Source organism: Rhamphochromis sp. 'chilingali' (assembly GCF_963969265.1).
Source record: "Rhamphochromis sp. 'chilingali' genome assembly, chromosome: 19".
NCBI lineage: Eukaryota > Metazoa > Chordata > Actinopteri > Cichliformes > Cichlidae > Rhamphochromis > Rhamphochromis sp. 'chilingali'.
This window is the reverse complement of record NC_137946.1, coordinates 22,255,464-22,327,552: the sequence shown is the minus strand read 5'-3', so window position 1 is coordinate 22,327,552 and position 72,089 is coordinate 22,255,464. Positions and strand designations below refer to the sequence as shown.

The following is a 72,089-nucleotide window of genomic DNA, read 5'->3' as shown; positions in this document are numbered from 1 at the left end:
TGAAACACGGAAGCCTTGCACATAAAACTGTAACTTTCCGCCTCAAACTTTCCACCTCGAGTCAGGAAAAATGAATCATTACTCTTCACCTCTTCCCCTCTTTTGGTCACATTCACACCCACGCACTTGTCATCATATTGTGATGAGCTGTCTAGCTTGCCTACAGCATTCTGCCACAAGTGTTGGAGAATCTTCAAGAAGAGAAGAAGTGCTGATATTTCACCATTTCTTGACCTTGCTATTTTTGACACATATTCGGTGAGCTGTACAAGCCGCCCCACTGGTGGTAAGGCATTGTGCAGCATATCACATGTCTTTTTAGCTTCAGATTTATTTTCTTGAGCCCTTAACTAAACAGGAAGGGTTTTATGAGACATATGTGCGCAACAACATACAAAAAACAAACATACTATTGATCAAGTAGCTTCCAGCTTCCAGAGTTCTCCTCAGGCAATAATCATATTATATTTTGGCTCACATTACCACATTAGCATCATGCACTTTGTGCACGAATTTGTTGGCCTCACATCTATAATGATATGATGAAGCTCTGGTTCCACCTCATCCAATAGGTGCTCTGCTAGATTTAGATCTGTTAACAGTGGAGACTTTTGAGTACAGTGAACTCACTGTCATGTTCAACAAACCAGTTTGAGATGATTTGAGTTTTGTGACATGGCTGCTTCCAGCAGAAAACCATCAGAGGATGGTCATAACTGGATGGACATGGTCAGTAACAACACTCAGATAGGCTGTTGTGTTTAAATGATGCTTAGTTAGTACTAACAAGCCCAAAATATGCCAAGAAAATGTCCCCCTCATCATCGCACCAGCAGCAGATGCCTAAACCACCGATACAAGGCAGGGCAGAGCCATGCTTTGGTGTTGTTTACTCTAAATTCTGACCCCACCATGCTAATGTCAGAGCAGAAATCGAGACTCATGACAGCAAGTTTTTCCAATATTTTGTTGTCCAATTTTGATGAGCCCGTGCAAATTGTATCCTCAATTTCCTGTTTTTAGGTGAGAGGTGTGGTCTTCTGCTGCTGTAAACCATCTGCTTCAAGGATCACTTCGAAGGTGTTGTGCATTCTGAGACGCTCTTCTGCATACCTTAGTTGTTGTTGTTGTTTTTTTTAGTTATTTTGTCTTCTTCCTATCAGTTCAAAGCAGTCTGGCTAGTCTCTAAACTGCAGAGAACTGCAGCTCACTGGGTATATTGTCTTTTTCAGACCATTTGCTGTAAACCCTTGAAATGATTGCGTGAGAAATCCCAGTAGATCAGTAGTTTCTGAAATACTCAGACCTGCCCGCCTGGTACCAACAACCATGCCATGTTCAAAGTCACATAAATCACCTTTCTTCCTAGTTTTGATCCAGGTTGTCTTTATTGTGTCTACTTGCCTGAATTCACTGGGTTGCTGTCATATGATTAGCCAGTTGATTAGGTGTACCTGATGAAGTAGCCAGTGAGTCTAAATGTTGCTTTTCAAAGTCAGTCTGGACAGCAAAATTCATAAAATCCTCCCAATAAACCTTGTTTGCATACACAGCAGGATCTTGACTGATCATAACAGCTTCTGTTTTATCTGCATTTAACCCTCCTTGAACATGAAAATCACATTTGTATGATTATTAAAAATTTCCTTAATGTTGTTAATTTGTAGAGTAAAGACTTCAACATTATCTATAAATTATCAAATACAAGCTAAATTGTTCTCTTGAGGACCTGAGGGTAAAAACATATCTGGTAGAAATGTACTATTGCATACAAATGATCTAATCAATTGTAACATGTTGACTCATGTGTGTATCAGCCACTAGATGGCACTGTGTTGCTGCAATGTGTGTAATTCACTCGCGAGCAAGAAGCTCCAGAGGAAATGGAGAAGTAGACGAAATAAAGTGGAATCGGAGCAGAGATCAGTGTGTGCGTGCAGTTAATAAGAAGCTCGGTATACATACAAAAACAACACATGGTGTCAGAGTAGCAGATTCTACGCAATCCCTCGCCGTCGGACAGCGCAGACATGGAGGCTTACGGCGTTCCCACACCGCGTATGGATTGGGACTCCAGCAACCTGCCCGAGGCATGGCGGCGTTTCAAGCAGCACGCCGAGCTAATGTTCGCTGGTCCTCTTCGGGGGAAGGAGGAGGCAGACAAATGCAGCTACCTTCTTCTATGGGTCGGTGAGAAAGGACGGGACGTCTACAACACGTGGACGCTCACCGCAGACGACTCCCGAAAGCTTCAGACGTACTACGATAAGTACACTGATTACATCATACCGAAAGCTAACCCAATCTACGCCCGATATAAGTTTCATGAAAAGATGCAGGGTGAAAATGAGACATTTGAACAGTTTATTACGGAACTGAAACTACTTGCTAAAGACTGTGGGTACCCAAATACAGATGAAATGGTCAGGGATCGCATTGTATTTGCCACTAACTCGCCACACGTCCGAGAAAAGCTACTCAGCCAAGGCGCAGAGCTCACGCTAGAGAAAGCTATAGATATAGCACGATCACACGAGCTAGCAAAGCAACAGCTAAAAACTATGGGTCACTCCAGGGGCCAAGAAACTGTGCACGCCATCGGCAGGAAATCGCACAGACAAGAATATCAAACAAGAAGCGTGAGACCAAAAGAACACGCTAATGCAACACTAAAAACGTGCAGCTATTGTGCCGGACAACACAGTAATAAAGACACCTGCCCAGCAAAAGGGAAGCAATGTGCAAAATGCAAGAAAATGAACCATTTTGCGAGAGCATGCAGGTCAAGACTCCCTTCGCAGACAAAAGCCCACCTCAAATCAGTACACACTGTGAGAGAGAACATAGAAATGTCAACTATGGACACAGATGAGGACCAAGACTGTTTCTACATTGATAGCATCACCATAGAAAATGAAGGAAGAAATGATGAGCAAGCATATGCAGACATGCAGCTTGGTTCCCCCCCCCACAGACAGTGAGGTTTAAAGTTGACACTGGGGCGCAAGCAAACACAATTCCAGCTAACATGTTCCAGACACTCTTCCCACACGTGACACTGAAGCCTGTCACACACAAGCTCACAGATTATGGGGGACACTCACTCAGCGTGGAAGGAAAATGCCAGTTAAAATGCAAACACAAAGACAAGACCTGCACGTTGGAATTCCATGTTGTTAACACAAGCGCCCCACCTGTATTAGCAATGAAAGCTTGCCGTGACCTTAACCTGGTAAGGATTGTGATGGCAGTGACGGAGGAAAGAGGCAAGACAACCAACAGTTCACAGGCAATACTAGACGAATATGCAGACGTATTCAAAGGGATAGGAGAATTTCCTGGTGAATGCAGTTTCCATGTAAATCCAGACGTTGCACCCACAGTCAGCCCACCTCGTCGGATTCCCATTGCTTTGCGAGCCCGACTCAAAGACGAGCTCGACAACATGGAAAGGAACCAAATCATATGCAAGGTCACAGATCCTACGGACTGGGTGAATGCACTTGTTGTCGTGGAAAAACCCAAGACAGGCAGACTCAGAGTATGTCTGGACCCCAGACCCCTCAACAAGGCTATACAAAGACCCCATTACCCTCTACCCACCTTAGAGGATGTCACCACAAAACTTGCTGGGGCCAAGTATTTCAGTGTTTTGGACGCCAGATCAGGCTACTGGGCCATTAAGCTAAGCCACGAATCATCTCTGTTAACCACATTTAATACTGTGTTTGGCAGGTACCGCTTCCTCAGGTTGCCATTCGGCATAATCTCAGCTCAGGATGAGTTCCAGCGACGCGTGGACGAGACCTACGAGGGCCTGAGGGGCGTGGCAGCCATTGTGGACGACGTACTGGTCTTCGGAGAAACCAAACAGGAGCATGACGACAACCTGAGGGCCATGCTGCAGCGCAGCAGAGAGAGAGGTGTAAAACTGAACCCTGACAAGTGCACCATCTGCGTCAAAGAGGTCAGTTACTTCGGTCACACATTGTCACACGAAGGGCTGAAACCAGATCCACAAAAAGTAAAAGCAGTCCAAGACATGGCGCCCCCACAGAACAGGGCGGAATTGGAAACAGTGCTGGGGATGGTTAATTATCTAGCAAGATTTGCCCCACACCTGTCAGAGATAAATGCTCCGCCAGCTGTTAAAGCAGGACAGTGAGTTTGTATGGGACAAGAACCATGACAGAGCCTTTCAACGAATGAAGGAGCTGATCACTAAAGAACCAGGCCCAGTTCTCTCCTTCTTCGACCCCAAGAAAGCGCTACGACTCCAGGTCGATGCATCCAAAAGTGGCCTCGGTGCTGTGATGCTGCAGGACGGCAAGCCAGTTGCCTACGCATCCAAGTCACTTAACAGCACTGAGCAGAACTATGCCCAAATAGAAAAAGAGCTGTATGCTGTTCTCTTTGGTTGCAAGCGGTTCCACGAGTACATGTACGGTCGTCATGTGACCATTGAGTCGGACCACAAGCCACTTGAGTCCATACTCAAAAAAACACTAGCATCAGCACCACCACGGCTACAGAGGATGATAATACAGCTGCAAAAGTACGACATCAGCATCATCCACAAGCCAGGGAAAGACATCCCGGTAGCCGACACGCTCTCCCGGAAATCCATAGAGTTTCACGACAAATCACTATGTGACGGGATGGATGCGCAGATCCACTCAGTCCTCAGCAACATGCCTGTCAGTGATCAGAGACTCTCAGAGATAAGAAACTAAACAGCCCAAGATCCTCAGCTCAACAGCCTGAGACGGACCACATTGAGTGGATGGCCTGATAAACGGTCTCAATGTCCGCCTGACATTCAGGAGTTTTGGAACCACAGGGATGAGATCTCACTGATAGACGGGATCATGTTTAAAGGAGAGAAAATGATCATCCCAAACAGGCTCAGAAAGGACATGATAGAGCGGATTCATTCCAGCCATATGGGTATAGAAAAGAGCAAAAACAGAGCCAGAGACCTTCTGTTTTGGCCAGGCATGGGAAAGCAGATTGAGGAAGCAGTCGGAGCCTGCAGCACATGCCAGGAGAGACAAGCTGCTAACCCCAAGGAACCCCTGTTGTCACATGCAATACCAGAACGACCGTGGCAGGTCATAGCCACCGATCTGTTCACTTGGAACTCGGAAGACTACATCATCATGGTAGATTACTACAGTAGATTCTTCGAGTTGGAAAGACTGCGCAGCTGCACTGCAGAAGCAGTGATCCACAAACTAAAGTCAGCCATGGCTAGGCATGGTATTCCAGAGTCGGTGATTAGTGATAACGGTCCGTGCTATGCTTCCAGTAAGTTTCAACAGTTCGCAAAGTCATGGAGTTTCACCCACACCACTACTAGTCCCCATTACCCACAGAGCAACGGTCTAGCCGAGAAAACAGTCCAGACAGCAAAGAAACTTCTGGACAAGGCCAAAGCGGAACATAAGGATCCCTACTTGAGCCTATTAGAATACCGGAACACCCCCGTGGACAACTTAAAGTCGCCTGCACAACTACTCATGAGCCGGAGACTTCGCTCCATCCTCCCTGCAACACCAAAACAGCTGGAACCCCAAGTAGTTTGCCAGCAAACAGTGCGTGAGAGGAGAGAGGTCTGCCAGCAGCGCCAGCAGACTTATTTCAACAAAGCCGCCCGACCTCTGCCTCAACTATATCCTGGCACACCGGTCCGGTTCCGGCAAAAAGACGGTTCCTGGAAGCCAGCTGTGGTCACAAGTTGTGCCGACACGTCCAGAAGCTACAACATAACCACAGATACAGGACAAGTTTACCGGCGTAACCGCCGACACCTCCGCAGAAGCAGGAACAGCGTAGGAGGTGAGGAGTTCATTCAACCAACAGGCATCAGCGATGACAGCCCTGTGGTATCTCAGCCCCCTGATAAAGACATTACAACACCTGGATACACGACTCGTTATGGGCGTGTTACCAAACCAAGACAGGTCTTGGACCTGTAATATTGTAAAGGGTGCAGGCGGATCGCTGCCCTAAAAAAAAAAAACAAACAAACAAAAAAAACAAAACAAAAGCTGTTTACATGTTTGTTGTTCCAATGATGTCATTATATGCATCTGTTTATTATGTTAATGATGTAGCCAGTATTGAGACAAATGCTACGTTAGTAATGGATGTTGGTCAGGATGTTATTCCTGTAATTTCAGTTGCCTTAGGAGTTTTACAAGCCTGAGTTGTGTTGTGTTTGTTTTTAAGAAGGGAGATGTAACATGTTGACTCATGTGTGTATCAGCCACTAGATGGCACTGTGTTGCTGCAATGTGTGTAATTCACTCGCGAGCAAGAAGCTCCAGAGGAAATGGAGAAGTAGACGAAATAAAGTGGAATCGGAGCAGAGATCAGTGTGTGCGTGCAGTTAATAAGAAGCTCGGTATACATACAAAAACAACACATCAATCAGACTGCACTTGGCTGGAGCAAGCCTGTACATATCACAGTGATTTTCACTATTTGTGCAAAAGAAAGGCTCGTGTCAAATCACTGCTACATATAGATATATATCTATATATAGATATATATCTATATCTATCTATCTATCTATCTATATAGATAGATAGATATCTATATAGATAGATACATACAGTAACTGAAGTTTGGTGCAATAATAGATGTGCTTTGAACTTGGATTTCTTGCAGTGACTGTCATTTATTTGGTTATATGCGTGGTCTCCAGGGAATAACACTCCTTTCGTATTAAGCTCTTCCCCCACTGAGCATCCTTCCTTACGCAGACCTCTGCTTCCTTTTAATTTTCCCTGCTTCCAACCCTTTGAACCAAACGTTGGTTCATTCATTAATATTTATTTCCCTTTACATCACTTTGATGGTGGAGCCTTTTAAATGTTTAATTTGGTTCAGGGCCATTAAACAGTAATGCTGGAGTCTTTTAATTCTAATGTACACATTATGCCACAGACTGAACACAAGCTGTGTGGACATAGCCTCTATACTCTGCATCACTGTGGCCAACTGTTTTTGCCTCAAGTCCATCATATATTGATGTTGGTCAGAACCAGTAGGAAGCACATTTGAATACACTGGATAGTTCTTTAAGACCATTTGCAAATGAGAGCAAGTAACCTTGTAAAAGGTGCTTAATGGTGTGAAGAGTATATTAAATAAAAGTGTTAGTGAAAATCTAAGACTAATGAGAAATTTAAAACAAAATATAAAATGAAATCAAGTGTGAAAAAAACAGTCTAGTCTGGATTCGAGCCTTCTGGTTGTAAGTCATGTGATTATGCCACCCACCATACCTCAACTCTTCATATTTTGCCTCCAAGGTGCAATAGTCCTCCAAGGCTTCTGACACATTGGCTGCTTTTTCAATCATTTTCATTTCAGTCCTTGTGCCGGAGCACTTTCAGAGGAATGTTTGTTTGATAAGCCATTTAACATTCACAAGCATGAAAAGTCATCTAATTCAAGGGTTGAACCAACATTGTGTCTACACATAACAGACAACTTAGCAAAGAATCGATTCAAACTTTGTCTTTACGCACTTTGTTACTAGCAGAACAACAACTTGGCACATCTGAGGGTGGTGTACAGTGTGTTCCTACAAATGTGAGGAAACCAGATAAGTAGATGGCCAAAAACTACAGCAGGTGAACAGTATCTGAAAATCATGACCCTAAGACATAGGAGGAAAGAAATATCGGCAAGACCTGAAACAGAACCTGGGAGCTGCAAATGTCTCTTTAGTTGATTCATCTACTGTCAAAGAAGCCTCATCGAAAATGGTTTTAGAGGAAAGATGTGCTGTAAAGAAGCAGGGGAGAAAAGGTAGAGGTATGCCAAATTACACAAGAACTGGACTGAAAATTCAGGCACCATCTTATCTTAATGACCTTGTAGTACCATATCACCCTATTAGAGCACTTCGCTCTCGCACTGCAGGCCTACTTGTTGTTCCTAGAGTATTTAAAAGTTTTCAGGCCCCTCTTCTGTGGAACCAGCTTCCATTTTGGATTCGGGAGACAGACACTATCTCTACTTTCAAGATTAGACTTAAATCTTTCCTTTTTGCTAAAGCATATAGTTAGGGCTGGACCAGGTGACCCTGGATCCTCCCTTAGTTATGCTGCAATAGACGTAGGCTGCCGGGGATTCCCATGATGCATTGAGTTTTTCCTTTCCAGTCACCTTTCTCACTCACTATGTGTTAACAGACCTCTCTGCATTGAATCATATCTGTTATTAACCTCTGTCTCTCTTCCACAGCATGTCTTTTATCCTGTCTTCCTTCTCTCACCCCAACCGGTCGCAGCAGATGGCCGCCCCTCCCTGAGCCTGGTTCTGCCGGACGTTTCTTCCTGTTAAAAGGGAGTTTTTCCTTCCCACTGTCACCAAAGTGCTTGTTCATAGGGGGTCGTATGATTGTTGGGTTTTTCTCTGTATCTATGAAGCGCCTTGAGGCAACTTTTGTTGTGATTTGGCGCTATATAAATAAAATTGAATTGAATTGAATTGAAAATTAGTGGCCACGTGTCTTTTTTTTTTTTCTTTTTCTTTTTCTTTTTTTTTTTTGCCTGTCCCGTTTGGCTCTTTTGCCATCAGAATTGTTGTCTAAAGGCAAACAAAGATGCCCAACGGATTTACTTTACCAAATTGACCATCCCAGCCTTGCCGTAATGGTCCATTTGATTCACCTTTTATTGTTTATTTTATTTTCACTTACTGAATACGGGACAGACTTGACTGGGGGAAAGAAGGGGAGAAAGAAAGAGGGAAAGAGAAACAGCTGAGAAGAGGGACGGGGGAGAAGGGCAAAAGACAAAAACCAACAGAATGAGCAGAAAAAAAATGCATATATCAATCACCTGGGTCACCTGCTGAGAAAGAAAAAAGAAAGCAAGCAGAAGAGAACAAGAGTAATAGAATAAACAACATCACAATGATATATGGGAATATGACAGTAAATACTAAATATTAAACATTATTGTGCAGCACATAAGATCAACAGAACACAGTGTGCTTTGCGGTAGGAGCCAAAAAGGGTGTAGTTTGTGGGTGTGATCACCCGTGTGTACACCTGTGAGCATGGACGCGCTTGTTTTTAGTTTTTTAAAAGGTTCCTTCATGTAATGATCTGCTAGAGGGTGTGGGGGGGCCACAGCCCCGTCTTCCAGGGCATGAAGCAGGTATGGAGGAGATCAAAACTCCAGACATCCAGAGGCCCCCAGAACACAAGAGACCAAGGAAGACCAACAGAGGGGCAGCTGCGCCACTGTCCCAGAGAGAGCTGAGGAGAGTCCCAGATGAGGGCTCACTCAGCAGCCGCGGAGCAGAAGCCAGGGGGAGTTGCAGTGAGCTCCGCCGGCAGCCAGCCGCGCCTGAGTGACCGAGCCCCAGGCCGAGAGGCCGGGGGCACCCCACCTCCGAAGTGGCCCGAGCGAGCCCCAGGCTCCAGGCCCCGATGAGCGGCCGCCAAGGAGTGAGCCGGTGTGTACCTGGACGCCCATCCCCGGACACAAAGAACCACCAACGCACCGATGTCTGAGGGAGTCCGCCACTGGCAGGGGAAGTGGTGGTAGGGGGAGATAGGCCTCCAAACCTTGGAGGGCCTGAGATGTCCCCAGAGAGGTGGCGCCTGACACCCAACCTGACATATAGACACAGACATACAGGCACACACAGATACAAACATCCATTCCCCCCCTCATGCTCTCATATGCACTTACTCCACACTCAACCAACGTGGAGACAGACATAAAGAGACGCTGTACACACGATCACACTCCCCAAGCGTACTCTACAAACCGGGTCTAGGTACCCTTGCCCCTGGAGGGGGGAACTGCACCCAGACCCAGGTGGTGTTACCCTTTTCCCTGCGGTGGGGGGAGGCAGACCGCCCCGACTCCGCAGCAGCAGGAAGGCCCCACACTCCAGACCGCAGTCAGACGGCCAACTCCTCCTCCTAGCCCCCCCGCTCCAGCAGGTCGCAGAGAATGGGGGTGAGAGAAGACTCCAAACCTCCCTCCACCCGCTCATTGTAGTGTTGATGCATGTGTGTTCTAAGGTGCATTTAAAACCCAGGAGGGCATGGAGCTACCTGCCAGAGAGCAGCAGGTAAGCGCATGGTCCCTCCTGTTAGCCCTCAATGTCTACATGTATTTAAAATTGAGAGGTGGGCAACGACGCCAGGGGTGGGGTGTACACCCTGATGGTACTTTGGATTCCGTGTATCGTGCCCACCCCCAAGATCCTATATGTATGTGTAATGAGAGTGTGAGTAATGTGAATGTCTAAGTTGTGGGATAAAATTGAGGCAGAGGCAGCCAGAAGGGGACAGAGGGGGGGGGGGGGGGGGTAGCCTCCTCTGCACCCTGGTGACATACCCCTACTCCAAGGTCCTGCATGTGTGGGTGGTTGTGGTTGTGAGTGGCCACATGTCTTATGGAGTAATAAATCCAAATGTGAAATTTTTGGTTCAAATTCTCCTCAATATGTATCCAGAAGGTCAGGAGAGAGCATTCACAGCTTAGTGGAGGCTGTCTGAAACAGCATTTCAGCCAGTTGTGTTAGGGATCGTCAAAACTGATGGAATTATGAATGCATAAAAGAACCATCAGATTTTGATCCACTATGCAAAAACCACCTCGGATTGGCAACGGCTTCATTTGTCAGCATGACAATGATACCAGATACACTGCCAATGCATTAAACATGCACCTGGATAGAAATACACACAATGGAACACTATCAGTGAGCAAAATTCCCCATAACATAAAGTTGAAGACATATAAGGCTTCCAAGTTTGGTTTGTGCTGCATTGCTCTCCTCACTTGTCTGCCTTTATACTGAAATGGAGGTCTTGTTAGACCACATCAAACACATGTCCCAGCTCTCTGTTATCCCCACTCACACTCATTTCCATGTCTCTCTAACTGTTGGGCTCAGTTCTTTCCTACTAATGCATCCCCATCTCTTTTTACTTTGTAGTCCAACACATGACACCGACATCAATAGAGGTCCTTTAAAGAAATTACATTAAGTAAAATACTGCTCAGAGGGAAGGCAAGAAAGGAGCATCTCACAGGAGGTTTATATATAACACACGTAAAGAATCACAATCAAGTAGTCACACAGTGTTACACAACCTGTGAAATGTGTTGTATAATGTGTCTGGTTGCTTTGGAGGAGCTTTGAAAAGTCATTTCAATAATGTTGTAAGATGTAGGAGTCATGACGCCTGACAAAAGATGTCATCATGTTACATTATGGAAAGTTTAAGACCCAATTTTTTGGAGCTTGAGCTTCAATGGTTTCGACTGTGCTTTTTAAACGTGTCTCTGCAAGTTACTGCACCACTGGAGTACTCGCTTTAAAAGTCTGCTGTGTTTATTCATAAACTTTAGAGACTTTTCAAAGAGCTCTACTTGCAGGGCAAGCGGTGAAAACATGTTATGGATTCTCTTTGACTTCTGTCTGCAGCAGGAAACCTTTATGTCTTTATTTATATTTTACAGGTGATCAGTGTTTTGGAAAGGAATGATTTAGCTTTGAAAAACCATAACCATCACTTACGCTTCTGTTGGACCACATGTGTTTTATGACCCGCTGAAAGTCTCAGCTGGCCTGTGCGAATGAAATCTGTATCCAGTAACTGGATGCAGGAGGTGATCTGGTGGGACTCCAAAAAGATGACACAGTTACAGCAAAATCAATGAAGTCTTTAATGAGCTGCAGTTTGAATGAAACAACACATCTGTTAGAAAGTTATATCTATAAAATTCAAATGATTTGTGTAATTACTTCCAATCATTTCACTGTGTGAAATAAACTTACAAATCATCTGATTGATTTTCATTCATGCAGGCCTAAATAAATCTACATGTTTGCAGTTCGTGTGAGGATTTATGCTACCCTGCTTATTAAATGTTTCTTTTTAAAGGGACAGCATACACAGGGTTTCACAGCCTTTTTTTCTTCCCCTCAACTAACCCAGGAAAGCTAAATAAAAATGTAGAGATTACATTAAAATGTTGCCCAGTAACAGCTTATGCAGATATAAGTCAGGTTCAAACCCGTTCACTTTTTATTCACAATTTAAAGTTGAGTTTGAAGATCTTTTAGTATTATGTTTACTTATTATAGGCTCAACATATACACTATATACACATCAATTAAAACTGATATCCAACCCTTCATCCAAAAACACATTATCCTCCAAAAGATTTTTTTAAGTCATTCAAAATTCACTTTGAATGACTTTTAAAATCTATTAAATACAGTAGATGGTATTTTCTTCCTTCATTCTCATTTACCAGCTCTGTGAGTGAATGAATGATAACAGAAGCAAGCTGAAAAAAAGCTGAGGCAGGAATCAATTTAGCGTGGACGAGAGCTGTTAAAGTGCTGTTAGAGGCCACAACACTGTCCACCCATACATCACTTGACAGTATGTGCAGGGTGTGTTTTAAGCTGAGGGTAAGTACTAACAATGTACAGCATACTTTGCTCAGTAACTGTACAACAAGCAAGATTTAACATGCCAAGTTACAAAATTCTATTAGCACTTAAACCGACAACTCCGAGAAAACGTACAATATTAATGCTGGATTAACCTCCGAATATGAAATAGTAATTTTAACATTAAGCAATAAAACAGAGAAATATCCTGTAGGCAAAGTGGTTAGTAAATCTAATAAAGCAGTTGTCTGCTTAAAACTGTACACATAAGCCATTCCAACAATAAAAAGACGTTGTATAAAGATCTAATAAAGTCAGCTATAAAATAATTCTGAAGAATGGGGGTAAAATCCCATCTCATTAAGTCACAAAAACAAATAAAAATATAATTTTCATGTAGACACAATGTATCACAGATAAAGTGCACTACGGTGTAATTACTGGAGTAAGCTACGCAGCTGGAACAGACAACATGCATTTTGTTACATCTGTCGATGAATTTTCTCGCAGAAAACAACATAATCCTGATATTACAACTAACCCCACACAGTCTAGCAGCTCAAATTATATTTTCACTGCCAGATTCGACAGTTTTTTAAATATTCTAACTAAAGTTTTATATAATATATGCAAGCAGAAAACAGTAGCTGTGTTATTTTGAGTGGAAGATGTTTATTTTGTTGGTTTTTTGGCAGGTGAAAAATATGGTTATCTCACAGCTGTGGCTCGTTGCTTCGTGTCTTTTCAGTTCATGGTCATTCAGCGTGATTTTGTCACAGAGCAGGTATTCAGGTGTGCGTGCAGACGATACAGTTGTGTATCTGTCTGATGGAACATTTTCATATTCAAAGCTGTTGCGGTACAGATAGTGTTTGACTTAAATACCAGGGGGAGGTTTAGACACATATTTCAGTAATTTCCCTCATGCGAGCCACAGATATGCTTTTCTACGTATCAGTACAGCTGTTTGTACAGGCAGCATAATAAGATGCATTTTACTATACAGGTCTTAGCATGACCTCAAGCATAATTTCATACTTCCCATCTATTTATCCAGCATATATAAATAGTTGAAAATGCATTGTGATGATTGAAGCTCCTACAGTACTGTTTCTGTTTCTTCTTCAAAAAGCTTTCTATTGACACGGGATGAAAGTCAAACTTGAAACAGTCCCTGTATAATGATGAGGTGTGTAGTCAAGGTGGTGGGTGCCTTCAGTTGTAGTTTATACACTTTGGTGCCTTTGTTGTGGTTCATTGCGTAGTTGGCTGCAGCTAGATCAAACACCTGGTGGTGGCTGTGGTGGTGGAGTTTCAGGGTGACCGGCTTCTCCGAGTGTGTTACCCTAGTCGTCCTTGAATTCCAAACTCTGAATTGCAGTTTTTCATTCACCCATTGGCCGGTGTTACTCAACAAAACTCATCAAAAGTTATGAATTATATAATGCTCAGTCATTTTAAAATGTAATTTAATCACTCTCTGGAGAAAGTAAGTCGTTACAACATAAAACCCGAGGCTACAGATATTTACGTTGACATAAATATCTGTAATAATGATGATAGACATATGGGTTTTCTTTTAGCCTTTAACTTTGAAGACTGGCCTAAGCAGACTTCAGTCCAATGACTATTGTGTTTCTACTATAGAAGCATGTATAGGTAGAAATGGAGGCTACAATGCTACAAGCCTGAGAGCTCATCACCTGTAGAAAATCTGGCTGTTGGGCTGGGGTCAACATAAACTCTGCTTTAGTATCATTCCTCACCAGCATCGTCGCAGTCAGAACTCATTCAGTTGAAGACTGTTTGCAGACCGAGTCAACCACATTTCCATTTTATCACCATCTGGACACACCAGAGTGGTTTTGAACGTCACAAATCTGTTCCCCATGTTTTAGGCCATTTCAAGGGCAACAAGATTGCAGACATTTGCAATAATTTGGGTCATCAATAGTTTTATAATGGAGTTGTTTCTGTCCTGAATGCTGTTTGCACTCAAATTGTAGACCATTGTTGAGAGATACGTTTTCAATTCAATTCAATTTTATTTACATAGTGGCAAATCAAAACAACAGTTAACTCAAGACGCTTTATATTGTAAGGTGAAGATCCTACAATAACAGAGAGAAAACCCCATAAATCGGTTGGTGACAGTGGGGAGGAAAAACTCCCTTTTAACCAGGCTCAGGGAGGGGCACCCATCTACTGCGACCAATTGGGGTTGAACTTTTTAACATGTTACACCCAATATTGCCATTCGCACATGCAATGCAAAGCCCTTTACAGTACTGCAATAAGTTTTATAAAATGCTTTATATTTAGTATATTTTTCATTTTTTACTTCTTGCACCAGCAGCAACAAGTGAATTAAGCTCACAAAGTATTTAGTACTCTGAAGCTTTGCCTTTGCCGTGCACTTCAACAAAACAACCTTAAAATCAAATCAACCTAACATGAGTCATTCAAACAAAAAGGACGACACCGTTATCTAATCAGTTTAAGCTCAGGGTGGAGAACAGAGGATTTCTGAAGCAAAGTTATGCTGATGTTATAAGTAAGTTTATTTTACAAAGGGGTGGAGGACCAGACACTAACTCAACAGCTGCTGAAGGAAGCTTCTGGTCTGGAACAGTCCTCTGTTTAATGAATTTGCTTTGCTGTGTTTCTATGACTGACAGTAAAATATTACAGTAATAAAACATGACTGCTGTTTGTTTTCTTAATACTGACTTTATCTTTGAGAGACTCCAAGATGATAAAAAGATGCAGGCGAAACAGATGTTAGCATAAACTGACTTTAGTGTGATAATTAGGATCCTGATTGTTGGGGCAGGCATTATTGCACAGCTGTTAACAAAACAACTTGTCTTCATTTAAAAATCGGTTGAATAACAATTATTTGATATGTTGAAGTAAATAAAGAAGAAAGGTCTGCTTACTGTAGATTTCAGTATTTTCTAAGTGTGTGTGTCCATCACTACATTAATGAGCACCTTCCAGGCAGGTTGCTGTGATGAGGAGGTGCTCTCCTTTCCACAGAGATGAGAAATGATGGTGGCAGCCCAAAGTCTAATTATAAAGTGGGTCTAACAAACCAGCCGTTCATATGTCTCTCACAGCTTAATACCTCAGAGGAGGCAAGACAGATTTTTCCTGTAATTTTCATTCTTTGTCTTCTGTGCGTTTTGCTTCCTCAGAAATGTCGGAATGCCGCGTGCCTCCCTCCTCCACCTACACAGTAGCCGCTGCAGCTCCCTCAGTCACTCCCCGAGAAGAAATAGCATCAATAAACAGTTGTCATGGTTTTCAACTCCACCAACAAGACTTGGTGAAATGCTGTTTAATCTATTCTTTAAAATACACGTGGGAGGATGTTTGTGCATTGTGTATTCTGAGTAGTGAGAATGCCTTCAGACATTCATCAAGAGTAAAACATTGTAGTTCCCCAGGGGTCAAAAAGACTTTCTAAACATAGTTTAATCATAGGAAAGAACAAAAATAATTAGAATACAGTTTAGTCCTTCTGTGCTGACAACTCAGTGTGACTGAAACTAAAATGCCTTGATACTTAAGTCTCTGACCCAGCAAACATGCCCATGCAGGCCCAAACCCCTGTTTATAGGGATGCTCACACTTGCAGATGATTAAGATCATATGGTTAGCAGCACCTGGCTGCTACTTGATTTTTTTTATTCCTAGTCCAGCAGTGAGTATCGTAGGTTTTGCACAAAGTTCAGTAAAAACTTTATTTTGTAAGTTTTCTTCACCAAACTATCAGAAAATTGATAAAATACTCAGAGTTGGTAGAGTTTTACTATTGAAACTGATACTCAAAGTTGGCTACACAAATAGAAAGATGTAGCTTTAGATTGTGGCCCCCCGAGCCTGTATAAAAATGATTTGGTTGGTTCTTAACTGAGCTCAAATGTGAGTGTTTTGTTTTTTTTCCCAGCCCTGAATATTTCACGTGGGTATCAAATGTACTTCAGAAATTGTGAAGACTCAAAAATAAGATATAAAATAATTACGATTTAAAAAGCAGCAAATTTCAATCCTGTCTGGCCCTGCAGCATAGACGATTTTCCTAGTACGAAGGTAAAGCTTTGCATGGCTTCACTGGATGCGCTAAAGTGAATGTACAAGAAAAATCACTTGACTTTGTGGGATCAGGTGGGGACTGGTCACTGATTTGACTGATTTAATATGGAACGAATTTTGGAATAAATTCAAAAATCAGCCTCCTGACATGTTCACATTCTGATATTAAACTGGAGCAACATCATCAAATTCAGAGCCCCTTCTGTTTTCTTTTCTGTCTTTTTCTTTTTTTCTTTTACCGCACAGCTTGTTTCTTTTTTGGTGTGGATGTACAAATTTTTCCAGGTTTTATATACCCCATTAAATGCCCATTATTACTGGGTAATTATTCCCATAGTAGTGCAAGTTAGCAAACTTTGGTTCCCTATACTAGTTATCATTTCATCCATTGTAATCACCAACAAACATCTAGCCAGCTATGTAGCCTAGAATGTCCTTAAGTGACCGGCCGTCGACTGCAAAACAATGTGAGATGAGCGAATCACTTCCTGTGGGTACGCAGCCTGCCTGACCCTCACTATGGTTGCAAACGTCATGCAGGTTTCTGTTTAAATAAACTCAATGACAACAAGGAAAGCCACTAAACAAATATGCGGTGAAGTCAGGCTTCTGAAAGAGGAACTAAGAGGAGAAAAATTCACAAGACAAGTGGAGCAGATAAAAGTAGAAACTACTTTCAGCTCCTAAGGTTTCGCCACCCCAACTGTAGAGGAGAGACACTTGAATAACATAGCCTAGCTAGGAGAGCAGCCTAGCATGTCCAGGTGAGTCGACATGTTTAGCAGAGCATAGTTACCAACCAACCTAACCAATCCAGGGTAATGATTTAACAGTCATTTTATTGGACTGCTTTTCCAGTTGGTGTCACATTATTTATAACAATAATGGCAATGAGCTCTGTGAATTTCTTGCCCAGGGCAATGGCGACTCTAGAATCGCCACTGGCCTGTAAATTTTATGACAATCCAAATTGGTGAACTGACTGACATACAAGTGCTACTTTCCCAGGAGCTTTGCTGCTTACATGGCTAGAAAGTCATGAGATTCTACTTCGAAAGAGCTGTGCCTCACATTTTCGGGGTTGTGAATGAGTGCAGTCGACTCCTTATATAAGATGATGAGGCGAAGCAAGCAGATGAGAAACAGTTGGAGGGGTTTGTGGTGCAGCATGAAAACTCAGCAGCTGCAACTCCTCCTTCACTTCGGCGAAATTAGATCAGAAGGCATTTTGATATTTCGAAATGGATGTACAGCTGCTTTCATAAACCCAAACTACATTATGCATAGAAGTTGCGTGGGGGTGCAACAATGCAGATATCATATATGAATGGATCATTCTGATCGCACGGTTTTATTGTTTAGGGTACTTTATAAAATTGCTAATAATTCCCATAATGAACACAATTGTTCTGCCTAATCTCCACTGAATTCTAGATAACTGTAAAGAATGCCCTTGCAGGTACTACTACATAATGATATGTACAGTGGTGGACAATTAGCTGTGCAATAATGATTATTATACAGTGGGTGGTTTCAGCCAAGCAATCTTGAGCCATAAATTTTAATTTGTTTAATGCCTGAAGTAAACCCGCACTCAATACAGATCACACCAACATTTAATTCTTCACCCGAGGTGCTATGCAACAGAAAAAAAACGATTTAAATGGAAATTTGCTTATTCCATTTTAACTTGCATGAGACTAGTGATTAGAATTTAATTTTAAAGTTAACTGGCATTCAACAAAGGGTTCCACAAGCGCCTCAGCCAGTCAGAAAGAGACTGGAACCAAGTCACTCACACTGAAATTATTCAAATGAGTGAGCGTGATGCTTGATTTGTCTGATTAGGTAAACCTAAATAAACTGCTCTCACTGAGTAAATCATTGACTCTTTGCTTTCAGATTTACCAGCGAGATGCACTTGAGAGTTAAGGACGCGACAATCAAAATATAAAAGGTAAAATAAAATCCACGGCTGGCACTCCAGTCACAGAATCTAATGCCGAGAGAGAGACACAGAGCAAACACAAACTAAACTGAGCACACATGCTAAAATGAAAAGGTTTGAGCTGGATCAAGGTTGTTTTAACATAAGCCTAAAAGGTGAAAGGCACCAGAAGAATCGGGGATAGAAAACTCATACTTCAACAATGAAAGCTATTGAGTTTCCAGAAATTCCTAGGCGACCGCTGCTCTGCTTCCAAGATGATTTTATTATATAATATTTTCCTCTCTTTGTACTCAAGAGAGCTTTTGTTCACTATCCCTTTTCACTTAAAGCAGCGCAGCCTCTGTGAACCCACACTGCCCCCTATTGATCAAAACCAGCCCCGGCATCAACACTTGGTGCTCTGTGATGAATAACAAAACTGCTTTCTGTGAAGCAACTTTCTCCTCTCCAGTGTTTTACTTCCACAAAAGGAAATGTGACTCACGCTTACCTCTGTAAAAGGACAAAGTGAGGGCCCACCGGAGGACATAATAGTAAAGACTAGATAATATGCAAGTTCAAACAGAAAACTTGTATGCACTCTGCAAAAGTATTCTGCATAAAACTGCACTCTGGTTATACTGCAGTGGGAGTGCACGGAAACAGCTCTGCACAATTTATTTATCAGTCAAGATGCTTGACTCATTTGCATATGCTGAGTTCCTGCATATATTTATGTAGCAATAATAGAAAAGACGGTGACTCAATCTCTAGTGATTACCTCCTGCTTTTTTTTTTCCTTTTTGAGCAACAAAATTAACGATCGTCACTCAAAGAAAAGAGATTCTATTTGCCGTCTTTGGATTTAAGAAGACACGGACAGGTGATGTAACCTTCCACTGTTTTATTTCCGTCCATTATGTCTCATCAGACACACTGACTGTACAAAGTAATGGGACAACCTGCCACCTCTCCATTAAACAGCCCATGAAATTGATTGAGCTGGCCTCAATGTTATTACCTCGATGTTTTCCATCTTCAGCGTACAACCTTTAATAAAGGCGTAAAGGCAGGGGAGAAAGTAACACAGTGGGGGTTTTTTATTATTCAGATGGAGATGATGGTCAGGCTGTCTTCAACCCTTTCTTCTCTAACGCTTCTCTAACTATATGAAGTATTGCCCTCTTGAAGTTATGCATTAAAGCTGGGGTGAAACCGTACATCAGAGAGCCAATGACAGTAAGGTGCTCTGGAGGAGGAACAAAGAAAGGAATGTACTTTTATTAAAAAAGGTTCATGGAATGGGTGTTCAGTTCGGCATTTGATCTTCGTATCACAGAGATGATGAAGAAAATGAAAGAAAACATGACTGAGGTTAATGAAAATCAGCTGAATGGTGAGACTGCTTGGAACACCTATGAGCTGGCCTCTGTCTCCCCCCAGTGGTGGAGGGAAAATGCAGCGATGTTTGATGGCTCAAGTTAATTTTATGTCAGCTGGCAGGAAGTAAGCCTATTTGCCTTTAGTGATTCCAGCAGCATTTCGATGGCCAGCTTCCATTTACCCTTCTCGTATCTGCACTATGAAAAGTCGATGAATAAGTGCAGAATACACAGTCTGGTCTATTTTACTGGAAGCATTAAATATTCGGCTTGAACTGCTTTACTGTACGCATGTGCACTATGGGAAGTGTTCTATAGATTAATAGTACAGTCAGACTTTGAATACATTCTGCAGCAGAGCAAAATGTCAGATGTTAGCGTTTAAACATCATTAATGCACATTTTTCCTCTTGAAGATCTTATTTAACTAACGCCTCTTGTTTTTGTTATGTCATATAACTTCAATTAAAGTGAAATGAACATATAATGATGTTGAGATTATGGACTTATATGACATCAATATTCATAATAAGTCATAAAATATGTCATCAAAGGATTAACCGGGTCCATTTATGAGCAAACCATTAAACATGAGACTAACGTTGGTTAAAAAGCTAGTTAAAAAGCTGACTGAGGCCTGTAATAGACTGGGGACCTGTCCAGAGTATACCCTGCCTCTCATCCTGGTATACCCAGCCCCAGGTGGAAAAAAGTGGACGACATTATAACAAACAAATCAAATATTTTCTTGTTTAAGCCTCTCAAATGTGAAGATTTTATACTTTTATCACCTTTATGTCTCTGTAAATTTTATATGCTTTAACCTTGCTGTCCTACCAATAACACCTTGAGTTCTTGGCATTGAGATGGACTTCATATGGACCAAATGATCACCTCGGTCACTAGGTGGATAAAAACAATTTGTTTTTATTAATATGATTTCCATTCCTATCTTCCACAATCTCAGTATTACTTTTTCCTCTCTTTTTTTACTTTACCTCACATTTATGTTTTATTTTCTTCACTCTTTATCACTGTGGTATATATAAAGGACTATTTTTCCACTATCTCATAGTACAAGGCCCTTACTATGCATCTGTGGCACTTTACTTATTTTAGAATACACTGTTTTTATTTTTTATCCTGCTGCTGTAAGACAATAGTTTCCCTTGTGGGATCAATAAAGCATGAAAAATCCTATTCCTTCAAGATTTATGAGTGCAATGAATAAAATAAAACATGACGTTGAAGACATAATGTCAGCAAACCAACAAGCCCAGGATGACAGCACTAGAAGGGGGTACTGTGAACCATGCTAGAAAGCTAACGTTCGCTGCTTATCACTAATCTCAAAGAACAGTTGAGGCCAGCGTGAAGGTAATTAGATTTGTAGGTACTGAACTTTAAATGTTAAGGGATTATAAAATGTTTTGCAATTCATTCTCAAGAGGACATTTATGTCTTCACTTAAAGGCAAAAAAAAATCAGAGTACCACCAAGGTCAGTATAATTCAGCCTCTGGAGGCTCTGTCTGGGTCGTGCATTCATTAGTTTTTAAGAGATTTTACTTTGGAACAAAATATTGGCCTTAGTAACAACAGTCTGGTTATATACTTAAAACTCATGGTATGAAACTACTGCAGGATGAGATCTGATAATCAGTGATCAATTATTTTCTCATTATCAGCCGCTGTCTGATAACAGCTGTCATCTATGGGGACTTTTTTTTGTACATTATGTCCAAAAAGGGAATTCCCAAAAATCTGGGCATGCCTATGTGAGCTGTAATGTGGAGGTGACGTTGCTCTAGAGGGGCCTCAAAAAGATCAGCCATCTCAGTTTGGCCCCAGCAGTGATCAAAGTCAGAGATCAGATGTGACTTTAGGCATATAATGTGCTCAGCCAAGTGCACAAAGCCTTCCTGACAGGACAGAGATGGCTCGGCGTTGACAATGATTTACGGTGTGGTGTGGAGCATTCTTCGCCTACGAGGGTAGACAGGAGACATAGGAGGTCTGCAGACGCACTGTAAATTCTTGTTAAACTGATCAGAGCAGACAGCACTCAAACATCACCGAAACATCAAGCTAAACATGTAGAGTCTCCTCTGCTTCCCACTTAAGATCCAAGAAGCTGAAGCCAGCGTACCCCTGAGGCTCTGTAAGTGTTTTCAACTCTTGTACAAGCACTCCGGCTTAACTCCCTTGTGATTTTACTTATAGCACTGCATAATTACATACGTTCCGTTAAATAAAACTGTGTTAAAGGCAAAAAAAATATTTTACTGGGTTACTCAGATAGCCTAAGGTAAATACTGATGTGGTCTAGGGGAAAAAAATTGTCACTTGACAATTTGGGATTATTGGGTAAATCTAATCTATTTTATTTATTTATTTATGAAGTGAATCTATAGTCTGTTGCAAGAAACAGGAAAATAAATAAGCACAGATATTTTTTAAAGTCCATCTAGAAATGATTTTCACATGCCCGAAAGAAATTATTGGCTCTTTTATATGCAGGCTGTTAAAAAAAAAGACACCTCCTTCCAGACAGGTCTTTAAAAAAAAGTAATAAAGTGCAAAAGTTCAAGCAGTCTGAAACTGTGAAATCAAGTGAGTGTCACAAGTTATGTGAAGTGATTAAAGCTCCATTGTTCGCTTACTGAGCTGTGACCGATGAAGGGTAAAGGAAAGGAATTTTGCACAAAAGAAATTAAACTTCATTAGTTTGACATCGATTCCTGAATTTACATATTAACTTGGCTAATACAAGAAACAAACCTTTTGAAACAAACCTTGCAAAAAATCAGTCAGGCATCATGTTTTAGTAACTTAACAAGTGTTAAAAAGGAGTTCAAGCCCATATCAGCTGATAGTTTAGCTGATTCATATAGAGCCTATGATATTTACGCTGCTGTAGCCAGCCTATAGTTAGTATGCATTTGCAAGCCTCTTTGCAACCCTCCTCCATGCTTAAATCTGTCCTATCTGTTCTTGCTGATGCATGCTCTTTTACCTTTCTCCAGTCTTATGTCCTCTATGAATTAATGTGAAACAATGCTGGAGGTCCAAGAAAGGAGATAAAAAGAAAAACTGATTTTAAATATCATTTTCTACGTAGTGCAGAGGTTTATTTTGCTGCCTTGACCAGTTTTACATGCAAAACTATGATAAAACACAAAGTGTCCAATCAAGAGAAGCACTGAAAAAGAATGGTAGCTTTCAGATTCTAGGAAGTGAAGATAATTGGGTAAATAAAGAGAATTACACCATATGAGGGAGATATAAAAAAGTACTGATATGTGCATCCCCAGAATATATGTGTGCATAACCTCTAGATCTTTGCACAAACTCAAACTAGTCTCAGTTTAAACATTCAGAGAATGAGGACAAGCAAGAGATATATGAGACAAACACCTGACTTGATACACTACATACTGTGTTCACTCTGCTAGTTACACTCTGTCAACATGCAGATATGCTGCTTGCTGTGACTGTTGTTTCTTATCAACATTCCTGTCTTGACCTTGGTTCAGACACATTGGTCAACTTTGAGACGACTGAGAGGAGAATACAAACACTTGCTGCCCGTGGTTTGTTGACTAGTGTAAGGTAAGGTTTGCCTGGTGTATAAATAGACAGAGAAGGTCTAACGCTTCATTTCTGAGGTTTTCCTGACAGGAACCACAAGCACAGAAGCAGTCAGGAAACTGTGAGACACAAATGTGTTCTCTCCTAGAGCCGTTGTGTTGTTTGATTTTCTCTAAATGTGAGTGTAATTTTACCTCATGTTTGAAATATTCCTTTTATGACTCTATCTTGGGAGAGTGTGCTTATGTGATGGAGGAGAAAACTGGCAGACCAACAAAGATATAAGTATATAAGAATAGCATGATTTTAGGGTTTAGTTTTAGTTTACTAAAACTTTACTTTAACTAGCTGGAGACACCAACAGACTAAATAAACAGAACAGGAAGGCTGACTCTGTAATTGACTGTTGGTTGGTGCTTGTAGTGATTTTTGGTAGTTGTCATTGGTAGTTGTAGTGGTTGGTTGTTGTAGTTGGTTGCTGGTTGTTTATTGTTAGTTGTTATTATTGTTGGTTTCTGCTGTTCGTCAGTTGTTATTGGTGGTGATTGATGCCAGCTGTTGCTGTTGGTTGTTGGTATTGTATCATTATTCAACTGCTGAAATAAAAGAATTTGTGAAATAGGGGATTTTGTGTTTTCCATCAAATTGTATTGTAGTTGTATCTAAATGATTTAAACAGTTAGCTGTTAAAAATGTATTAAAGTTTCATTTGAAGATCAGTCTGAAGGCAGAAAGGCTGCTGATACAAGTGTTAAATAAAGATAACTGCAGCACAGCCTCTCACAGTACCATTAGTTATTGGCTAAAAAACAGATTTTAAATTTAACCTGTCATTAAACACAGGTGTTTGCCTTTATGGCAGCTGAACGTAGCAACAGAGTAGCAAATAAAAAGAATGACATGTGGCTGGTTAAACGCTGAAGTGCGTTTAAACAATAACTTAAAGCACATAGCAAGTATTTTATTTCTTCATGTGAGGGCAAGCACTACTTCAAACTGCTTGTCAGGGTTTCATATCAAAAGCAGGCTGCTGGATTAAAGAACCAAGCAACAAAAACACCTTTTACTGTTTTCAGTGTTTGGTGTCGTGGTTTTTGTTGCACAGCATCTTAATTTCACTTTTCTAAAGGCCACACAAGGTAATCTTCCTGTTCAGAGACATCACTCCCAGATCTGACTAAATGGGAGCAAAAGGGTCAGAAAACAGTCACTCCAAATAATAGTCTTATCATCCATCCATGGTTGGGAGACTGTATGAAATGCATCTTGGGTGCAATTAATCAAATTCTGCTGCCAGTGGTGACACATTGATGAATGCTCCCATGTTTTTACTGGTTAAAGACAAAGGTGGAAACAAAAGAAGCACATTTCTGTGTGATTTCTTACTGTCACACAAACAAAACATACATCTTTATACTTCTAGAGACTCTGAGAACCTTGTGTTGATTTATTCAGACATTTTTTGTTTCTTATTAAGTGCTTGTTTTACTGTAAAAAGCCCCACATAGGTGTGAATCATCATAACCGGATAAAACTAGAGGTGAGCTTTCATGAATTCTTATAATCAAGTATTCTGCAGATTCTGAGGGCGACTGAGGTAAACAACCTGCTGTAAAAATAAAAATGCTTTATTGAGCAATACTTAGTATGGATTGCAACATCCTGCGGTGTTGCAATACCAACGATGGGGTTTCATTTGTTTTTCTGAGGTTGGCAAAAAAATTATGTAACAGGAAATTTCATTTGAATGTGTGGCATTTTGATACCTGCATTCAGGCTATCGCATGCAGCAGATCCGCGCAAGTTGCATAGAAAGTCAAGTTGTTGTTTTTCTATGTTTTCCTGCTATGGTGCATGATACGGTAATAATATGTGTGTGTATATACATTCTTGAGCACCTTTATGCATCTAAATCAAACTCTTGAATTTGTTTTAAATACAAGTGCATTCCTAAATAGACTGCTCAAAAAATAAAACAACATTTTCAAAAAAAACAATGGGGAAAAAATTACCATGCTGGATATGAACTGGGTCGGGAAAGAAAGGATGCCACATCATTGGACAGAAATGAAAATTATCAGTCTGTAGAGGGCAGAGGTCATCCTGTTCCTCCTTGCACAAAAGAGCAGATATCAGGCGTGCTGATGGGTTAAGGAATGCCTTCCATGGTCTTCTCATAGAGTAACTGCCTGTCTCCTGGAATCTCCTCCATGCTCTTGAGACTGTGCTGGGAGACAGCAAACATTCTGGCAATGGCACGTAATGACGTGGCATCCTGGAGGAGCTGGACTATCTGTGCAATCTCTGTAGGATCACATCATACTACCAGTAATGATACTGACCCTAGTCAAATGCAAAAGTAGTGAAAAAAACACAACAAAAACGTCAGCAGCCGCCAAGTCTAAAAGCATTTCTGTTTTTGGTGGCTATCTCTTTGTTGCCCCTTTAGTGCACCTGTTGTTAATTTCATTGACACTAAAGCAGCTGAAACTAACAACCCCCTCTGCTACTAACTGCCCAGATCAATATGCCAGAAGTTTAACTGACTTGATGCTGTACTTTGAATAAATGTTCCTTTAATTTTTTGAGCAGTGTATTTATGTTGAAAGGCATAGCATAGCAGTCAGTATACACTAAAGCATGTATATATTTGTAATATCATTGGCTAAGCCATCTTTTCATTTGGATGCATACCAAATAAGGCTTCCATCTTCCATATATAGTATTTTTGTGTATTAAAAGTTGCATAGGCTTTAAAAACAATCCAGTGATGGCTGGGCTCTGTGTTTTTGATACAGAGAGATCAAATTCAGCTCTACTATATGGTGGTCCACTGCCTATCAAGCTAATACTTGATAGGCAAGCTAATACTGCTGCCAATGCTGTTCGTAGAAGTGGTTTATGTTTAAGATCGCAATTTCAGACTCTCCTCCATTAGGCTAAAACAGCTAAACTATAAGCTCAGACAGCACCAGATTAAACAGTGTTAAACTCAGCTAATGGCCCCTGTTGACCACCCCCAACACGTTGCCTCTATGCACACAACTTCAAAGCAAACAGTAAGACTACGCATGTCTACAGAGCTGATATAAAACCTGTAGCTAGTTCGCCAGAGTAATGCGATTGAGGGAAATTACAATTCTAGATGCACATTTCTCTCCGTGGTACATGAACTAACATTCATTTCAGCCATCACAAAATGTTAAATGCTACAGAGAACTGCAGGTTTCGGGCTTGTGGAAAGAATTTCAGGCAGATTCGATTTCAGGTTTACAGATTAAGAATGCAGGAGTAGTCCTAAAGGTAAACAGTGTCTTAGCGGTACATTATCCACAGTATTACCAAAGAAAACTTAACACAAAGAAATTTCCACATCAAGACTGCTGCACACTAAACTTAATGTTTGTTGTTCAGGTGAACTTTGATGTCAGTGAGAGAAAGGTTAACAAAACTCTTCTTCATCTGGCTGCTCTCTTTAGGGGTCAACCATCTCACCCAATCGCTAGTGTCCTCCTCCTTCTCGCCACTTCTCTATGGTCTTCCTCTTTTCCTCCTGCCTGGCAGCTCCATATTCAGCACCTCTGCCTGACCTGAGACAAAAAGGCAAGACATATGGGTGCACCATCTAAGACAGATAAAAGGGGGCACAACCACTAAGAGACTTAAAGACATATTATTATTATTATTTTTTAAATAGATTAGTAAATGAACTGGAAGACAGTTAAGGGAAGCTAAAATTGGGATGACATGCTCTGGTTGGTTGCATCAGATTAAATTCTAGCTGCAGTGTTTTGCACCAGTTGTGGGCGAACAATACATCGTAGCAGGTCTCACCACCATAATATAAACCTTCCCTTTTAATCTTACTGCTAACCTTCTCTTGCAAATCAGCCCTGAGACTCTCCAGCCACACCACTGTCAAACTAAAGATTTCCCCTTACTTGCAGGCATACATATTACACGTGTGCTTTCTATCCCACAACTATACAAAAGATCTACCTGAAAAGGTCCATCTATCCATTTTCACACACTGAGACCTCCTTGTCTTTATCTTGCTGGCCACCTCCTCCACCTCATCCAGGAGGGGGGACACCAAGGTGTCCCACAGTCTGCCAAGAGAGAGGTCTTCCCTGAGGCCTGTCCTCAGTAGGACATGCCTGAAACACCTCACCTAGGAGGCATCTTAAACAGGTCCCTGAACCACCTCATCAAACTGAAAAGGTCCAATTGTAAAATCAGACACAGCCACAGAGTTGTGCGGCTGCAGGATCTCACAGCCCTGTGGGGAATGAGCTGTATCAAAGGACTTTGGAGGGGAGGGGAGGGGAAAGAAAAGGGACAGGACCAGGAATCTAGCATCCCAGCAGTGAGAAGAGGGATGGATGGGACTCAAATACCCTGCGCAAATGGAAATATTTTTCAGGTAGAAAGGGCAGCTGCTGTTCATCCTTCTGCCTCTGTGCAGGAATGATTCCCACACAGGATAAACCGAGAGCAGCTCCTTATATTTCAGCAAACACCATCACTTTCTTGCTGCACACAGCACAAATCTTCCATTTCCAGAGCTCGCTCGCCCATTTTGTGTGACGGGTCCCGTATGTCTGACCCACTAACACATTTCCGTTTATCAGGCGGCGTTACGTCACGCCAGTGGGCGGAGTCTAGTCGTTCAAAACACAGCCTGCCTTCAAATCCTCCCAGATTTTTTTACGATTCCCACCTTTTTTTTATTTTAAATTTTGCTCTCATTTTACAGCCTCCCTCAGCTTTTTCGGTACTCGGCGCCTTTTTTACTTTTTAAAATTTTTATCTGCTCTTCGTATATAATGCGGTGGATCTCCGTGTATTCTTTCCGACCTGGTTTTTCTTCCGAGATTGACTTCACGAACAGCATCATCCTCTGTTGTTTGTTTTCTGGATGCTTTCGATGGATATGGATTAATTTAAAAGCCGTATAAATGCACCTGCCGTCGGAGAGACACTCGGCTTTTAAAATCGCAGAGGTAAGACTGTGCGAGAGCTAAAGCGGAGGGTTAACGGGAACAAATGTTTTTGTTTGCTGCAGCAGCAGCAACTGTGCAAGAGGCTGCAGGAGCAGCTGCGGGGCATTATCCCGCCTGGAGCCCGTCTGCGTTGTGCTGCACGTACTGCACATCAGAACAAAGTCCATACTTTCAAATGATTTTGAATTTGCATTTTGTCAGCAGTGTGGAAGTCTGGGGAAATGGCGTTATTGTTGTCGAGCAGACTTGAGCGCGCAGTTCATTTCCTGCTTCGCTTCTTTTTCTGAGTAGAGCAGATTGTTTACCAAAGCAGACTAAAAATCGCCGCTGCAAATTTCGGTTTCGAGCCAATACCAAGTGAGCGCAGGCCCAGTGTTACCGACACTGATGCTTTAACCTTCTGTAGGCAATCTCAAAAGTACATCTCAGTTTTTCTGCGTGATGAAGAAATGCCCCTGTAGTAAAAGAAATCCATCTGTAAACACGACTCTCAGGGTTTAAACTGTAAGAAATGAATGTGTAAAATTACAGATTAAACTCTGGTAGCTTGTTGCCCAGACTTCCCTCTAATTATAAAACTTTCTTTTTCTTACTATGAAACAATTTTTAAAAAAACAAATTCTAAAGTAGAAGCAGAAAAACAGGAAATTTTGTTATTTAATAGTTGTAATTAAACATGTAATGTGACCCCACTGCTGAGGTCTTTATTAGGAAAACCTATATATCCTATGAAAATACTGCATTAAATAGCGGCATTTAGACAAATGTGTCCTTTCTGATTAATAGGAGAAATATATTGAACTTGGGGGGGTAGAAACAAGGTCAAGTATCAATCCAATACCAATACTAGCATTACTGTCGATACTTGGATCGATTGACTCATCTCTACTGTGGATCGTGGAAATCACATTTTTGCACAAAACTGGTTTGTATTTAAAGAAGCTGCTCAAATTGCTGTTTCTACGAAACGTTTCATCTCCCTGAACTTTACTAAGCTGCTATCATTTTTCTTCTATTAATTAAATTAATAGAAGAAAAAGAATGTGATAGCTTGTCTCACCCAACCCTCCCCCCCACCATCAGGTGTGTGTGCCCTGGGTGCAGCCTGGCCTGTGCTGTGGATGTGATGAAGAACCCAGGAGCCGCGGAGAGCCGTCGGCTGGACGGCCTGCTAGAGGCCGCTCTGGTCCGAGAGGCTCGCCTCTGGAAGGTACCAGTCTTCAAGAATGGATGCATCCAGGTGAGCCCATAGTTGTTAGGGGATGCATAAATGTAGGGTGTCATTTTTGCATTTTCAACTTGAGTAAAGGTGTTTTTTAATGTTTATAAAGCACAGACATTTTATAGGCAGCTCAAACCTTTTTTATGATATAAAAAATGGAATGATGCCAACAGGAAAATCAATTTTGATTCGGTCAGTAAAAGGAGCCATTCTTATGACAGGAACCAATAAATCTCTTCATCTCAAAGTAGTTCAGCTGGTATTATAGAAAGGCAGCCTGTCATCTGGTTTTTATGTTGCTGTCATTGTACCTCTTAAAGCAATAACCACAGCAGAAAACCTTACAGGTTCTGGTTTGCGCCTGGTTGCATTTTATTCTTTCATCTAAAATGTAGTTCTTTGCACATGTAAATCATTAATCTGTTTTATCCTTTGTCCGCTCAGGGCGCTGACATCTCTTCATCCCAACACCAAGAAATGATCCTTTGGCTTGGAGAAATGAACAGGCTGTTTCATTTCTGTCCAGAGACCTTTGCACTGGGAGTGTGTGTCCTCAACCGTCTGCTGTCTACTGTGAAGGTAGACAACAACACGTGATGGTGGTGGTGTCCGGCTTTTGTTTTGGTTTACAGCTTAATTTGCCCAGTAACTAAGGTTTACACTTTAGAATAATAGATTCTGTAGTTCTAAATTAAACTGTTCAAAGTTGCATTGCGTACATTTCACAGCTAATATTCTGTATGCACACCCTGTTAGTTTATCCAGTGCTGCAGGAACAAAGAGGTGAGAGCGAGGCAGATCTTTACTGTTGCAACATATCATGTACTTAAAAGTTATCAGTTGTGATGTTTGATTTAATTTCCGCGGGTCTTTCTTTATGGAGGCAAACTAAACAAATCCTTTTGTGTTTTATAGGCTCAAACAAAGTACCTGAAATGCATCGCTTTTACCTCACTGGTTCTGGCTGCCAAAATCAACGAGGAAGATGAGGTAAGAGCAAGCTTTAAGCTGCAATGCAAAAAGGAAACCAAGAGTTTAAGGCTCAGTCACAGTAGAGTAAAATTGGAGGGCAGCCTCCTTGCGACTGTGGGGGGAAATCAGTGGTTGCCAGGTGACTGCAGTGAATTTATGTACTCTGATTATTGGGTTGGTTTTTTTTTGTTTTTTTTTCACACAACTACTTGAGCGTGTGATATCCTCACCCTCCACATTGGATTGCAAGGTGATTGCACAGGTTGCCTGATGTGAGGCAACCTGTCTCCAGACAATCATGGTGTGACTCGGACTCACTGCAATCACTCTCAGACTGACTGTTAAACTGATTTATAAACGTCCAGATTTCCAAAACCTTGCAATCAATCTGATACAGTCTACGAAAATTACTGCAACTCCTCTGCAACACATCTCTTTTCAGCAGGAGACTAGTTAACTGTATGTATTCTGGTAATATTCTGGCAGCAACTACGTCACTATTTATGGAATTTTCAAAACTGAGGTTCTGACTGGACACTTAATTTAGCAAGTAGATGGCAACAGAATTGGATGTTCACCGATTTATCAGTTAATTGCAATGTTAATACAAACTGTATGTAGTTGCCAACCAGTTGCAAACTGATTGCAGACTGACTCCGACTTATTGCAGTTTCAAGGCAAAGGCGACAAAATCACAAGTTTGTTGCACATGATCACTAATAATGATTTTTAAAAATAGAAATAAATAAAAAAATAAACACCTCCGACTTCAGTGCATTTTTCAAAACATTGTTTATTAATTTCCCTTTTTGTCTGTGTGTGTTTAACAGGTTATAGGCTCTGTTAAAGGCCTGGTTGTGCAGAGTGGATGCAACTTTTCAACAGCGGAGATTCTTCGCATGGAGAGGATCATTCTAGACAAGCTGCACTGGGACTTGTACACCGCAACACCCATCGACTTCGTTCACATAGTAAGAGAGAATTCAGCAGATTGACAAGCAGACAGAATTATTATTTTTTTTCTTTCTTTTTTTGTAATCTGGACCTGAACTCGAAATGCTTCATGAATTCAGCTCCTGGTCTTGCATAAAAACACACGTGGTACAAAAGCGCACATAAAACTGTCATGCTTGCATCATGTTTGCTTCAAGATGGCATTCACAAACCCTCACACCTTCACCTCCCCCTAAAGAAAAGAATTGGTCCTTGTAGTGATTGTGCATTTATTTGATATGACTCAATGTGGCTACAGTTATATATATATATATTAATATAACAAACTCCATTCAGTTGATAAAGAAATCCTGGATTTCACTAAAAGCATATCTGGAAAGCTGGATTGTGTTTTTCTTCATGCCACTGTTTTAGAAATCAGATTTGATTTCTTTATTTTTAATGAGCAAAAATTCCAAATATTTTGTTTTTCAGGTTCTTAAATGCAGATTTTAAATAAATCCTCCAAAGATTTAATCCAGACTTCTTTTTTTTTTTCTCACTTTCCTTCTAATTCATTGGCAAAGATGACATTTAGTGATTCATAGACTATTAAATTTGTCCATTGCAGAGTAAACAGATGAAAGAATTAAACTTGACATTAAAATAAAGCTTTAGTGCCACTTTGTGATCTAAAGATTTGACTTGCAGATCTCCATAGTGGACAAAATCAAGTTTTTGTGTTTTTTTTTTTTTTTTTTTTTTTTTTTTTTTTTAAGCAATAAGTCAAGCGTTATGAGGCTTCTCTAACACAGAAGGCTGCATGTGCAAGCTGCAAGCAAAGTAACATACGTTGCATATCAGGCCAAGGCACTTCTGACTAACCCTGCAGCCTCGCTGTGGAGACCTAAAAGATGAGCGGCCAGGAGGGTATAAAGATCAAGGATCTCTAAAATTATATCTGGGGTAACCGCTCAAAATCTCCGTGTTGTGTTTACGGCTTGGATCTGTGGCACTGCTTGTTAAATCTTCCCAAGTCATTGCCTGAGGAGGTAACCGCTCACTGAGCTGTCAACAAACACACACACACACACACACATTATTTGGATCCCCCCTCGTGCAGTTGGGCCTCGGGCTGTATTCATAATGCTTTTAAGTGAAAGTCAAAGAGCAAAAATTCACGGGACTGAGGTAAACGTCTCGCCTGTGAAGGTGCTCTAAAGAAAAATCTTTATCCATGTGATAGAAATAAAGCAGATTGTAGGCCAGAAGCTGGAAGCTTTATGAATACAGCCTTGACAAATGGTTAAACTGAATTCAGCCACATGCTTTACGAGTTTTACCTACGACTCGTGATGCACACTTTCAAATGCATCTGACTTTTTAGAAAAGTTAAATATTTTTATTTTTGTCTTCTCATGGATTCTGTCTCAACCCACACCTCAACGACCACCAACATTCCCAACAAATGTATAAATAACATCGTTGTGATTCTGAGAGCAGTGTAGGACTGCTTCTTAAAGCCACCAACCATAAACTGTCCCCCCCAAAAAGCAGCTTGGCACATTCAGGCTGAATCCCCACTAAACTTACAAGAAAAAGAAAAAAATGGCACTTCCCCTCCAGGCTGATATTTATGTCACAGGTTTACCGAGTGCAGTTCTTATTGTGGCTCTATTATTGTCCTAGCGCTCGACTTTTCAGGTATTACAAAATCCAAGACTTTTAAAATAAAGACATGATGTATTAATAAAAACTATAATAAAATAAAGACATTTTCTCTCTTTGTACTATTCAAATAAATACTTTAACTATACTTTTAAGTATGTCACAATTACATTCCCCCGGCCCTGAAGAAGTTTCCCTTCACTAAATAAAACTGTATTCTACCGTTGTCTACAAAACGGCTAACAATAGACTCTATCGATTAATTTGTCACAGACGCTCCACCATGACACTTTGATATGAATAAATAAGAGGATTTACAGAGTTTTCTTCGTGTTACCTCTTGTCGTTCAACATCCATGTGAAACTCCTGGAGAAGCACTATCAGCTGTGTGATGGTAAAAACCATCTTTACTGCTACATTACCCTGAAAAGGACTCCAGAAAGAAGTGTAGTGGTGAGGGGGGGACTCAAGAAATTATATTGACTTTAGCGCCACACCGCTGAATCTGCAGCTCCAGGAACATCCCACTTTCTTTAAATCCCATGGCTTATATTTGCTACGGCGTAAAAGACGAAATAAAGCAGATGAACCAAACGCTATGTGACTAAATGAATGACGGGGTTTGAAACAAAAGCTGGATGAATGCATTCCTTTTTTTGATTCTCAGGATGTTCATCTAAACCAAAAGACTGAGCCAGCTTATTCAGCCTGTACTCACTGGTTTTAAAAGTGAAGCAGATTAATTAGTTTATGTTGCTATTTGGAAAAACTGAAACCACCTTCTTTTTCCACTGAGCCCCAACTCAGGTTTGTCAGTTACCTCCCACAAACGGTAACACAGAAAAGCACTGCACGTACAATACGATACAAACGAGATTACAATAAGCAGTCGGACAAAGAGGAGGGGGGTTTGGCGGGCTTCATTAGCAAAACCTGCACTGCTAGAGCTTCAGGTTTGGACCTCTACACTCACCTTTGAAGAGTGGATGATCAATCGGCAGATTGATCACGTCTTTGTTGGTGAGAAATTTGTGTAAAAGGGATGAATGATGTGCAGTTAAATGCACTGGTATACTTGATATAAATCTAGCAGGTTAGGAGTGGGCAATGGGTGGACAGACAATGAGATAACAATGACATCGTTATGGTAACATTTTGGTCTCGATTATGTTCTTTCCCCCCCGTTGGTCCATCCTAGTTCCACGCCATGCTCGTCTCCAGCCACCCCCACCTCATTCCGTCCATCGGTCTCGGATCCGGTGTCGGCTGGTACCCTGCAACGGACCCCGGTGTCCCCCCCGTTGGGCTGGGGAATCAGAAGAGACCTCCCGGCCTCCAGGTGGCGTTGTGGACCAGGCAGGTGCAACACTGTATGGCTTGCCACCAGCTTTGGCAGTTCAAGGGCTCCACATTGGCTTTGGCCATCATCACTTTGGAGCTGGAGGCACTCACACCCGACTGGTTCTCCATGTTAACAGATCTGCTGAAGAAAGCACAAGTAAGAAAAAGCGCCTACTACTTTCTCTGGTCACGTTAAACATCTTAACGCAAGATATTCAGGGATTAACACATACTACAGCCCAACCAACAGTTTCATGTATTCTGCAATTAGTGGTTGATTTTTAGCTCAAGTAGATTTTACCGCAAACGTGATAATGGAAAACATGGGCAAAAACTTGGACAGTATTGGTCGGTTTGTTGAACTCATGCAGAGAAATGTAATATATGTTGAAAATCTAGCACTTTCAGTCCAGGCACTCCATGAGTCATAGCAAAGCAGTCTCTCAAAATCCAACTGGAAAAATCCCAAAAGCTTGCCCATAGCTGTAAATCTGCAAGCTGCTTTGCAACCCTGTTTTTGTTTTGTTTTTTTTCCCTGATCGAATCAATGTCATGTCAGTCACTGATGTCCACTGTGCTCTCAGCTTCTCATCTATGCGTAAGAAATAAAGCTGAGGCCATAGGACACAGCCATAATGACAAACATTTGATTGTAGAAACTGTTGCACGTCAGGTATTTCTATTTGTATACCACCAATTCACAAAAAGCTTAGCCTCGAGATGCTTTAAATCCTAGAGCAGCGGTCCCCAACCTTTTTTGTGCCACGGACCGGTTTATGCCCAACAATATTTTCACGGACCGGCCTTTAAGGTGTCGTGGATAAATACAACAAAATAAAACTAGTACCGGTACCGAAAAAATATTTATTCATAACACACGTGAAAAGACCCAGGAAAACAAAGTTAACGATAAAAACGATAACAGAATAACGCTGAAAACCAATAAAAACCCTGAAAACCATACATTTCACACCTAAGCCTCAACTCTCACGGCCCGGTACCAAACGACTCACAGACCGGTACCAGTCCGAGGCCCGGGGGTTGGGGACCGCTGTCCTAGAGTATTGGATTGAACTCTTATTTGCTGCCATGTCAAATCTTTAATTAGAAAAGTAACTTATTAGCAGTGACCCTGGCAACAAGCCTGTACAGGAAGTAACTAACAAAATGTTGTTTAAACACTATGTGTCTTCATTGTTTGTGTTCTGTTGCAATTTCCATTTAAAAGCACACTAACACACCAAAGTCACAAGAAAGACTTTCCTACTCTGGCAGTGGGACCATCTGAAGTATAATAGACTAAAGTAGAATCAACAATATAGTCTGTAGGCCATCATTTACATCATGCTTGTCTCTTCTTTTTCTTGTTCATCTCACACACATTATCATGCTTCTTCTTGTTCCCATCTCCCAGGTTGACAGTGCGGAGTTCATCCATTGCAAAGAGGTGGTGGACGAGTACCTGCACAGCCTGGAGTTCTCCCTGACAACCAACGCAGTCTACATTTTCAACAGCACTCAGATCCAGGAGGAAGAGCGAGCCCAAAGCCCCACGCGGCACTTACGAGAGTCCGGGAGGGACCAGGAGGACTCGGACGAGTATTACGACGGATTCAGAAATCTCTATAACGAGGAAGCGACTCCCGGGGCAGAGGGGAGCAATCGCGATGATTCGTTTGAGCAGGAGGACATCTCGTCGTGCCCCCCACTGCACCCTGCTGTCAACTAGGAGGACATTTTATTCACACCGTCCACCTTTCGTCTACAAGGACATTGTGGGACCCAGATGCTCCTCGCTAACCATAACATTTCAAGATTTTGTTTTTCCTAAAAGATTTGGCTAATGTAAAATTTAGTATTATTTTAGTTTCTTCTTTGCACTTGTCCTCATTGACTCTGAAGGTGTCAGGATTTTTTGGGGGGTCTTATTCTGATCTTGTGGCTTGTTCTTGGCGGCTGAGCTGAAGCTGTGGGGAATCACTTACGTTACCAAAATTAGATTTGAATGTTTCTCTTTAGTGCAAAGTTACTGTTCTACCTGTAAAGGCCTTCTTCCCCTTACTTTACAACCTTCTTTTGGTTCACATCAACTCCAGATTTTTTGGGGGGTGTTTGTTTTGGGGTTGTTTTTTTTTTTTTTTGTTTTTTTTTGTTTTTTTTTAAGGCCTGTTTATTTGCTTCTTTTCCAAGTTTGACGGTGCCCCCCCTCCCAAGCCACATAGCACTTTGATATTAAAAAAAAGAAGCTTTTTTTCTTTTTTATACAAATAATTATATATTTTTAACCTCTTTTTATTATTTTAATCTTAACTCTACTAAAGTTTTCCAATTTTGTTAAATGTTTATTTACCCTTTTATTTAGAAAAGTTACATTTTTACTTAAAAGCTTTATTTCATGACTTAATTATGCAAATGTTTTTATTAAATTAAGTTGCAGCCTGAGTTGGTTTAAATTATGCAGCTGTTACATATCATATCTGAGTACCTTTGGGACAACACTAGAGCAGAATAATAAAACAATGGTGATTTTTGACGGCATGAGATTATCTGATTGATGATGCAGCATCAGTGATAAATTAGCAATATTTTTTTAAATTATGTACTGTATGATAATCTGAGGTTGACCTATGGGATTCTTTCCTCTGATGTGTAAACTGATGAAGGCTGATGGATGGGAACGCAGCGTCTCTTGAGGAACTTTACCTCCACCGCTCTACCAATGCTGGAGAGACTGATCTTTGATTTTATATATTTATTTTTGTTTAGGTGGCTCAAATTGTGTTCAGTCTCAGTAACATGACTTCTAATGTGAACAGGTTATTTTCTCATTTGTAAAGCCTGCTTTGATTCATCAAGTCGATCTGAACCAAGCAACACATATTCCTTCAGATACTGAGGCAGCTATATCTTATTGTCTACCATAGAAATAAAGCTATGATTTCAACAAATAAAAATTCATTTCCTGATATTTTGAATGTTTTTGGTTTTTACTCAATTTTTGCTTGATATTTAGAGGTTTTGTCAATTACTGCATACGAGGATCAAGTAGTTGGGATGGGGGGGGGTCAACAAAAAATCGGAAAAGTCAGTGACACTAAAAAGAAACAGGTGGTGAAACATTTTATAGCTAATATAACTGCATCTACAAACTGTGGAATAATGTTCCTCAACATAAAATTGCAAATATTTCATCGCCTACAGTACATATTATCAAAGGATTTAGAGAATCTGGAGAAATCTCTGTGCGCAAGGGAGTTTGCTTGTAGTTTGTCCATCCACAAAATCTGAGCTCACAGTCGTAAGTAGGTTAAAAAAAAACTTATCTAGTCAAACCCCTGAAATACGTCATGCATCTCAGCAGCTATCACTTATCTGTCACTGGCTTTGATGTTGTGTCTCAGTCCAAGTATGTACATGGAGGCTCTCAGGGTGATTAGCAGGCAGCTTTGTTGGCAGTGTTAGTGTACTACAGCACAGAGAGAGCTCTGAACATATTGTAGGGCTGAATGAGGTCCAGTGAACTCTGCAGGTGGTAGACAGAATAATACCAATGCTGGCAGATCCTTCACAGTAAATGGAAAACAGTCTCAATTACCCAATAAAATATCTCACAGATTATTATAGTCTTGTGTAGTTTTTCATTGATAATAAATATAGCATTTATATACATGTTATATAAATTTAGAAAAGAAATGCACTTATACCTTTACCTGATATATCATACAGCAGCTAGTTAACACTGGTAACAGGAAAAAGGTCGATGCCCCTGGGCTCATAGCCAGATCTGTATTCATGACATGACCATATTAGGATTTCTGCCTTCACTGACATCACAGTCTAGCATAGAAAAAAAAAAAAACCAAAAAAAAAAACCACACAAAGTGAGTGTTTTGTCCAGTAAAAATACTATATACCTCATCTATCTGATATTTTGGTCATATTCAATACGAGCAAGCACCTCTGTAAATTAGGTTGCATTCAATTAGAAAATGTTATTTATTGAAAGAGAATGGTGGACGGAGTGAACAAAGATCCCGCTCACTTTTATGAGCCCAGTTGGTGGCCCAGAAGACGCTCACAGAAAGCAGCACTGATGACTGAGGTCGATGAAGATCCACCTTTTATGACGCATGACATCAATCGGGTGGTCAGGGATCCCTTTGGCGAAGAAGTTACCGATGGAGTGTCCAGAAAAGAAATCTGGAGAAATTCTAAACAATGAAAGAACTTAAACTGAAGTGGGGAAGGAACTGGGTAGGATGTGGCCGGCGTCAGGTCGTACGGGTTTAGTAGGGTGAGTTTACTTTAATAGTTTGTCATTTTTTTTCTTCCATTTAGATAGTCCTGGACAGGAATTGGGTCAATTCAAGCCACTCTGTTCCCAGTTACCATAGTTTATATTTTCATACTGGAATGATGAAAAAGCTGAAATGCAAAGTGAAGGGAGGACACACCTTTCCACCTCTCACTCCTTTGAAAAACACACAGCCACACCCAACAGAGGTGAGCAGCAATGGTGAAAGCAGGGAGGATTGTGTGCCGAGCACACAGCACTTTGTTCTTCAGTTAGAGATCGCTACACAGGAAACGCTGCCTCAAGCTGACAGCTGTTTGGTTACAGCGAGGGGCCGTCAGCCTCTGTGTGTTGTCTTAATGCGCACCTGAGGGAATGAGAGTCTTCACTTGCCTGTGCTTCACTTTCAGCTCCACGCTGGGTAAATATAGACAAACAAATCATGGCAGAGACGCATCAAAGTCAGGAGTGGAAGGGTGTGGGGTGGGGGGGTTGCATTTATTTCCAAAAGACACACAGTAAATACAGCTGCTCTCTTCTACATCTGAGTGTAAACGCGTCTACATCAAGCTGAATAGTTTCCTGAATCCTGGGTTTACGTCGATATACTGGCTTTGTGTTTGCGTCCACTGTCATAACAGTCACATCGAGACGATCAACTCACCGTTTACAATAAAGTTAAATCACTTACGGACAATGTACACAATCATATGTGCTTCTTATAACAATATCAGATTTAAAAACTAGTACATTTTGCAAATTAAGCTTGGTAAGCTCTAGAAAATATTCACATACATTTAATGAGTTAAACTGAAACAGCACCAGAATATTGCATACATTTCTTTAAAAAAAACACTTAAGATTATTAGGTTTAGGTTGTCAGCACCTATGTGTATGCAATATGCAGTACACAGGTACTCAGTTATTGCTATTTAAGTATATTATTTGGGCTTAATTGATTAAAAAAAACAAAAAAAACAACTTTAACCGACTTTAACTTTAACCAAGTTTAACCGACACATTTTATCTGGGCAATTTTTCAGAAAGATCATGTATTTAAAGACAAAAATCTTTACTGATATCTTCTTTTATTATTTTTGTAATACTTGCTGAAGAGTTTAAAAAATGTTGCCCAGGTGTTACGTTGTAGTACCAAACAGTCAAAGGTTCGAATGGTTTTAAGCTCTTATTTCTTGTGTGGATAGTTAATGAAGAAACAAAAAGAAAACAACAAAATATTTAAATCACAATTAAGCAAAACAAAACGCATATACATACATATTTATTTTAAAAAGTGTCCAAAGGGGGGGAAGCAAAACAAACAAACAAAGATCCTGAATAAATGAGATGGCCTCTGATGGAACGTGAATATTTTTGCTCATCATCTCTCACCATCTTTCACTCTTTTCTTCCCTGTGGCTTCACCATCATCATCATCATCATCATCATCCTCAGTGTCTTTGGTCCGTGTGCACAATATCAAGATGGAATGTCGGAACAAACAAACGAAAACAAACAAACCAACAAAAAACAGATGTTGTCGCTGCTATGGTGATGGAGGACAAATCCATGGCCGTGTGAGGAAGGGTATACAGCGCCCAAAAATTAACTGAAAAACAACGACAAACAATAAACAAAATAAATCGAATGAACAAACAGCGACTTTACTGAAATAATAAGTGAAATAAAAGAGAGGGATCAGAAAAGCAGCACTGAAGCAAAGAAGTTAGGAAGCTCAGATAAAATCGTAGCGCGTGTGCTGGTGAATGAGGTGTGAACCTTTTAAACTACACTCTGTATGATGATTACTTCGAACACCAGTCCTGAGTGAAACGGCCAAAAATGATATTCGGAAACGCACAAAATGGAAGCTCTGCAACAGGAACAAGAGTAATGCACGTGAGCGGCCACAAGATGGAGCCATATGCCTGGTCAACTTGGTGGGAATGACCATGAAGACTTCACTGCCATTCACCTATGACCAAAGCTTGGCATACACACAGAGATGCTTGCTTCACTCAAAGCCAGCTCTGATTGTGATACAGTGTGTAAGGGACCGCCAGCCAACAAAACAAAACACAGATAAAGAACTGAAAAGGAGCTACACGACAGACTGAAGTAAAGTGAAACCTGAACATTGTACACGTTTGACTGTCTGAAATGGCCTTGAAATCATCAATATGAGATTAAAGTGCAGACTTTCAGCTTTAACTCAAAATCCTGAATGAATGTGCAGGAATTACTGCTATTTGTTGATATATGTGCCCCATATTCACAGGACAAGTGACTGGCAGGTAGAAGGTTCGTGACCAGAGATGGGCAGTAACGCGTTACTTGTAACGCGTTACTGTAATCTGATTACTTTTTTCAAGTAACGAGTAAAGTAAGGGATTACTATTGCAAAATCGGTAATTAGATTACCGTTACTTTCCGGTAGGAACGCTGCGTTACTGCGTTACTAAAACCGTGATTTTTTGCGAGAATGTCTCATGACAGTGACGTAAGCGAGTGCGACGTTTGTGACAACAGCTGTGTGCAGATCAACAATGGCTCACATATCGATTGTGGGAGAGAGTATGAGCACGCAGCGTTTAAAGCGTGGAAGTACTGACCTTACTTTGAGTTTGATTCCATAAAAAGTGACAAAAACATTAGCGTCCATCGTGCGTGGGAAGAAAACTTCTTTTTACAGCGAAAAAAACCCCTAAACTTCCAAGCAAGCACCGAGTGCACAACGACGTACACAGAGAAACTCGCGGATTCTTCAACTGACCGCGGCACACGTGCACCAGGGTAAACCTCCACCTACCCCCAGGCCTGCTTTACAGGTGAAAATAGAGCAACAGGACCGCTGAGTCTTTGACTTTATTTATTTTCTGCTGTGTTTTACTTGCATCTATTTGAAAGAGTGAGTGTAAACACAAAAAATATTTTATTTTATGTGCTGGAATGTGTAGAAAATAGGTTTAAATGTTAAACTAATTTATTCAAGTCAGAGAATGTTGCATATAATTAAATTTTTGCTTGATGCATAAAGTTAAAAGATTAAAACTGATAAAACAAGTTAAAAAAAGAGACTTTTCCATTTGATTACATTTTGTATGATGGATTATGCAGAAAAAGTAGAATTGGGCTGAAAGATCTATCACTTTATCACCTATTCAGGTTGTAAATCGTGTTTTTAAAAAGTAACTAAGTAACTAAGTAATTAATTACTTTTGAAAATAAGTAATCAGTAAAGTAACGGGATTACTTTTTTGGGGAAGTAATCAGTAATTAGTTACTGATTACTTTTTTCAAGTAACTTGACCAACACTGATCGTGACCAGGTCATTTCATGAAAAACTGAGCAGATAAAAGTTGAATCCAAGTACTGAACTTGCATTTTGTAGCTCCTAATAAGGATTTCAAAACGTTATCAGCTTCAAGAAACTTCAAGCTAAACTTCTGTTTTACTACATGAGTTTTATGGAGGTTGAGCAAAAATGTTGGTCTAAGATCAAACTCATTTTATAGCTTCTACAGTCAAGTTGTACTTGACCAAGACTAAACCAGAAAAAAGCAGCCTCTTATCAACAGTATGTGAACAAGTTGGTCTAAAGACAAAACAAGCTGAAGGCTCCTAGAATGCAGCTTTAAACGAAGGAATTTCAAAACAATGCTGACTGGGCTTTGAAACAACCGCAGCACCTTGATCCCTGCTGTGATGGGTGAGCTATAGATCGCTATGCATGTCAGTCCAATACCGTACTTAAGAAGAAAGCATCAGGTATAAAGTGGAAGATTTAACAACGATGAGCACACCCCTATTGAAACATCAGTTTTGCCCTTTCTGAGGTTTTCACTACCTCCTGACTGAGTATCCTGAATAATTAGAGCGAGGCGAAAGGAAAGAGTGAAAGCACAGGAAATGTTAAGCTTGGGCAGGACAAAAAGGAGAGGAAGTTTCCTTAACGCATGCCAGGCCTTTATAATGGTTGAAATGCTTGTGTATTGGAGACAGGTCGACAACAGGTCTAAAGCAGCAAAACACGCTCTATTCAAGGCTCCATAAATCCAAGGGAATTAGCAGAATGCTAACCTCGTGTATCAGTGTTACTCAGCAAAACAAGAAGAGACAAGAGCAGCGGGGAAATCATTTCAGGTTCTGAAGGCACACAGTGAAAGGCAAGAGGATTACTTAAAGAAAGGAGTAGGGTTTAAAAAAGAAGCAGCTTCCTGTTACTGAGAGAAGAATGACATGATTGAGTGACTTAGAGGGACTGCCTTACTTTTTCTTGTCCTTGTCTTTCTTGACGGGCTGAGATAAGGACAGTGTCTCGGCTGCCGCCTTCCTCTTGTTAAAGGCGTTCATCTCCTCCTCCAGGTATCCTCGCTTATCCTCCACCTTCTTCTTCTCCTCCTGGTGCATCCGTTTCAGCTGCTCGAACTTTTCGTGCAACTGAGGGGGAGAAGACGAGTGTGGAGACGGACAAATGGGATGAGGACAAGAGAGACGAAACTTTAGAAGAAAGGGCAGTTTAGGAAGAGTTTGTCTGACTAATATTTTTATACTCAAACTGAACTGAACATTGGCTTTTCCTATATTTTTTCAGTGTATATAATTTTGTCTTGCATGGTTATATTACTAAGAGCAGGTTAAATAACCATATTATGAAGTGCAGTGAAAAACAGGGCATCCCCCTGTTTAGTCATACACTGCTTCCCTTGTGATCGACAACACACCATCATCTGCTATTGCAGTGTGCAACACTTTGGTATGTATAACACTGGATGCACTGCAGAGCTGCTCAAAGTGTTTTTGAGGGCCCTGTATAGTTGACAAGTAGACACTCAAACAAAATAGAAACTATTAAATGCAGGTGTTAAAGACCTAAAGTGTGGCTTTTATGGTTACTGGGAGCCCTTAGCAACATTTTTTTTTTTTTTTTAATTTATTTATTTTTTTTGTGTATGTATGTACTTTTTTCTGCACTGTTCACCTGATGAAGTATATGAACTATAGTGTTCATATACTACACTGTGTAAATGGATGTAATATGTATTATTTAATCTGTCTGAGGTGCCCGAAGTTTTGTCACGTGCCTTTTCTTGTATTAGCTAAAATTATGAAAGAAATGAAGTGTTTTCTGAATTCTTCGCCAGACAGAAAGGTCCAAGGCTGTGCCATCAGTGCAGAACTATCCATCTGTTCCCCTTCATAGTCTAGTTACTACTGCAGTCCTGGTCCAATCTGTTCTCTCCAATAGGTTAACAGTCCTTCAGGGCTGCTATAACAAGCTGTTGGCTTGTTGTTAGCATTCAGTGAATCCAAGTAGCTAGCTACTGCTTGGGAAATAAAAGGGGAAAACAGAAATGTAATCAGAAAAAAATATATTTTGAACTCTTTAAAAATGCCCTAAGTAAAAAGACGTTTAGTCATGTGGTTAAAAGTAGCCTGCACAAAGAAAAGAGAAGAAAAAAGAAAAAAAAAAAAAAAAAAAAAAAAAAGCAATATTTTATGCACTCCTCAAGTACAACAAGGAAATAATGCACTTTTGTAGATTTCAATCGTAATACTATGATGGGAGGTGAAAACTCATCTCTTTCCAACACTGAGAAAGTTGGTGGTAAACTGTAGAAACTGCACAAAATTTAAAAATGCCAAGACAAACTTTCTTAGATCAGACATACAGTCAAGTTACAAACAATAATTTAAAGTGTTTGATCTGTGCATTTCTTTCTGTGTAGTCACAGCTTCCTAAACTGACACTGAGTCATAACTTTGAGCCTCACTGTAGGGAAATCGTGTGATGAGGGTCTTGGTACTTTCTCACAGTGGTGCCAGATATGAGTGATTAGGATAAACCAATACAAACAGAGTCGGTCATTCACATGTGCAGACACTTTGTCATATCTTAAAATGTGCTGAACTCAACAGGTTTTACAGATGCCATGCAAAACTGTGTGCACAATATTTCTGATCTTCTGACAAAAAAGCACCTGAAGTTGATGTGTGGACATGTCAGGTGCAATTGACTATCAAATAAACGACAGCTCGGCTTTTCCAGACTGACCTCTCTCTCCTTGTCTTTAAGTTCTGCTTCCGTCTCTTTTACTTTGTTGACAAACATTTGCCGCATTTCTTCCTCTTTGCGCTGCAGATCCCCCAAGAACTCTTTCCTCTTAGCCTCATACGTCTCCTGAAGGCTGCAGAGCAGTAAAGCCAGGACAGAGAACAGAAACAAAGAAAGATTAGGCACAGTCTTCAAAAGATAATCGTTTCCTTTCATTGCTGTTGACAGTTGGTTGACTGTGTGAGCCTTTCAATAAACGCATTGTCTGTGTTGCACTGGGTGTGTCCACCATCTACCTGAATGGCTCGCTGTCAGGATCTGTATCTTTGAAACCCATCTCCTCGAGCTTGCAGCGCCGGTACAGCTCATAATGGCGGGCATGTGTCTGCTCCCTCAGATCCTCCATGTTGACTCTGATCAGCATCTCTCTGAGCTTTACAAAGTCGCAGTGGCTCTCGTTCTCAACTAAAAGGACAAATACAGAACGCCATGAGTACAGCAGCAGAGACTCAGGAGGCCCTTTTAGTTATTCCCTCCACATTAGACTCTTCTGGTGTCCAAATAATGTTGTTTTCAGTCCTTGCTTCACGCCTTCATTCAGTGCCTGGCCATCATTTTCAAATGACTTTAACATGCCATCTGTCACTCCCTCAGCCTCTCTTCCTCTTAAAAGCAGGAATGTGAAGCCTCCACAGGAAACAGATAATTCGGCATGTACATATACGCCATCCTGAGTGATTAAATTAAACCAAAGCAATTTTTTTTTCCAGCAGACTTCATATTCTGCACTTTTCGTGCTCACTTTGTTCAACTGGAGAGAACTTTCACTTTAGTTTCACGTTTGAGTGAGTCTCACACTTAAATGCCTTCATGGTGACGAAAGGGCAGGAAGTGTTTCCTGCCTCACAGACTGACAGCAGAGGAGGGGAGAGGGGATGATGGGTGCCCTGGGCATCCACTCTGTTGAAGCCTTCAGTCACAGGTCACCTCACCCCATCAAAACAATAAGGACTGTTCTGATAATAAAATGTGTTTCATTTTGAGGCCAAAGCTAAGATCTGTAATGGCAGGAAACCCTAAGATGACTGAACCATTTTGTACAGTAAAACAATCTCAAAGTTAAGATAAAACAAGTGAGTCATAAAGAGCTAATACAGGCAGAAAGAAAAGTCAAACAAGCACTTTGGGGGACTGTAGATCAGGAAGTACTATAAACCAGCTATATAAATGCAGTCCATTTGCCATTATTTACTGAAGTTCTGACGCGAGTTTTGTATTTTAGCTAATACTGACAGTTTCCCACCATAAAACGATGATCTTCCATTCAACTATAGCTAGCGAGAATGCTTGCTACAGATCTGCTGTTGCTGAGAGAAATCTTATTAAAATAAAATAAAAACAAAAAGGGTTTAACTTGTGTGCAACATCATTTGTTCGGATCAAACATGCAAGGCAAGACTTCAGTATATTAAATAAAAACTTTTAATACCTTCTGAGTTCATTCGATCTCTTTTTGTCTATATTGGAAACTAACTTGAACAACATCTTCAGTAAGCTTTTTTTGTTTTGCTTTTAAATAACAGGAGACGATTTGGAGAACAATGAATGGAGTATTAGTAGATCCCAAGGATATCTTAATAGAATGTTTGACTAAACTAAAAAAAATAAAAGCATAACTCATTAAAAAATTTGTTGAAAGTCAAGTTCATCAACCTACTGGCAAAACTCAGCAACCCCTTAAGATTACTTTGGTTGCTTCAGACCCGATTTGTGAAGAAAGGTCACCGTGGTGAGAAAATACAAAGGCATTATGTTTAAATACCACCAGAAGCTCTAAGGATGAATAAACAACAGTGGTGGCATTCAAAAAGCACAATTAGCATGGCAATTAGCTTTTCCAGGTGGACACAGATGTGAAAGTCTGCAGAGGATGACGTTAAAATATAACAATGCAACATAAATATTTAAACAAAACAACAAAGGGTAACTTTAAAAAAAAAAAAAAAGAAGGCATTCCTTTATTAGACTTGGACAAAACACAAAATAAACTAACAAATTCTTTTGAAACCAAAATTAATTTCAAAAATCAGCAGTCATTCAGCTGCATGACTCAGTCACTTGTGTATTTTTTGCTCAAATTTGCTGGCTAACCGCACATCATTAGTGGAAAAAACATGGGTTTAAAAAAAAGAAACTAGCCGTTTACTGGGGCTGCATCCAGGCTACAGAAAATTATTGTTCATTTGGCATCTAATAGCCTCTCTTCTGCACACTACCACCACTACCACCACACCCCCGTGAGGACTGAATGAAGGCCAACTCTCCAACTGCCTGCAGCACTGAGCCCTCAAGATACAGAAGCACATGGCTCTGCTGGTACACAGACACATGCACAGAAATCCAGAAGCAAGCAAGCAAGAGAGATGTGGCTCCAAATAAAGTTATCAAAAGTAAACATTCATGCAATTAAAAATCTAGAATGATCGGTTTTTACTGGGTTGATTAACAGCTCCGTGAGTCTTTGGAAAGGCTTCCAGATGTTTGGAGTTTCAAAGATAAATATTACAGATTAGGGAAAGCTTTGCCTCATCATATACATCCTTCAGTCTCTGCTGAATCCTTGAATTCCTTACTGCTTTCCAAATATTTATTCCCTGCGCCAAGGAGGTAGGTAGGATTTTGATAGTGTCATTCTATCTGTAAACACCATAGCTCAAACTGTTTTGAAACAATTCTGATAAAACTTAGTAGAGGTGTAGAGTGGGGTCATGTTAACAATCCATTAAAATCTGGCTTACATCCACCAAGGTCTTCAAGGTCAACTCACTGACTTATTGTGCAAATATTGACAAAAATTGACAACAGTTTTTCACACTGGCAAGAAAATATTGGCATGGAACATTAACCCTAACCCTTTAATTTTATTACAGTACAGTAATGGGTTATAACCATTTAAATACAAAACAATTTGGGCACATGTACAATGATCTGGGTCATTTATGCTTTCGTCAAGAATTTTAAGATGGACAGATGGAAATATTCACAATTTGCTAATCTCTCACTGTCTTGCTGTGGGCTTATATACATACTATGTGTATATACTATTACGATATTTAAATGGTAATAAAAGCGAGTCATGTTGTAAAGTACATGCCGTACTTCATGCAGGGATGTGGGAACCAGCAGTGCTGTCTTTTACAGTATAAAGACGTGATCTCACCTCATATTACTTCAGTGCATGATCATTTCCTCTGGGGCCGTGTCTAGACTCTTCTTCTTTCTTTCTTTTTACTTGTTTGTATAAGAGAACATTAATAAATTGTGTTCAAATAATGCCCTTGTACAGTGAGGCTGTTTGGGTGGTGACGAGTCTTCAGGCGTGTTTGGTGGAAGTTCTGAATTTAAAAATCCAGGGTCACTGTTTATTTCTGCTTTCTGCTGAAATATTAAAACCAACGAAATATCAATGGACGGATTACATTCTCAGAAGAAAATAAGTCTGCGAAAAACTTGATCTATGTGATTATTTAGTAGCTTTTAGTGATACTTTTACTGAGTAGATTAATGCTGAATAATACATTTTTTTAAATCAAGAACAAATGTACGTTTCTGAACTTACATAAATCTACACATTCTCAGGATTTACTGTTTATGTGATTAGGGATGTGTAATTTGATGCCAGAAAAATATTCTTAATTTTGTGTCGTTTTCTATCTGTGTGAATAGTAACACATAGAAAGCTGCAGAGAAGGTCTGCTACGTGTCACAGATGTCTGGAGTTCAGAGATAACAGCACAATGAGATCTTGGGGAAGATTAAATACACACACACACAAAGACCCCCTGAATAGCTCTTTTAGTCAGCAGACAGCCCTCGTCTGTCTTTCTTCAAGCTCATGGAAATTTCTCATGACTCTTTAAGAGGTTACCATAACCCATCTATATGACATCTGGCATCTACAAACTGTTTCCACAGATTGAGAGCCTCCCTTCAGTTAGCTGCATGTTATAAAACACAGAGACCTCTGTGCTCAGATACTGTGACAAGTGTGTTGTATGAATGATGAGCAATCAGTGTGAAAGCAGGGCTGAGTCAAAATGGAAGCAGCTTTGCTGTATTATATCCCATCAATTTAGACTTTTGATGCCAGACATTGATGGACTTTACGGATGAGACATAACCATGCAGACAACAACAAGCTTCAAGAGTCTACTGCACAAGTTATAGTTGTTTCTAAATACAAAAATAAACAAATACTACATACCTGCTTGCAACTATAATACATTATTGTGTGTTGTGTAATATATAAGAACACTTGTAAAAAAAAAAATAAGAAAAGCAACCAGGAAAGAAATGAGCTTACAGCAGGGCTGACAAAACGTTTTTGCAGTAAGCACCAGTCTGTCGGATGACTGGACTAGAGCAGCACAGTGACTGATAAGTCCAGAGGAATCCATCCCACAGGAGACACGCAGCAGGCTTTAGAAATAACCACAGTGTCCTCTGAGGGTTGGAGAATGAGTGGCCACTAGATAATGGAGAGAGGAGAGGAAGAGAGGATGGGTGAGGGAGGGAGGGAGCAGTAAACGAAAAAGGAAGGAAGGAAGCGAGAGATGGAGGGAGAGTGGAAGGGAGTGAGCGAGGTTCTCTGAGAGGATGACTCCCACATGAGCAGCAATATTCTCACAGCAAATCTGTGTGTGTGTGTGTGTGTGTGTGTGTGTGTGTGTGTGTGTGTGTGTGTGTGTGTGTGTGTGTGTGTGTGTGTGTGTGTGTGTGAGACATTATTAAATTAAACTGTTTACCATCATTGACAAACACAGAGGAATGAGCTGTGGGAAACAAAAACTCCCAAGAAACCCGACGTCTCCACGGGCAACGCATTCATGCCAATATCCAGGCATACATCCAGGCTCTGCACGCCTACAAACACAATGCATGAAGCTAAAGACGAGACATCGTTAACGATAAACTGTCTGCGTGCGCACAGAGACACTGTCAAAACGATCTCCATACTTCATTTTAGTGTCACTCCGCATAAAGTGACACTGTCAGCTGTGGAGGGCATTCTGCATTAACGGGTAAAAATAAACAGGAAAACTATGGGATGCACTCGCCACTCTGCCACGTGCAGGAAACATCCTTCACCAAGGATACTTAACTGAGTAAAACGTCCTTAACGAACAAAAAACAAATAAAAAAAACAAGAACAAAAAAAAATAAAATTGTGAGTCCAGCTACTAGTTTGTTTGTTTTTTTTATTTAAAAATGAATCATATGATTCAGAGCTTTGTCAGTCATATATTATTTTTTATGATTCCTGCAGGTTACTTTTCTTCCACTGGCTTTATTGTTTTTCTCATTCTACTTTCTCAAATACAGAGTTACTGCCTGGTATGACTTTTAATATTGCAAAACATCCACATGAACACCCAAACACAGGCACAAGGACACTGAGTCACCTACTTCCTCAGATATATAAAAATAAACAAAAGATAAAAATCCCACATGACCGATTTCAGCCACATTCACAGCACAGCAAAAACAAGAAAATCAAGCAAACTTATAAAACGGCGTAACAGCAACTGTACAACAGTTCAGCGTTTGTGCCAATATCCCAAACAGTCACCTGTCACACATTAGGTACGCCTATTCAAACGCTCAATAATGCAAATGCCTAATTAGCCAATTACAACTTAGTACTTTTAAGTAAAGAGACAAGGTCAAGATGCATTAGAAAGGGGAAGAAAGGTCACTTAGGCAACTTTGAATGTGGCATGGTTTTCGGTGCCAGAGTGGTTGTGCTGAGTAATTCAGAAACTACTGATGGTTCAAAAAAGAGGAAATATCTGATGACTAGCAGTGCTCTAGAAGAAAAGACCTTGCTGATGTCCGAAGTCAGAGGGGAGTGACCAGACTTCTTTGAACTGATAGCAAGGCAAAACTAATAATCATTCACTACAACCAAGGTATGCAGAAGAGCATCTCTGAACACCCTGAAACCTTGAAGCAGCAGAAGAGCACACAGGGTGCCACTCCTGTCAGATATTAATCTGCACAGGCTCACCAACACTGGACAATGGACCGTAAAAAAAAACATTGCCGGTTGTGACTAGTACTTTATGGAGTATAACCATTTTCTCTAACTGAGGATATATAATATGTGGTATTTTACAAGAAAAAAAACACTTTCTTTTTGTAGTAGTCCTGAAAAATTAATCAAACAAGAAATGATCCTTTAACCCTTTATTGACCGGCCCTTCAAATTTACCTGTAAAATGGGCCCGCCGTTGGGCCCATGATCAATAAAGGGTTAATAAACCAGCTATTTGATTGTAAAATACAAACACAACATATTGTGGTTAAATTTCTTGTCAGCATCTCTCACCTTGAACGACACCCCAGGGGTACTGTCTGGCCCTCACTGCTTTGTTCCCCACTTTGACTTCTTCCACACTCCCGACTACAGCAAATGGCAGATGGGCCTGCACAGAAAAACAGGTTAGTGTCAAAAAGGTTTTTACAAAAAAAAAGTTCTTACTGGTGCAATAAGCAGGGGACCAGGGTACACTGCCCTAAGGAGATTTTTTTTATTCTTCACAGAACAAGTCAATTTTCAGTAGGCTGTGGTGTAAACTGTACTAAAACGAACAGGACGGATAAGCCGTTTCACTGTGTTTGTCTGCTCTCTTATCCTTCACAACCAAACCACACCAGTGCAAAGCGTAACCATATTTACATATGAGCTGCACCAGTGATCGGTTTCACGTTTTAAAACAAAATGGGTCTCCCAACTGCGGCTCAGATGGGAGACCTATTTAGTTGAAGTGATTAAACACACACGCTTTATTATTGCTCTTGGAGCTACTATGCTTCATTAAGACCAACAGTGAGGAGGCATCGCAGGGGAAACATGCCTGACACGCTACCTCAAAAATTAGATGGCGAGTTGAAACCAGCTGGCTGGTTACAGCTCAGAGGAACCAGCAAGCTGGCGAGTGTGGGTGCTGATGTAACCAACTATGAATAGACTGGGATACTGTACAAGGACAGTGCCTCGGAGAACCAAATGCTGTCTTGTTCACCATTTTTGTACATGCGTGGGTGTGTGTTTAAACATTATGATTATACATGAGAGGCATAATAAATTCTGATCTAAAAATAGACAGATATTATCATGAAAATGCACTTGTGCCTGATGCTTCAGCAAAGGTCTGTAGCATACGTTTAATTATAATCCTACTTGTAAGATGAAACTTAAGTTGGAGTAATATCATAAAGTTTATGCACTTTTTAAATTTTTTACCTAAACCAAGGAGGTTACATTTTTGGTAGCGCTTGCGTGTGTGTGCATTCAATTTTGTCATTCTGTCTGCAAACACACTTGCATATAAAAGTCTTGCATGAATTCTGATCAAACTTTGTAGGACTGTAGAGTCGAGTTGTGAAGGTCAAAGTGATAATAATGCTAGACAGAGCCATTTAAAATTATGTTTCTTACTGCTACTGTTTGTATTATTTTGTATAGGTAATGATATAGGGTGAATCTAAATATCACGTCACTTTGGGCCTCTTCTTCAAGGTCAAGTAAGGTCAAACTTTCATAAAATGCTTTTTATCTTTTAAACTACGCTTAAAATGTACTGTCTTTGTCTGTATTGACAAGTGATACTGATACAGTGGGATGCAAAAGTTTGGGCAACCTTGTTAATAGTCTTTATTTTCCTGTATAAATCGTTGGTTGTTACAATAAAAAAAATTGTCAGTTAAATATATCACATAGGAGAGACAGTGATAGTTGAGAAGTGAAATGAAGTTTATTGGATTTACAGAAAGTGTGCAATAATTTTTTTAACTTAATCAGGCAGGTGCATAAATTTGGGCACTGTTGTCATTTTATTGATTCCAAAACCTTTAGAACTAATTATTGGAACTCAAATTGGCTTGGGAAGCTCAGTGACCCCTGACCTACATACACAGGTGAATCCAATAATGAGAAAGAGTATTTAAGGGGGTCAATTGTAACTTTCCCTCCTCTTTTAATTTCCTCTGAAGAGTAGCAACACGGGGGTCTCAAAACAACTCTCAAATGACCTGAAGACAAAGATTGTTCACCATCATGGTTTAGGGGAAGGATACAGAAAGCTGTCTCAGAGATTTAAGCTGTCTGTTTCCACAGTTAGGAACATATTGAGAAAATGGAAGACCACAGGCTCAGTTCAAGTTAAGGCTCGAAGTGGCAGACCAAGAAAAACTCGGACAGACAGAAGCGACCACTGGTGAGAACAGTCAGAGTTAACCCACAGACCAGCACCAAAGACCTACAACATCATCTTGCAGCAGATGGAGTCACTGTGCATCGTTCAACCATTCGGCGCACTTTACACAAGGAGATTCTGTATGTGAGAGTGATGCAGAGGAAGCCTTTTCTCTGCCCACAGCACAAACAGAGCCGCTTGAGGTTTGCTAAAGCACATTTGGACAAGCCAACTTCATTCTGGAATAAGGTGCTGGGGACTGATGAAACAAAAACTGAGTTATTTGGGCATAACAAGGCATTATGCATGGAGGAAAAAGAACAGCATTCCAAGAAAAACACCTGCTACCTACAGTAAAATATGGTGGTGGTTCCATCATGCTGTGGGGCTGTGTGGCCAGTGCAGGGACTGGGAATCTTGTCAAAGTTGAGGGACACATGGATTCCACTCAGTATCAGCAGATTCTGGAGACCAATGTCCAGGAATCAGAGACAAAGCTGAAGCTGCACCGGGGCTGGATCTTTCAACAAGACAGTGACCCGAAACACTGCTCAAAATCCACTAAGGCATTCATGCAGAGGAACAAGTACAACGTTCTGGAATGATCATCTCAGTCCCCAGACGTGAATATTATTGAAAATCTGTGGTGTGAGTTAAAGAGAGCTGTCCGTGCTCGGAAGCCATCAAACCTGAATAAACGAGAGATGTTTTGTAAAGAGGAATGGTCCAAAAGACCTTCAACCACAATCCAGACTCTCATTGGAACCAACAGGAAGCGTTTAGAGGCTGTAATTTCTGCAAAAGGCGGATCTACTAAATATTGATTTCATTTCTTTTTTTGTGGCGCCCAAATTTATGCACCTGTCTGATTTTGTTTAAACAATTATTGCACACTTTCTGTAAATCCAATAAACTTCTTTTCACTTCTCAAATATCACTGTGTGTGTCTCCTATGTGATATATTTAACTGACTTTTTTTTTTTTAATCGTAACAACCAACGATTTATACAGGAAAATAAAGACTATTAACAAGGTTGCCCAAACTTTTGCATCCCACTGTATATGGGGATTCCAAATATCACATAATAGTTTGCATCCAAATATCATGTAACATTTGACCTCTCACCTTATATCTTTAAAGAAAGCTTTATGAAGAGAAAGAAAATGAGCTGACTGGTTATATAGAAGTATACTTCAGTAAAATATTATATAATACGCAGAAGTTATTCATACCCAGTTATTTATAATTCAATTACCTACTCCTCCATTAAGTTTATATACAAAATACAATACTGCTCCCTTAAAAGTAAATAAGGCCCAGAGAGTGAGCTCCCATGGCCCAGGTTTGTGCACTCAGAGTGCCTGTTATGGTTATGCTTGCATAGGCAGACTAGTGCAGAACTTCTTTTTAGTTCTTGTTACGAACTAAAAAGAAGAATAGAAAAGTGCCAATCAGTGCAATCAGTGGGTCCAACGACATATGATCCTTGTATATAGCTACATACCCACGGTTAGCTAGTGTTTGCAAATATTATAAATATTTTACAAAGTATACAGTCAAAATTGTGAGACTGTAATTCATCTGCATTGAAACACTGACTCTTTATTTATGGTGTTTTAGTCAAAGCATGTGTTACCGTCATTAAAACAAAGAATGTTTTGACTTTTTAAATGTTTTTGTGCCAAAAATATTACTTACATTCATGGAGGCATTGATCTCACTGACAGTTTCGTCATCTGTTGGGAACTGATATATCTGGACGCCGTTGCTCACCAGCTCGCTCATTATCTTTATTTTGAATTTATGAAGCTCGCTCTTGGAGATTGTGTCCGCTTTGGCAATGATGGGAATTATGTTGACCTGCGGAAATAATGACAAAAAAAAAGTGAGATAGTTATTAAATATGCGGTGCACTGCACTGTTGTTGCTAATGTGGTGTAGTCTTCCAAAAATGATAATGCAAAGACGTTTTGTGTTACATTATGGAAGCATTTGGTTTAGCCTGGTTTAAACGTTGACATGACAAAACAAAAGGATGCACAGGAAACACCTGAATGTTTTCAGATCATGACAGATTACAGCAATTGCCATCTAACCATCATGAGCAAACACTGCTTAAAAAAAAATTAAAGCTACATTAAATATGTTGAGGTTTTAAACAGCTGTGTAGCGCATCTATAAGACCATGCACAGTTAACTGAATAGCAAATAAGCCCAATCAGAACCCCGACTGATAAATAAAACAAACAGTGATTATGAAAACAAACTCGGCTCCATCTACAATCAGCAGCAGATGTGAAGAAATAAATGCACAGTTTGTCTGCATTCCTCTGTACGGCTGCATTTCCCAGATCACCAACTGGGAAGATGGCAGGACTCCCACAGATCCACACAGCAATTCCACAGCGTGCCTTAGAGTATGAGTCAGAGCTTGTTAAAAATCAAATTTGAATCTCATCATACTTTGTTGGCTCGTTAATTTGCAGCGGGGTGGCCAGTATCAGGTTTTAACCCTAATATAACAAACTAATTTAACTAATCTCGGTGTTATATTTGCTCGCTTCCCACAACTGAGTTTTCCCAGCTGACCAAAGATCATTCCCAAACAGTTAATGTTTGTTCTGAGGGACCAGGAGCGCCAGCTGTGACCACATTAAAGCAGTTCACAGGAAAGATAATCCCTGAAAAAACAGCCCAATATTTTTGGCACTTTGTCATTTAATGTTATACAGGGAAATATCTCTGAGTGTGCAGGTGAGACCACGCTGATACAGTCTGAGCCTTAATAATGAAAACGCTTACACAACAATATAAAAACACCTAATATGAATGGATCCCATTATTATCGTTTGTGTTACATAATTATCTGGATAATGAGCTGCTTAACTCAGTTTTCATAATGAAGTTCCTGTAATTTCTGGGCTTTGGTGAACAAGAAATTGATGTACAACACTGCTGTGGAGTCAATTACTCACCTTTTTTAAAGGCTGGATTTATTTATTGATATAACACTGCTATGATAAATTACTTATTGCATGCCGCTCGTAATAGATTAGTTTGAATCATCATGTGTTTATTTTTTCAAGAAAAAATAAACACATGATGACTCTTGGGGACGCTCTGGAGTATTTCCTGATTTTTTTTTTTATCTGATTTATGGACGCTGCTGGATAAGAAGATTCTGGGAAAGTCGCAATAAATCTACAAATATAAAAATAGATGTTTAGCAAGATGTTTTCAAGCACGCCTTGGAAGCCTAAATAATACCTGATGGCAATAAAAGCAGGAACACAACAAATGTCTCACAGACTTAGATAAGGGTTTAAAAGATCTCAAACCTGCAAGCTGCCACTGACTGTGGATAACGTCACACAGCACTGATGTGAGAACAGCGTAGGCATGGTCTCATGGTAAGTGGGCAGCATGACGTGTCCTGTCCCATGCACAGTCTACTCAGGCAGCAGCTTCTCTTGAACCAAACCGAGTATTTTCAGTACCACTGTGTGCTATATGTAGGGAGCGGACAATGCCCTGACCTGATTGTGCCAACACTGTTCAAAGCTCATGTGAAAAAACAGCACTACAGGAGTCAGGAAGCAGACTCCTTATTACTTTTAGAACCCCAGCATGTAATGTGTCCTTTCAGTAATGCTGCTTCAAGCCTCTCCCTCTATTTTTACTTTGGAAAACATCTCATCTGCCACAAACAGGAAAAACGGTATAACCAAAAACAGCAAAATGGAACCTAACCCAGCCATGTGACAGTGGATTACATCACAAATTAAAAAGGTATTCTTAAAGTTAAGCAGGAGGCATGAATCCTTTCGCCGAATAACCTCAATAAACTCACTCTTTTACATTCTTTAATTTATAAAGTTAAGTAGAAATGTTTCCCATCCGTTAACAAAAAGACTTAAAACCTTCATTTAAAACAAACGACACTCCTTTCAGACTCCTATCTCTCTTCCTGCCTTCATTTACTAAAAACCACATTTTACTTTACGGGCCTTGTGTGGGGAGGGCTGATTCGTTAACAAGAAAAACACCATTGTCTGGGTTAGACAGAAAAAAAATACACAGACTGAGGGAAAAGCTGTTTCTGGTCTCTTTCCCTGGTTTTTCTGTCAGAGGGGACAGATCTGTTCATTTATCTGTTTCATTTCCAGATACAACTTAAGATTTACACACAATGTAATGATGCTTTCTCTGACAAGGATATGTCTCTGCATTAAATTTGATATTAAAAACACATAGCCCTGATTTATCGAGCCATGAAAAAACATAACGATTTCCAGCTACTGGGATGGGGGTTTTTTTTTTGGTTTTTTTTAAAGCAATTTTCTTGGTTCTGCATGTTTAAGAATTAGATTTCAGGCTGTAAACGCGTCTGTAATCTGTTGAAAACTAACTGGTATAAAAAACTGAATGCAAAAACATAAAATAACTTTGTTAAAGTTATTTGGTTTATTGTCTTGGTTTATGCAAAACAAAGTAGGCACTTTCTGTGGTCACCCTCCAGATATCCAGAGCCCATAAACATGAAATAAGACAGAAATCTCATAAATGTGCAAAGGTTGAATATTGTTTGGTTTGCAAGGGTCTTAAATGTTGCCTCCAAATCTATCTAGAAAGAGAACCCTGCACACACAAAGTCCATCTGCCCTGTAAAACACAGCAGTGTCACTTCTACATTGCAGTTACTCAACACTGGCTTGTTTTCAGATACAACAGCAAACACACTGCACATTGTGGAAAAATTGCTGGGACAGATCCACTGAGATCAGAGTGGTACTCATCGTGAACACCCGCAGCCTCACTGGTGGGTTCTGAATTGTGTAAATCTTTAAGGATAAAAAATAAAGCCTACATTTCTTCCGGTTTAATCCGGAAACACTTTGTGAATGTGTGCAAAAAAATGCTTAAAAGGTGTATATATAAAATGTCTCTGATTGTTACATCAAAAGAAAAAAAATGTTAATCATATGGATCTACATAAAGTTTAGGCTGTGGTAGCTGCTCTGCTACAGTATATTTAGCTCAGGTAAGTTGGATGAGTCAAAGCAGAGGCCATGGCTTGGCTGTGTTCACTGTGCTCATTTGGGTGGTATAAGGAGACAGTTGGCAAACATAGCATGCCAGGTTTTGATCGTTCTGTTGGCACATCAAGACAGCACACGGGCTTGGTGGTCAGCGCCATCGTTTCACAGCAAGGAGAGTCCTAAATTTGGATTTCTGTCCTTTTCTAAAGTTCGTATAGGTTCCTTCACAGGTTAGGTTAGAACTCCTGTATCCCTAAAGGACAGTTTTAGTAAAAATACCAGAAGCACTGGTTTAATTTTGTATTAAAAAAGTACTTTGAAAAGAAAAGAATAAACCCTTGGGTTTTTAAGAAAGGGTTTAATATACTGAATCAAATTTGTTCCTGAAAGCTGAGGACTGAGTTAAGAGCCGTTGCATAAATTATTTATACACTTTTTCTGATGCCATAAAACTATTAAGTGTCCCTGTAGAGCGGCATTTGGCTGAGGTATCTAGTTTTTATTATGAAGAGTATCGAGAGACTTCTGGCAGAGATGGCTTGATTGTTGGCAGGGGAAAGCCAGCAGGGTTGGTCACAAGCTGACCATCTGCTTTATTCTGGATTTATTATTACTGCACCAACAGAAACAAACAGAGACAAAGCTACCACTTCATCAGCTCTACAGCAGTGCTATTAGAAGTTAAATAGACTGAAAAACTAATCGCAACCACTGCAGATCAATCTGAATGATCGAATAAAATTTGATTGCTGAACCTTACAGTGTATTGTTTTGGTATAATCTCATACAAATTCACAAAAATTGGCTTATGGCTTCCACATAAAGCTTTGTAAGTGAAATGTGACAACTCCTGTGTGAGTTTACTGCCTCACAGCTTTAAAGTTAAACGAGCTCCTGCAGAGCTGAAAATACAAATCTCCTCTTTCACCGTCATTCACTCTCCTCTGGGTTTTGTCGGCTTCATAATGTCTTACAGCTCACCTCCCTGGCTTTTAATAATTTCTTTTATTAAACTGTGAAAACAGGAATAAAATGACAAAATAAACAGATAATAAACAGGCAATGCCCACTTAATACAATGAAAATATAAATAATAAAATAATAAATACAAATGGCTCCAACTTAATGGCTCCAAACTGACTTATCTGGCTTGTCTAACTATGTACACCACAGTGACTCCGCCCCTTTCCCTTTCTTTGCCCCAAGTGCTGTTTTGATGAGATTTTTTTTCCATTTGTTATTTAATGAAGGCAATCCCAACGACTGCATCTCCAGTGAGATACACTCATCACATACAGCAAATCATAGATCCATGGAGCAATAATCTGTGCAGTAATACTCACAACAACAATGAAAAAGCCACAAATCAATGTGTTCCTGAATCTGACTATTGACTGTGTGCTGACCTGCAAACATATACCAAACTCAATCTCAGAGTGAATTAGAGGGTTGTGATGCTGATGTATTGGAAGCAGAGTAGTTTAAACTGACATAAATATCTTTTTATAAATAAGAACCTCTCCCTTAAAACACCAAATCAAATTTTTTCACTATGCTGGCTTTTTAGGTGTAAAACTAGTCATGGAGAGGTTCTCTTTTCCCCAAATCACAACTATTACAGTTCAAACCATTAATCCTTTTCCACAGAAATAGCCAAATAAGTTCAGCCTAAACACTGCCATGTGAACTCTTCTTGAAATCCTAAAAGATGAAATGGAAACTTGCATAGTCACTGGAACATTTTTGTTTCAACTTTACTCTTCTCTTTTGGGACACAGAGTCCACACCCTGGTAGGAAGATCAGGGATGCCCTCGTTTCAGTGAAATTCCAACCAGTCACACGGAAAGGGAAGTCTGACTTCAGACTAATATTATTCAAACACACTTGCATTTTTCCAGAGGGAAAATATAAATGCATGCTTGTGTGTCACATGTGCGTACCTTGCTGTCCAGTTTTTTCATAGTAACGAGGTCCAGGGACTTGAGGGAGTGTCCTGTCGGGGCAATGAAATAAAGGCAGATGTGGATCCTGGTGTCGTGGTAGTTAAACAGCGAGCGTTTGATCTTCAGCTCTTCCTGGAGATAGTTTTCAAACTGAGTGTCAATGTAGTCAACAATGGGTTTGTAACTGTGGAGAGAGGAAGGGAGAAGAGAGAAACCGTTAGGATTTATGTCTGTGGGTCAAAGCTAAATATTTGTCTTCTTATTCATGCGCTGGTAATGAATATGAAAAGGGAAAGGGGACTTTTCACAGGGAAAGGAAAAGACACAGATATGTTTTCAGTAACTGTGTGATCTGATTCAATGCCAAGATCTCAGCTTAGAATTGCACAGCTTAGTGCTGCATGAAATTTGTGTTCAGCTTATGGAAGGTCCAATCAAAGAGGCTGCAGAAAATTGCTCCAGTACAGTTGGTTTCTATAAGCTGTTTTCAATCTTTTAACCACAAAAGCCGGTGACCAGCCTCATTGGGATGTTTTGAATCACATTCACACCAGACTTGTTTATTTGAGTCTGCAGCTTTAACTCGTTTCATTTGGGAAGATGAGAAGAAAACCATTAGAAGGAAGCCACATGCTTAAATAAAAAACTAAGCGAACTGTTGGTTCATTAGTCATAGTAGATAACGTCACACAGTCATAGTCTGGTTCTCACATCAACACTTGTCATTTTCTGGCTATATAGCTCTACAATTATGATCATCTACATATGAGATGTTCAGTAAATTTGTTTGTATTGAACAGATGTCTCCAGACGAATTCCTTCGTTTATCTCATGCTGTTATATTTGGACACTGCACAACCAACTCAAACACTGTATGTTTTTCTTGCTGTGGATAGTAGAAAGGCTTGAAAACAACTGCAACCAGTGTCAAACATCTTTAACACCTCCTGAATCCATATTCAGTCACATAGACTTCAAAGTGCCTCGGAGTGACCAAAATGCAACCCAGATGCTCATGTTTAACATGCGTCTGCAAAAGTAAAAGTGATAATGATGACATTTTGTCTTTAGAAAACAACGAACTCTGAGAAACAAGCCCAAAAAACAGGGCTACAAGGACATAGCTGTTTTGTTTCTTTTAGAATTAATAGGAAGCAGTTCCCTTGTGTGCTCTGGAAAGATGCAGTTTAACACTAAAGATGGAAAATAGTGACACAGTCCTGTTACATTTAATCTAAGAGCTTGAATGTGATTTCTACAAACTCTCTGACCTAAAGCCAGTAATTCCAAGTTTTTCCTGTTAACCATCACCATACACTACTTCCATCTTTTCTAAACATGACAAATAACTGAAAATTACATCATCTTGTCCACTGTTCAACTCCGGATGTGCCACTTCACTGATGTTTTACAACTCAAAAGTGACACATAAGTAGAACAGGAAAAAAATGTATTCCATTCCCTCAGCTTGCAACATGTTTACAGTCATCTGTCCTCTCACTTCACATCCATCTTCAATCTTCTCTGAGGAATGCACAAACTGTGACCTTTTGAAGCTCTCTCAGTGTGCCGTTACACTCCGCTGCAGGCTCTGTCCTTCGCCATGTTGGTTTAAACGGTCTACGGAGAAAGCTGCTATCAAAGAGCGTGAGAGTGCTGCTTCCTGGCTAGGCCACAACAAGTACACTTCATTCCACAGCTGAATGTTAAAATAAACAAATCAACAATTTCCTCTTTATTTCTCCAACTTCCTTCAATTTCAGCCTTCGGAGACACCATAAAAGATGCAGAAGTCTGGACTGACAGTGGTTTGTGTGTCTGGGTCACTCGTTTGCCTACGTAAGCATCTTTTCATTAAAAATGTGTCAATGTCATTTTGGAGCTTGCCGATTTTTGGGGAAATACTTACAGGGAAATCTGCTTTTACAACAGACCAAAGGAAATCACAAATTCGTTTTTTTTACTTCTGCTTTTGGCTTATGGGATAATGCAGAGATATATTTGTGATCATCATTGTTAGTTTTTGTTGCTGGTTACCAAGCAGGTCTGGATACTTTGTGAGGCACTCTGGGCTGTATGTATGTGCACTTAGCTCACCTATCCTCTTTGTTGATCTGATCGCCGAAGCCAACCGTGTCAACAATGGTCAGTTTGAGGCGGACGTTGGTTTCTTGCAGGTCGTATGTTCGAGGCCGCAGATACACGCCGTTCTGGTAATGGCTCGCCTCTTCGTTCTCAAACATGGTGTTAAAGAGCGTGTTCATTAACGTCGACTTTCCGATACCAGTCTCCCCTGTGAACGGTCGGAAGCAGAGAGGGAGATGGAGAAAGAGAGAGTGCGTTAGCATCACTTGGGAGTACTTCATCAGCTTTCAGACATCGATTTTTATTGCTGTAACAGAAGTGTAAGCCAGTGTATTACGTTCATGTCAAGAAATACAACACAGTGCTGCTGTTTGTTATTTATCTTTGTAGCTAAACATGTCACTCAGTGCAAAGTAAATCAACACGAGGGCCAGAGGGACTCTGGAGAAATGTACAGTAGTTACACATTCTCTGTCCGATACTCACCTACACATAGGATGTTGAAACAAAAACCCTGCGTGACCGATTTGCTGACCAGCTGCTCAGGGAGGCTGTCAAACCCAACATGGCCACCCAAACTGAGGTTACGCTTCTCTTCATTCTACAGGACACACACAAAAAAAAAAAAACATCAGAAGTGTGGCGGATGTCAGGAAAACACATGGCCGAGTCATTATTCAGAAGAGGATGGCACAGATACTGAAGCGCTCACATTCCAATGCGTGGAAACATCAAAGACCTTCTGCTCATTCTGCACATGTAAAATCCATCACATTATGATTTAGGTAATCGGGGCCTGCAGTGAGGATGAGCTTCAAGAATAATCACTCAGAAGCACAAAGAAGAAAGACATGCTTTAACAGACAGAGGAAGGAAGTGATTATATTTGTATGGAAAATGGAATAAGGCACTTGAAAACATGCAAGATGCAAGTTAGCAGCTTGTTTTATAGAAAACCCCAATGTGGACATTTCAGAACTCCACCAGTCCACCTATTCTCCAAACAAGCTCATGATCAATTTATCATTTATTACACACTATAATAGAAATATATCGTTAATAGTGGGATGATAACAGCAGGTACAGAAGAGGCACCCAGGCTGCCTTATCTGCAACACCTTCGTCAGGTTTGATCTGTGGGATCCCCTGCCACTTCAAGAGCAGCTGGGAGATTTAATCCCTCTACTTCGAACCTCCGCCCTGCTGGAGGTGCATTGTGCACCTCTAAAAAAAGGAGCACCCACAGGGCATCCTTATGAGAAGGCTAAATCAGCTCAACTGACTCGTCTCACCGTTTAGGATCACAGGGATATTTCAGCAGGTTGTATCAGTGATCTTGCTCTTTCAGTCGTTTCTCAAAGCTCATGACCATCGGTGACATAGATCGAACAGTAAATCGAGTGCTTTGACTTCTGATTAAATTCTTTCCCCACTGCTGAGGTGAAGTAAGATGCCCACAGATGTCCAAAGAAACGGCCACGGAAGTATTTAACCTAAAACACAAAAGTTAGCAATGCACGACAAACTAAAAACCACCAGAAAAAAAAACAACAACAACAAATCAGGAGGGTTGTAACCTTTTTTCACATTTGATCTAGCTCATTTAACCAATCTCAGCCAAAGAAGAGAGTTAAAGCTGTACAAGAGGGCCAGCACCTTGAGATGAATAGGGCCACCCGATCTCATCTGGCTGAGCCACGAAGGACTGCATACTTGAAAGCTGAAGTCACCAAGCACAGGCAGCTGAGAGCAGAGCACAGCCAACAATACAGAACTGAGAGGTGGAGGCAGGCTCCGAATACACAGAAGATGACTTTTAAACCTAACTGAACTGCATAATACAGGCTGGAAAGTGTGTGTGTGTGTGTGTGTGTGTGTGTGTGTGTGTGTGTGTGTGTGTGTGTGTGTGTGTGTGTGTGTGTGTGCGCGCGTGTGTGTGTTCAGGGGTTTCGGGAGGTGAACGAGAAAACAGGGCTTAATGTGTCAGGCAACACAGCTGGAGTAATCCAACATGAGCTGAGATAGGCAATACTGAGCTGAGCTGCAGCACATTGGGGAGATTACTATACTACACTAACATGTGTTAAAAGTAATAAATATCCTATATGCATTGATAATATGAATATTATTTAAACAAAGACATCAATTTCACTGCAAACCCCACAACAACAGACAGAAACTCCCTTCATTACATATCGTTCTGAATTTCTTAATGAACATTGTATTTATAAATGTGAAAGGAGCAATAACACAATAATTGTGCATTGTAATAGGTGCATGACAGACTGAATATATTAGTATGCTAAAACAAGGGATAAGGCCGGTTTCAGTTGTGTGCACTGTAGCTCCATAATCATCCTCGATTTCCAGTTCGAGCAGTTTATACAGCTCTTGTTCTTAAGTCTGAATACGTATATTGTAAGTCGCTTTGAAAGGAAAAAGCAATGAATAACTGCAACGTTTGCAGGAGTCGGTTTCAGGTTCACCGAGATGAATGAGAGGAAGAGGCTGTGGCCATTCTTTCTTTGTTATTCGCTGTAAACTCAGACCTTGTCAAACAACATTAGTCGGCCTGCTAGTCAGCATTGGTAGTCAGCCTGCTGAATGAATGAAGCCGGGTAGAGATGTTCAGATAGAGCAGTGGTTCTTAACCTGGGTTCGACTGAACCCTAGGGGTTCGGTGAGTCGGTCTCAGGGGTTCGGCAGAGCCTCCGCCGTGACATGTACGGCTCATTTTGTGCACCAGTAAAAAACATATGCATGTCTTGAATTTGAAAAAAAATCTTATTTTATTTTTCACTAAAGAGGGGTTCAGTGAATGCGCATATGAAACTGGTGGGGTTCGGTACCTCCAAAAAGGTTAAGAACCACTGAGATAGAGGGAAGGGAGCAGACTATGATATTGTGCCTGTAAGCGAAACTAAACTCTGGATTCCTGAGTAGGTTTTAAAATAGGAGTTAAAAATTTACATAAGCCTGTATTTATCCAGGAAATTATAAATAAAGGCTTGCGTGCTGCTTTTCCATAAACATTTTTGTACTTTAAACTCTGAAAATGTGTACTTTAGTTTGTAAATGTACTTCTTCAAGCTCACAGTTCCTATTTAATACTTTTCTAGACATTTAGAGCATAGCTAAGCTTAAGGAGGGTTTTTTTTACTTGTAAACCTGCTTCTGTGGATATTCCTCCAAACTTACTAAACCACAATGGTGAAACAAAAATTCAGAAAAACAACAGGGATTCTGACTCACTCTAGATCATTTTGGGTTGACCTCCTACACTGAACCTAATCACGCTGTCAGTAGCGCATGATTTTTGTGTGTAAGTGAGTGACACATAAGAAGCAGATGGAGCCCGTGAACGGCTGCTGCAAAATGAGCGCCCAGGCCTGACCAAGAGTGTTATCTTTTAGGAGAAGACAGCACAGAACTGCAGACGTGGACACAAACTCCCCAAGCTGTCACTCGACTGGCTGAATGTGTAAGTGTATGCACTGGACTGACTGCAGGAGGAAGCACTCAGTTTCCTTAGTGTCCTTAGTGCAGTAAAATGGCTATCCAGCCATGTGCAAGTACTCCACTTTAAGTAAAAACTTAACGAATCAAAGAAGTTGGAAAAATAAAAATGGACTGCAATGACATTTCATTTCTCAAAAAGAAAAACAGTGCAGAAATAGTTCAGACAGAGAGTTGAGAGTTGATAAGAAACTCATTCATTGCAATGAGTGCAAGATGTTGCAGAACTAAATGTGTTAAATAAAGCACTTTAATTTCAGCTGCCAAAACACTGCACATTATATTGTTAATATAGATTTATTTTAGAGATTATAGATTTAAAATAGATTTCACTTAAACAAAGTGTGACGTACAGCCAAAAAATAATATTATGTTAAACATTTCTCCATCTTTGGTATTTTTCAGGGAGGCATTAAAGGATTGCCTAGTTCACTATACATTCTTTTCACCCTATGTAATTCAAGCCAACTGGATTTCTTTAACAACATGACAAATCTAAAAATAAACCTGCCCGTTTTTTTTGCTTTCTGGTCCATTTAGATTTGATGTCGAGAACATAATAACACCCATCAGCAAATACAGGATGTATAACCAACAGACAAGAACAGTTAGGGAAACTATGAGGTATCTGACTGTCCACCAACCCACCCGAGCTAGCTCGGAAGAAGAGAAAAGCAGCGGCACAAAGTATGTCAGGAATGAAAAGCTTCTGGTTAACTGTCTCAGGGTGAAGAGACAACACAGTTCCCAGGCCACCAGGAAATGGTTGCACAGAAGAGGCCCCAGGTGGCTCCAAGTGAAATGAGCCACAAACAATATGGACTAGGTCACAATGCTGCTCGCTTGAAACTAGCCGAGTTACTAAAGCCTTTTATTATTGTTGCAGATGAAAATCCGATGTGAAACAAAAAGAATGGCACAAGTAAAGGTAATTAAAGGTAATCAGTTTCAAGGTCCTCACCGTCACATCTGCATGGTCTACTGGGTCACCCAAAAAGAGTTGTGATACGTTTTTTTGTTTTGTTTTTTAATAAAACCTGTGCAAAAACTAAAAGAAAAGCTCTAATCTCAGTTTGTTCTGTAGTATGTGTATCCTGCACCCTAAAGTCAGTGAAACATGTAACCATTTTCATTGTATATTCTGCCACATGTTTAGTTATGATTGTTTAAGCTACAAAATAATGAACCTCTGCACGGGATCACTTAATCAGGGACCGAAATACTGCTCGTCTGCCGCTCTTATCCAAGCTAGTTCTTTCTTTAGAAATGCAACTCAGTGCTACAAAGCTGTGGATATTCAGTGAATTTCTGGGCTCTAACCAAGCAAGCCGTGAGATCATTTTTTCAAACATTCTAATAAATATGTGATTCGGATCTGACCTGATATAAACTCAGGCAAAAACCAAGCTCTGTTTCATGTGCCCATCAGTCCACAGAAACACTCGGCCACCGGCCATCAGTCGGCCCCTCCCTCTCTAGCCATCTTCTTTTCAGCTGTCTTCCAGCCTTCTGGCCTACATCCCCGCCTGACTGGTGTCTGCAGCTTGTGTCTGCCTCAGTGAACCTCCACCTGACAGACAGCAGCAACCACGCACAAACACACAGTTGCAGCTCATGTTTGTGTGTTTGTGGGCAAGAAAACTTCACACATTACTACTACTACTTTAACATCTTGATGTAAAATTTGTTTAGATATAGTTTGTCTGTTAGCAAAGACAGAATTCATCCACTTGAATGTGGCATGAAATGAAATTACTTTTATTGTGATTCAAACTGCATATATACTGTATTAAGCTTTTGCAGGTAATGAAAGTGCAAATGACATTTTGGGGGCTTCTTGTCACACTTTGGGTTTGATTTGACTTAGCATCTGTGAAGGGAGGAGACCACAGGACAGCCTCAGTGACAAACCCACACACGCACACGCACACATTTATCACTCTTTAGCTGAAGTGGCTGCTGACTGGTGTTTCCTGTCCAATGTGTAAGTTCATGAAAGTGTAACTCTACTTTCAAACTGCCAGTACACAGTACTAACATGTTACACTTTTGAAATCAATAACGTACTTTATAAATTACGTTACAAATATTTTTGCATCTTATTCCACGTCAACAAGCATGAAATGCTGAGTGAGGTGTTTTTGCGTTACTGTCAGGTCGAACCACACCTACAGACTTCTGCTCCACCGGTTCTCAGCAGCTGCCCATGCTGGCAGCGATGTTGTAATGGTAAAAATGTTGACGGTTGAAATTTGAATGACGTGTGCCTCCTCTTGTCTTTTATGCTATTATAACCTGCCCCACGCTCATGAACATGCTTACATTACTACTGAGCCTCACCAGTAGTAACACCATCCATGCCGAACAGGAAAGACAAAAGGGAAAAAAAGGAGTGACAGATGGGAAGTTGAGACAGGAACCATTTTACGAGACAGATGGACAGCATACTTATCTTTATGGGGGTTCCTTACCATTAGAAAAGAAGAAAGTATGTTTTTGTTTTTAACTTATCCTATCAGCCACAAAAGCAATGTTTTGTAGGTCAAAGGTAAAAGTGGAATAGATTGGATTAGCTTTACTCTCACCCATGCATGCTAAGTACAATATAAGCCTTCTTGTTTTAAGATCTTATACTAACTAGCAAACACGATGTTGAATACTTCTGGTTGATACTTCAAAGTTGATTTCATTCAAAAATGTGGATCCCAGGGAAGAAAAACTCCAGAACGTAAAATATGTAATTTTCTTTGTGTGCTAATTTTGAATGACGTAAGAGCTTGATTTGGCTAGTCATATAAAAGGAAAAGGAGCAACCAACTGCACAGTCCATAGTCCATACATAAATATGATTTTGACTTAAGAATCTACCTAACGCAGTTTTCTCTTCTGCCCTTCTTATTGGTATTTACTGATGAAACTGGAGGGACCCTACCTTCTGTTTTACCGTCCACTTTGCCAAAAATGGCCAAATCAGTTCTGGGTTAATGAGCTGATGGTTGACTTAATTTTAAAGAACACAAATATTCATCTGGAGCAAATTCCATAGAGAAGAGCAAAAGTTTGATTTAGAAAACATGATGTTTGGAGCTGATGCCAATTTGAATTTTTAAGGAATAAATATCACAATATTGATGTACTGGACATCATAACATATACATGCAACAGCTACTTTTTGCTGCTCCCCTATTCACAAGGGATCACCACAGCGGGTAGCTCCGCACGTTTAATTTGGCAGAGTTTTAACACCGGACATCCTTCCTGACACAAGCCCAAAGGCATTTGCGTTTCCTCCTGGGATGGAACTTGGGATCTTTCGCTTGTCCTGCGAATGTTTAAACCGCTACTCAAATACAATATGTGAGTTACACTAGAAAGGGAAAATAACTTCGCAGCAAAGTGGTTTACTAACCCGTTAGCATCTAAACACGAACACACTGCTCATCTCCACGCTGCCTGCTCAGCTGTGGTGTGCACCCTGCTCCATGTGCTGCAGGGTGCACAACTTAGCCAGAGAATCTTTTTCTACATCCAGACATATCAGCGTACAGTTTCATATATCAGATCGGCTGTAGGTATGGGAGCGTGTCTAGCCGCCAGTCTATCCGGTTCAGCTGTTCATTGTGGACCACACTTTGTTACATTTCACTGATATCTAAGAAAATAACTGAGCTACATACATGGTAATCCTCATTCAGCCTATGCTGACATTATTTTGCAAATTTAACCTCAGTATATAAAGAATTGGGAGACAGATATTGACTCATCACAGCTGAGGCTGCAGCTTGGATGTCATGATTCATCCGATTCACCAGGTTTGACAAGCTCGCCCGAAGGCCGTTTAAGCCCCACAAGTTCTATATACAGCTTACAACGCTGATGGCGGTAAACTTGAGCCACACTTTGACCTAAACAATGTGATACAGGCGTGTTCCTTCTTGTTCCAGGATGTGTTTCATTAACAAATACATGTGCAACTAGAGCACCAGCTGTATGAAGACATTGTAAGCACAAGTTAAATAAGCTTTTAAAAGAGCAAGGACCTGCCTGCTCGCCTGCTTGAGTCCTTACTCCACATCTCTTGGCTTTAAGCACTTTATGGAGCTAATTTCATTTCACGCATGCAGTCCTCACAGGAGAGACAATACTCTTCAGGGTCAGTAAGCACTGTGCCTCCTGAATGTGCTCGGGCTTTTTTTTTTTCTTTTTTTTTTTAATTGCATCCAAATTAAAATGAACATCATTATTTTTATGCTACACACTCTAATGCAATCAATAATCGAGAACGACACACATTGTTAGGCAGTTGGCTTGTATTGATCACTTCATGTGGATCCGGCCTAGAAAGTTATCCCAGCGCTACAGGCTCCACCGGATGGGGCTGACGTGGAAAAACAATCCAACCAAGCACACATCTCTATCAATAGCTGGGTGTAATTAAACAGTACTCCCTTTACACAAACTGCCAGGCCAGCAGGTCAGTTTGTTCAATGTGGTCTCACTTAGTTCAGGATGTTAGACAGCTGCGTTGCTGCCAACGCCGGCCTGTTTCGCTGCATTCTCAGCATTTTTCTCATTAATCAATCAATCCTCTAAATTTCGTATTCCAAATGAGACATTTTGGAAACTTCCACTGGGCTCTGAGCCCCCATTCCTGGATACCTTCCTAATTTAAGAAATGCGAGGAGTGCAATATCCTCTCTTTATTTCTGGATCCTCTCCTTTTCTTCGCAGACATGTGTTGCATCAATAAGTGGTAGGAGTGGCCGGGAGTGTGTCCTTAATCTCTTTATCCCTGCAAGTCAGCTCTGCTTACAGCCTAACACAGAGATCTTTTCAAGCATCTGCCAAAAAAGTTAATCACCTTCTCCCATTCATTTGCCACTTTACTACAACATCATCATCATCACCATTATTACTAACATCATTCATACACTCACCTATTCTTTGTCATGTGACTTTGTGGGAATTTACAGAGAATTTTCAGGTATGTTTTGCGACACTTCACTGTACCTACAGAGTCACACCTGAATGACAACATGGCATGTTACTATGGATGTAATCCAGGATGCATTCCACCCTCAACTGATACTACTCTGCCCAGCCTGCTACTGTGCCACTGTACAAAGCAGTATCATGAACTGACATACCCATGGCTGTAAACATAACATTTTGAGTCTAAGGAAGAAAAACACAAGTGTATTTATCACTCATCACTGCGATTAATACACCTAAAGGAGTCTTCAAGTGGTAATTTTATCCACTGGCTAGCCAGTGTACATGCCTTACTGTGATTCTCCATGGCGGTTGCAATGTTTGTTTCCTTAATTTCTAACAATCTCAACAGTAAATAGTTTAATGTTTCCATACGCTACACCCATATTTTCAGCAACGCGTCCACGCGTGTAAACGCAACCGAAGAGAAAAAAATGCATTACACGGCACGACATTAAAAATAGTCAGCTACTGTAGCGTACTTAATTTCCCCATAACTGGGAAAAACACAGTCACCATCACCGAAATCACTCCCACCATCTCGCCTGAGCCCACAGTCCAGGCTCCAAAAGCGGGGGAGGCTTAGCTACATACATACCCACACATAGACAGCAGCTAACACACACTTTTACTAATCACAGCCAAGTGTGCCCGTAGCTGCACTTGCAATGTTTACTGCTCCTAGAAAACAGAGAGGGGAAAAAACAAGGAGCTCCGGATAGCATTTGCTTACCGAAAACACGTCAACGTCCGTGGCAGCCATGGTGCGGAATGTATGGTGTTGGTGTGCTGAAGCAGACCGAGCAGAGGCGAAAGGGAGCAGCCCTTGTGTCTCCGTACTAGCCTGCTAAACTACTGACTGAGCTGAGCTGACAGTGATAGGAAGAGAGGGACACAAGGCGGAGAGGAGCTGCTGAACTGGGCAGGGAGGGCGCTAAGCTAGGTGACGAGAGGACTCCCTGCTACTTCGGTTCTGCTTCGCTCAGACACGCTACAGTTTTTCATTTGCTTTTAAAACGGTACTAGTGTAAAAGAACAACAGTTATTTTTTTTATTTTTTATAAACTGATTATATATAAGGGAAAGGGTGAGAGAGTCGGTACTTAACGGCTGTTTGACGGAGCACTGTTTGCGCATGCGTACGCACATTCCACATTTTTATAAATTTTTGCTGTTTTCACATGAAGAAAGCTATTTTTAAGTAGCTTTTCGTTATATTGATTATCAAAGTGAACTACAAAAGATGGTTGCTATGTAGTTTTTATTAAGCACTAAAGAGTTTCCAGGCGATATAAGAATAAATATTTATACCTA

At 40.5% G+C, this 72,089-nt stretch overlaps 2 protein-coding genes across 2 annotated transcripts; one reads left to right on the top strand and one right to left on the bottom strand.

Moving 5' to 3' along the window:
- Positions 1-28,110: 28,110 nt before the first annotated feature.
- ccni2 (cyclin I family, member 2) lies at positions 28,111-37,047 on the top strand. Its single transcript, XM_080866992.1, has 7 exons — positions 28,111-28,453; positions 29,537-29,693; positions 30,120-30,254; positions 30,591-30,665; positions 31,478-31,618; positions 34,448-34,747; positions 36,005-37,047. Exons 2-7 carry the CDS (start codon positions 29,580-29,582, stop codon positions 36,317-36,319), a joined length of 1,080 nt encoding a protein of 359 aa, XP_080723118.1. The 5' UTR covers positions 28,111-28,453; positions 29,537-29,579; the 3' UTR covers positions 36,320-37,047.
- A 2,766-nt stretch (positions 37,048-39,813) lies between these two features.
- Positions 39,814-71,665, bottom strand: septin8a (septin 8a). Its single transcript, XM_080866991.1, has 10 exons — positions 71,509-71,665; positions 62,754-62,868; positions 62,280-62,475; positions 60,180-60,366; positions 54,898-55,059; positions 51,329-51,425; positions 45,237-45,405; positions 44,941-45,073; positions 43,156-43,325; positions 39,814-40,493 (listed from the first exon to the last, which is right to left on the bottom strand). Exons 1-10 carry the CDS (start codon positions 71,536-71,538, stop codon positions 40,490-40,492), a joined length of 1,263 nt encoding a protein of 420 aa, XP_080723117.1. The 5' UTR covers positions 71,539-71,665; the 3' UTR covers positions 39,814-40,489.
- Between the last annotated feature and the right edge of the window lie 424 nt (positions 71,666-72,089).

Excerpts from the sequence above, each read along its gene's own strand:
- ccni2 (XM_080866992.1), top strand. The coding sequence starts at position 29,580 with ATGAAGAACCCAGGAGCCGCGGAGAGCCGTCGGCTGGACGGCCTGCTA. Across the intron at positions 30,255-30,590 it reads GTCTGCTGTCTACTGTGAAG|GCTCAAACAAAGTACCTGAA; the intron begins GTAGACAACAAC and ends TGTGTTTTATAG. Across the intron at positions 31,619-34,447 it reads CCATCGACTTCGTTCACATA|TTCCACGCCATGCTCGTCTC; the intron begins GTAAGAGAGAAT and ends GGTCCATCCTAG.
- septin8a (XM_080866991.1), bottom strand. The coding sequence starts at position 71,538 with ATGGCTGCCACGGACGTTGACGTGTTTTCG. Across the intron at positions 62,476-62,753 it reads TTTCAACATCCTATGTGTAG|GGGAGACTGGTATCGGAAAG; the intron begins GTGAGTATCGGA and ends GACCGTTCACAG. Across the intron at positions 60,367-62,279 it reads CAGATCAACAAAGAGGATAG|TTACAAACCCATTGTTGACT; the intron begins GTGAGCTAAGTG and ends CTCTCTCCACAG.